This window comes from Salvia miltiorrhiza, unplaced genomic scaffold (genome assembly GCF_028751815.1).
Source record: "Salvia miltiorrhiza cultivar Shanhuang (shh) unplaced genomic scaffold, IMPLAD_Smil_shh fragScaff_scaffold_132_2, whole genome shotgun sequence".
Classification (NCBI taxonomy): domain Eukaryota; kingdom Viridiplantae; phylum Streptophyta; class Magnoliopsida; order Lamiales; family Lamiaceae; genus Salvia; species Salvia miltiorrhiza.
The window spans coordinates 267,158-339,246 of NW_026651413.1; the positions used below are offsets into that span (position 1 = coordinate 267,158).

The following is a 72,089-nucleotide window of genomic DNA, read 5'->3' on the forward strand; positions in this document are numbered from 1 at the left end:
GCCGAGCTTCAGCAGCTCCAGCCTCGCCGAGGAGCATCTCCCATCGCCGAGCTTCAGCAGCTCCAGCCTCGCCGAGGAGCAGCCCCCATCGCCGAGCAGCAGCCCCCTCGCCGAGCCTGCTCTCCCATCGCCGCGGAGCAGCCTCCTCGCCCAACTGCTCGCCCAACTCCTCGCCGATCCAGCCTCCTTCCCTCGCCGATCCAGCCTTCCCTCGCCGATCGCGTGCCCTCGCCGCGTGCCAAGGCTCTCGCCCGTGTGTAACCCAAGCTTCACCCTATTTTAGTCTCTTTTGCTCCAGTTAGAGATTGCCACGTGTCCCGGATGCAGTGTTAAAGAAGCTATTGGCGTGTTTTATTTTTGGATATAAAAGGGCGAGACTTCTCAATTCTAGGGTTACCAATCAATCAATCATTCTTCCGCTCTCCAAAAAGCGGCAGTTCCATTTCTAGACGCAGTTCATAGTTAGGGTTTCCTGTTTTCTTAGTTAGGGTTATTTTGCGTTGAGAATTTATCCTTACGCCTAGATAATTCGTAGCTAGAGATTTATTTTCAGGATCGGCTTTACTGTAAGTGACTTTATTCTTGCCTAGATAATTTCTCGCTTATTGATTTCACAGTATTCATTATTTTCATTCACGCTCTAGATAAATTTATTGTGCTTAATCATTTAATTCATTGCCTAGATAATTAATGTTTACTGAAATGGTTTATGTTTGAATTAATGCTCTTAGTTTAAAACCTTAGATAATCTTACGCCGTTTAATCTGTGCCTAGATAATTTACATGCCTTCTATAAATTCTGCATTAGATAATTTTACATGCTTTATTTATTTCATGCCTAGGTAAATTTACAGAGCTTATTTAATTTATGTTTTAGTTTAAGAGTGTGCCAGCGTGAAACCGATTAGAGTGTTTAGGATTTATTGCTTTTTTTGTGTGTGACACGATTAGGTGCCCTGTTGAATCTTCCTTGAGAGACGACTTGGGTTAGCTTGCTCACTGCAATTGACCTCGTACGATTGCGAGTCAATTCACTAGTGTTTGAGTTGAGTCAGCTAGTGCGGTAGGCCCAAAGTACAGTATCCAGCTCCTCAACCCATTTGCCTCTGCTCTGAGTCAGCCTTTTCTTGATCCCTTCACATATTGTCCTGTTGGCCAACTCCACTTGGCCATTTGCTTGTGGATGAGCTACCGAGACGAATCTTTGAGTGATATCCATCCGATCACAAAAATCCGCGATCCTCTGCCCAGTGAACTGGGTTCCGTTGTCAGAAACGATGATCCTGGGCACGCCAAATCTGCAGCATATATTCCGCCAAATGAAGCGCTCCACAGTCACCTCATCGATTTTCCCCACAGCCTCAGCTTCGACCCACTTAGAGAAATAGTCCACCGCTACAAGCAGAAAGCATTTGCCCCCTGGTGCCGTGGGCAGCTTCCCGACTATGTCGATACCCCACTTGTCGAATGGACATGCAGCGTACATAACGCCCATAGGCTCCCCTGGAGTGTTGATTCTCTCGGCGTGTCTCTGGCAAGCCTCACACTTGCGGACGAACTCTCTGGCGTCTTTGTTGATGTTAGGCCAGTAGAACCCTGCCCGAATTATTTTGCGTACAAGGTCCCGGAACCCCGTGTGACCACCACAGCAACCTGCATGAACTTCATTTAAAGCAAAGTTAGCTTCCTCTGGAGATAAGCACTTTAGTAAAGGCTGAGTAAATGATCGTTTGTAGAGTTGGTCATTAAGCAAGCAATAATTTTCGTATCGGGCCCTCTGATTAGATTCCTTGTTCAACCGATCCCCTGTCTTGAGAAAATGTATAATAGGAGCCCGCCAGTCGTCTCTGTTCTCTACGGAGAAGACCTGTGAAGTCCCTATCTCTCTGGTATCACAGAGTAAGATAATTTCATCACTCCAGGTTTGTTCCACTGCACTAGCCATTCGCGCCAGTAAGTCTGCTTTCGTATTATCTTCCCGGGAAATCTGCTCGATTTTGAATTCCATAAACTTGTCCTTCATCTCGCTGATCTTGCGGTGGTACGCCTTCATGCGTTCTTCTTTGACACTATAACCCCCTGAATATTGTTGGGCCACTAACTGGGAGTCTGTCTTGATGATGACACATTCGGCCTTGAGTTCTGACAAAATGTGCGCCCCTCTAACCACAGCTTCATACTCCGCTTCATTGTTGGACAATCGGCAAGTGAATTTGATTGCAAACTGATATGTACCATACCCCGGTGATGTGATGTATACTCCAATTCCGCATCCCTCTTTTGTCACTGATCCGTCCACAAAGGCAACCCAAAATTCCGGTACGGGACGGCGAGTTGTTTCTTGGATGAAATCTGCCAACGCTTGTGCTTTGATCGCTGTTCTTGGCTCGTACTCCACATCATACTCCCCTAACTCCACAGCCCATTTAACCATTCTTCCCGACAAATCCGGGCGCCCCAATACTTGTTTGAAAGGCAAGGCAGTGCGCACCACTACCCGATGTGACAAAAAATACGGCCTCAACTTTCTCGCCGTGACCATGACCGCCAGAGCAGCCTTCTCTATCTCTGTGTAATTCAATTCAGAACCCTGGATGATTCGGCTGACGAAGTAGATGGGTTTCTGGTGACTTCCCTCCTCTCTGATAAGCACAGAGCTGATTGCATCTTCCCCCACTGCTATGTACAGATACAACGTTTCTCCCGGGACCGGCTTGGTTTGAGTCGGGAGCTTTGCTAGATATACCTTGAGATCCTCAAATGCAGCTCGGCATTCCTCTGTCCATAGAAATTTAGTGCCCTTCCTTAAGATTTTGAAAAACGGCATGCTGCGCTCTGCCGACCGTGATATAAACCTGCTCAGAGCAGTGATGCGCCCATTTAGAGTCTGCACTTCCTTAATCCCTCTGGGTGGTGTCATTTCCATGATGGCCTTGACCTTCTCTGCGTTAACCTCGATCCCTGCAGATGGGGTAACCTTGTAGCCCAAGAATTTGCCTGTTGTGACCCCAAAAGTACATTTTGCTGGATTCAACATGAGCCGATGCTTTCTAACCACAGTGAAGACCTCCTCGAGATCAGAGACATGGTCCTCTGCCCTTATACTCCGCACAAGCATGTCATCCACATACACCGAGATATTCTTGGAGAGCTGTTCCTTGAAGACTTTTTCCATCATCCGCTGATACGTGGCTCCCGCATTTTTCAAGCCAAACGGCATACTCCTCTAGCCGTAAACCCCGCAACAGACGGCAAAGGCCGTTTTGGCAATGTCTCCTCTGTTCATTTTAACCTGATGGTATCCCTGATACGCGTCCATCATAGATAATAAAGCGCATCCCGAAGTGGCATCCACCAGCTGGTCAATCCTCGGTAGAGGATAGTGGTCTTTTGGGCAAGCGGCGTTCAGATCTCTGAAATCCACGCACATCCTCCAAGTATTTGTTTTCTTGGGTACCATCACCGCGTTTGAAATCCACTCTGGGTATTGCACTTCCACAATGTGCCCTGCTTCCAACAACCCATAGACCTGCTCTCTTATTGCAGCGTCCTTCTCGGCCCCAAAATTCCTTGTTCGTTGCTTTACTGGCTTAATTTTAGGATCCACATTAAGGCAGTGCTCTGCCAACTCTCTGTCAATGCCCTTTAAATCGGCGGTGCTGAATGCGAACACATCCGCATTTCTGCGCAAGCAAATAATGAGCTCGTCTCTGACTTGATCACTCATGGAAGATCCAATTTTGGTCTGAAAACCCTCTTTCCCTGGGAATAATTCGATCATGTTGCAAACATCACTAGTGGACACCAGCGCGGTTTTTTCTGTAGTGTCCCTGTCTTTCAATATGTCCGCCAATTCCTGGCGCTCCTCTGCCGAGGCATTCACTTCGCCCACCTTTCCCTTCTTCCGTGCATCCGATCCCTCTGTTACTCTTTCCCTTTTCTGCCCCGCTGAATGTGTAAGCATTTGTACATGGCAAGCTTTCGATGCTGTTTGATCACCACAAACTTCCCCCACTCTCCCTCCCTCGATGGGGAATTTCATTTTCAAGTGAAACATAGAGATCACCGCCCTAAACGCCATCAATGCAGGCCGGCCAAGTATCACATTGTAGGAGGGCTTTGGCATGTCGACCACCAAGAACCGCACCATCCTAGTTTTGCTATTAGCAGCTGTAGTGCCGAGATTTAACGGTAACTCCACATAACCCAGAGGCATGACCATTTCTCCTTCGAACCCAAACAAAGGGGCATTCGTTGGCTCAATATGAACGTCGATTCCCATGTTTTGAAAGCACTCCCAATATAAGATATTCACCGCGCTGCCCGAGTCTACGAAGACACGGTGAACGATACAGCCGGCAATGTCTGCCATAATAACCAGTGCATCATCGTGCGGGTACATTAGTGTACGTAGATCCTCTGCCCCAAAGGTGATCATCGGCTCTTCTGCCGCGCTTGTAACCTCCATAACCTGCTTATGGTAGTATCCTGACTTTACTGCTCTGACCACTTGCTTCTTAGCCCTATTTGATGTGGGCGTTCCATTCTCTCCACAAATCATATGAACTTCCCTCCGATACGGGAGAGGAGGTGCTTGTCTTTCTGGCCCTTCCCTACGATTATCCCGATTGTCATTTCTTTGATCCCGATTATTCCCCTGTTCTTGTCGCTGATCCCGGTTATTTCTCTGATCCCTCTGATCTCTATGATCCCTCTGGTCCCTATGATCCCTCTGATCATTCCTCCTCTGGCCCTCATTTTCTCTGTCAATGAACTGGTCGAGGTTTCCCTGGCGCACCAGTAGCTCTAACTGATGCTTGAGATGTCCGCAATATTTTGTGTAGTGTCCAAAAGAATTGTGATACTCACACAGCTTATTATTAGGCCCCTCATGTGGCGGCCCATCCCGGTAGGTTCCCGGTGCCCGAAAGAATGGTTGATCCTTTACCAAATTAAAGATTTCATCATGTGGTTTATTTAAAGACGTGTATTCAGTAAACCGCGTGACTTCGTTCACGGTACGTTGCTGTCGGGGTGGCATTTCTCCTTGGGGTGGCAGTACCCTCGGAGGTAACCCTCTGAATGGTGCTCTGTCCTGGTGTCTCTGTCTCTCTGGTGCTTCCTCAACTCTTTTAGCTTTATGTTTATCGTTTTCCGCTTTTCTCGCCATCTTGGCGTCTTCTAACTGTAGATAGCCTGGCAACCTTGCCATAATATCGTCGAAATCCCTTGCAGGTCGGAAATGTAGCTCGTCGAAGAAGAGCCCCGACTTGAGCCCTCTGACGTAGGCACAATTCTTAATTTGAGATTCCACCTCTGGCACCTCCAGAGCGGCTAAGTTAAATCTGACAGTATATTCTCTCAATGTTTCATTTTGATCTTGTTTAATATCCATCAGCGACAGAGTTGACTTTCCCACCCTTCGCGAGCTTGCGAACTGACGTAAGAAGCGGGTCTGTAAATCCTCAAAGGAGTGAATAGAATTGGGGGCGAGCGTTCCGAACCATAGCTGGGCTGGTCCAGTGAGAGTAGTGGAGAAGATGCGGCACTTGATGCCCTCAGTGTACATATGCAGTGTGACCAACCCCTCGAACCGATTGAGGTGGACCTCTGGATCAGTGGTACCATCATAATCCAGAGAAATGGGTTTATAGCTCCTGGGTAAAGTGTCTGCCAAAATATCATCAGAGAAAGGACTACGGCTGCTGACGGAATGAAACCTTGAAGTCTTGGCCCTTTTGTCCTCCTTGTATTTTCCCTGCTCCCTTCTGTCCCTTGGCGCGTCATGGCCGTGACGCTTGTGAGCCCTGTGCCCTGGCCGGCCAGAGGAATACTCCAGCTCCCTTTCCTCTGATCTTTCGGTGTACCGTGATTTCTCTGGACGATGGGACTTCTCTGCTCTGTACGACCGCTCTGCCCTCTGTCCCCTGTCGTCCCTCCGGGATTTCTCCCTCAACGATTCTTCCAGATTCTCGAGTTGGTGTTTCAGCTGCGACACTTGATATTTCAACCGTGCCTTCTCCTTCGGTCTCTCTTCCTCAAACACAAGGGAGACGGATTGACTATCAGACTCGTCAACCCTCTCCTTTCTGACAACACTGTTGAGCCTAACACGGCTCCCCTCTGGTCTTCTTTCCACTTCCCTGTCAGCAGGGACCCCTTGCATTTCCCCAGGCATCACCGCCTGTTTGTTGATTGCCAAAATGTTCGCCTCCTGAGCAGCGGGAGGCGGGGCCTCAGTGCCCTGCGGGTTGAACGCTCCAGCCGAGGGAGCTACAGTGGGGATGACAGACAGCATCGGAGTTCCCAGTGCCTGACGCATATTAGCATAGCTGAGTAAAGCCATCATTTGCTCTGCCAGCCCGAAGTTAAGCGATCCCCCTCCAGACGTGGGGGTCAGACTTGGCAGATCAGAGCCCGGTGTTACTAGAGCAAACCTCCGGGTATTGACGTTCAACCCTGTTGTCGGAGTAGCTGAGATAGCCTGAAAACCCGGTGGCACAGTGAAAGTGGGGTTACCCTGAAGGCCATTGAACAGCGAGGTAGGCACCTCTGTAGTGACAGCAGCAGAATCGAACTCCTTCTCCAAGTTGCGGTGAGCATCAGAGGATCCCATAGTACCTACACATAAACAAAGTGAGAAGAAATCTAGATAACAAATGGATAGATCCTCCCCTACTGATTGAAAACCCGATATGAGAAATTCCAAGCACCGGCGCAGAGGCCGTTAAAAAATTCCCCTTAAGACAACTCCATGCTTGGGAAATAAACCCAGGGCATAGATTGGAACAATCAGAGCCCGAACAACAGAAAATTCCCTTGTAAACTCTTATCAAGATCCGGCAGAAGAAACAGAGTGTCCAGAGATAGACATAAACAGAACAACCACCAAGAAGCTTGTTAGCACAAAACGTTAAGCATGATATATAGCAAGGAATTTTGCAAGAAAACGAACATCATAACCCGAAATTAACACGATCATGTGCTATTTTAATCGGGAAAACCCAAAAACAACAAAGTTATCATGGCAATCAGCCGGATTAGTAGTATAATGCGTTAAACAGGGCATAGAGCGAGGATTAGTCGAAGAAAGCATGGAGCACACTAATAATTATCACCCTCAGTCGAAACATAGCCGCGAATTAACAGTGCAAACCCAATCATCACAGAAACAGATCATTACCCCATAATCCACCGATAAAAAACGAAGATTAGCCACAAAAACACGAAAAAAAACGACAATTATTACCCTTAAATGAAAAACATCCACAAATCAACAACACAAGCTCAATCGCAGCAAAAATGGAATGTTGACCAACATTCTACCGAAGCGAAACCCCATAAATCGTCAACCAAAACCCAATTCAAGTAGAAACAGAGCGATACTCCACAATTCACCGGTATAAACATCAGATCTATAAATAAAATCCCGATTCTACGAAGAAACTTTGTATTCACCCATAATTGAACCGATCAATCGGTAAATAAACACACATTCCCCCGATTCATGATTTACGACTTTCGCCACCTTTCCCCATGCACCAAAAACATAATTAAACACAGATCGTAAAGGATTAAAAGTACATCAACCCGAAAAACGTAATTAGCAGCTCGAAATCATCTGGGTGTCCGAATTATCGGCTCAAGCGGTACCGACACACGCAAACCCGATTGGAATTTCAGATCTGCATGCGCCGGCGTCCACAAACTCACATCCTAACTCAGTAGCCTTCCCACAGACGGCGCCAGTTGGTGATTCAAAGAACCAACACCTAATCTACAAAGCGATAAATATAGACTATACCTAGTGTGAATGATCGGAGAAGGCAAAGTAAACAATCGGAAAACTCAGAACGGGAAAAAAGTAGTTGTTGTATTCGAAAATAAGAGATAGCGTAAGTACAAGAGAGCACGTATGTTCTATTTATAGATTTACAAATGAGGGGTAAAACGGTAAATTCATCTGTGCTGCATGCGCCTTGCGTGTTTGAGGGTAGAATGGTAACTTTGCCTTCACGCGGGAGACTTCCCCGCGCTTTCTAGTGATTCTGCTGTTGAAGAGCATTCCTCTGACGAGAGCAGCTTCTCTGACGGATGTAGCTCCTCTGGTGGAGATGACTTCTCTGGCGAGGGTGATTCCTTTGGCGAACATGATTCCTCTGGCAAGAGTCATTCCTCTGGTGGATGAGATGTCTCTGGTGAATGATATTCCTCTGGTGGGAATGATCCCTCTGGCACGTACGACTCCTCTGGTGAGGATGATTCCTCTGACGGGTGTGCTTTTTCTGCCCTACTTGTTCCGCTGGTGGGGCCGATTCCTCTGATTTGCATCATTTCCCTACTCTGCATATATCACTCCTCATCAGAAATGACCCGAGCTATGATGATTGAGTCTAAGGTACCCAGCCATTTTTGGCCCGAAGCTGTCGCAACCTCAGTTTACCTTATAAACCGCCTTCCCACTAGAACCCTCAAACTTCAAACCCCATTACAAAAATTATCCACTTTGGCCTCTGTCCCTGTCACTCTCACTCTTCAACCCCGGGTCTTTGGTAGTTCTGTTTTCGTTCATATCCCTAAGAATGAACGGACTAAACTCTCTCCTTGTGCCATTAAGTGTGTGTTTGTCGGGTATGGTGTTAACCAAAAAGGGTATAGATGTTACAATCCTAAAACCCGTCAAATCATAACCACCATGAACTGCAACTTTCTTGAAACTGAATATTTTTACAGTACCCACCTTAACAGTCAGGGGGAGAGTGAAAAAGAGAGTGAGACCGACCTGTTAAGTTGGTTACCAATGCCAGGCCCGGAAGCAGACCCAACAGAAAAAGTTAGCCTTGACACCGAGCATATTTCATCCGCTCCAGAACAATCTAGTCTGCTGCATGAGCCTATATCTTCTCCGCCTCTGATATCTGAGGTAAGAGCTTCTGAACCTACAATTGTGGCTTCTGATTCTGCTGATCATATTTTTCAAATCATTGAAGAAGAACATGAGGATAATACAGTAGATGGAGATACCGGGAGATATGTGCTACCACCCAGGAGTAATCGAGGTGTACCTCCTAAACGGTATACCCCAGAGAAAGTTGTGAGGAATTCCCGATACTCAGTTGGGAATATCGCCAAGGGAAACTTGTCCAAAAATGCAACAGCCTATGAAGCAGCCTTATATGATGAGGAGATTCCACAAACAGCGGAGCAAGCCCTGAAGATCGAGCATTGGAGAAATGCTATGAAGAAAGAGATAGGGGCCCTAAACCGGAATCATACATGGGAAAAGTGTCGGTTGCCGAAAGGGAAGAAAACTGTGGGATGCAGATGAGTTTTCACAATCAAACGAAAACCCGATGGATCTATTGAGCGATACAAAGCTCGGCTGGTTGCAAAAGGCTACACACAAACATATGGGATCAACTATGCAGAAACTTTCTCGCCCGTGGCAAAGATGAACACTGTCAGGGTGCTCCTCTCCATTGCTGCAAACAAGGATTGGGATCTTCATCAGTTTGATGTTACAAATGCCTTCCTTCATGGTCAGCTTGAAGAAGAACGGGAGGTATACATGGATGCACCCTAAGGTTTTTATGATGAGTTCGAGGAAGGGGAGGTATGCAGATTGAAAAAGACTTTATATGGGCTCAAACAGTCTCCCAGAGCTTGGTTTGGAAGATTCACCATAGCTATGACGAAGTTCGGGTACCAGCAAAGCAATTCAGACCACACCTTATTCTTGAAGAAACGAGGTGATCTTATTTCTTGCTTAGTCATTTACGTTGATGACATGATCATAACAGGGGATGACTTAGAAGAAATCCAGAAGTTGAAAGCAAATCTTTTCAAGGAGTTCGAAATGAAGGACCTTGGGAGACTAAAGTACTTCCTCGAGATCGAAGTACTCAGATCGAGGAAAGGGATTTTTATCAATCAGAAGAAGTATACTCTTGACCTTCTTGCAGAAACTGGGATGCTATATTGCAAGCCAGCTGAGACGCCTATGGCTGTCAATCATGGGCTACAGATTGTGAAGGGAGCTGAATTGGCGGATCGAGGAAAATATCAACGTTTGGTAGGGAAACTTATATATCTTTCCCATACTCGGCCTGATATTGCGTATGCTGTTGGAGTTGTGAGTCAGTTTATGCACCAACCACAAGCTGACCATATGGAAGCTGCACTCAGAATTGTGAGATACTTGAAAGGAACCTTTGATTATGGAGTAATGTTCAGGAAGACTGGACATCTCGAGATACAAGCCTACACTGATGCTGACTGGGCTGGAAACCCAGTTGACAGGAAATCAACAGCAGGATACTTTGCATTCATTGGAGGGAATCTTGTCTCTTGGAGGAGTAAAAAACAGAAGGTGGTGGCACTCTCCAGTGCCGAAGCAGAGTTCAGAGGAATCAAAAGTGGTCTGACCGAAGTTCTTTGGTTAAGAAGACTACTCTCAGAACTGGGTCTCCTTCCAACAAAGACATGCCAGATGTTCTGCGACAACAAAGCTGCTATCAGTATATCAGAAAATCCTGTGCAACATGACAGGACGAAGCATCTGGAAGTTGATAGACACTTCATCAAAGAGAAGATCGAAAGTGGTGTTGTGGCTTTACCCTTTGTACGATCCGAGGACCAACTTGCAGACATTCTTACCAAAGCCGTCAATTCCAAGAGTTTTACAGAAGTTCTCGACAAGTTGAGCATCGGAAATCCCGTCACTCAACTTGAGGGGGAGTGTTGAAAATATTAACAAAGTCAAAAATAGCAGCAGTCAAGCCTCCAAAAGATCAGCCAAAAATTAACCAAAATCCCTTAATCATAGGGATCCTTGTATGACTTTGTAGCTCTTCAAACGTACACTTATACTATAAATCAGAGGATGATTGTAATGAGAAAAATAAGAAATACAATAACAATCTTTGGCTTCTTTTTATTTTTTCTACATTATGATGATACCATGTTTCAACAGTCGTTGTACTAGTAGTTTGATTGTTGTTGCAAAATTTCTTTGTAATACGTGGATAAAACTCGGGGTTTTAACAAATAAAATCATGAATTATTTTAAAATTTCTCCGTCCCAATGAAAACGGTGCGCTTCTTTTCGACACGTGATTTAACGAGAATAAGATTATAGTGTAAAGTGTGTAAAGGTGTGTGGAACCACATTATTTGTAATGTAAAATTATTACCAAAAAAGAAAATGCAGCACTTTCGTTGGGACGACTCAAAAAAGAATAAGCACCGCTTTCGTTGGGACGGAGAGAGTATGATTTTTAAAATGTGATGAATTAAATAATCATCTTTTCAGTTTTTGCAATTTTGCCCCACTAATTTTTTTCGATCATCGAATTTTTGACTTGGAGTTTATGTGGATTAGTTCTCCACATAATATTCATGTTACGACGTAATTTACAATAAAATTACTAAATGTTAAAAATTATGGTGCACATACAGGATACAATCCCTTTATAATTTGAGGAAATACTACGTAGTTTGCAATTCGGTGGCATAAGTTATAATTTATTTAAAAGTTTCAAAATATATAAAATTTGTGTAGACGCTGTTATACTTTACTTAACAGTAAATGAACGGTTGGTTTAGCGTCGGTTACAAACTATAAAATCGAAGCCGATCAATATCTCTGATTTTTTTTTTGAATGGAAAAAAAAAAATACCTCTGATTTTTTGGATTTAAAAATAAAAATTGTACAGAGCCATATTTTGTAAACTACGATACGATTTATATTCAAATTTTTGGGAGGGGTTTTTTGCTGAGCCCTAATTCTCACTCTCTTTAATTCCCCTCTCTTTTAAATTTTGTTTCTCATGAAACTCTTCTTCAAACGCCATTGCACATCTCTGTCTCACACACACAACACACACTGCCTCCAAACACCATCCCAGCTCATCCACCTCTGCAAATCTGGCCCCCTCTCCGACGCAATCAAGCTCCTCAACTCCATAAACTCCTCAAATTCAACCCCCCTTCACGATGCCGTTTCGAAGCCGATACTATACGCCACCGTCGTGCATTCCTGCACGCGATCGCTCCACCTCGCCGCCGGCATGCAGCTCCACTGCCACCTCATCAAGTCCGGCCTCGAAGCCGACCGCTTCGTCGGCAACAGCCTCCTCTCCCTCTACTTCAAGCTCGCCTCCGATTTCAGCGACGCGCGCAGATTATTCGACGGATTGCGCTACAAGGATGTCGTATCGTGGAGCTCGATGATATCGGGGTACATTCGCGCGGGGAAATCGAGGAAATCCGTCGAATTGTATCTGGAAATGCTGGATGCTGGGATTGAACCGAACGCTTTCACTCTTTCTGCGGTGATCAAGGCGTGTTCGGCGATTCTAGGGTTTAAATTGGGGAAATGCCTGCACGGAGCTGTGGTGAGGTGTGGATTTGGGGGTAATGAGGTGATCGTTGCGGCTCTGATTGATATGTATGGGAGAAATGGCGAAGCGAGTGCCGCCTGCAAACTGTTTGACGAAATGCCTGACCCGGATTCCGTTTGTTGCACCTCGGTGATCTCGGCGCTCACGAGGTGTGATTTGTATCTCGAGGCTCTGGTGATGTTCAATTCAATGCGTAAGAAGTTTGGATTCATGCCGGATTGTTTCACTTTTGGGAGCGCTCTAACAGCATTGGGAAATCTTGAGAGGTTGAAGCAGGGTCGAGAAGTTCACGCCTTGGCTGCGACGGGGGGTTTCGCTGCTGATGTTTTCGTAGGTGGTAGTTTAGTCGACATGTACGCGAAATGTGGGGCGCTGGAGGATTCACGCCGTGTTCTCGATGGAATGCCGAGGAAAAACTCTGTTTCTTGGTGTGCTCTGCTTGGTGGTTATTGCAGGAAGGGCGAATTTGGGGCTGTTGTCGAGGTGTTTAGAGGCATGGAGAAGGATCTTTACAGCTTCGGAACTGTTCTTCGCGCCTGTGCTGGTTTGGCCGCTGAGAAGCTCGGGATGGAGGTGCACTGCCAGTACCTGAGACGAGGCAGCTGGAGAGACGTCGTGGTGGAGTCAGCTCTCATAGATCTATACGCCAAATGTGGTCGAGTTGATTTTGCTTATAGAGTTTTCTTGAAGATGGATGTGAAGAATCTGATCACTTGGAACTCGATGATTGGTGGCTTTGCACAGAACGGGAGAGGCGGAGAAGCTGTGCGGATTTTTGATCAGATGATTGAAGAGGGGGTTAAGCCTGACTGCATAAGCTTCATTGAAGTTCTCTTTGCTTGCAGCCATGGTGGCTTGGTTGACGAGGGCCGGAGGTACTTCGCCTCAATGTGGAATAACTATGGGATGAAGCCGGAGATTGAACACTACAGTTGTATGGTTGATCTCTTGGGCCGTTCTGGGGAGATAGAGGAAGCCGAGGATTTGATTGTGGGCTCGGGATTTGGGAATGAACCCACGCTTTGGGCTGCTCTGCTCAGTGCTTGTGGTTCCACGTTGAGCCCTGGTGTTGCAGAGCGCGTTGCTAAGAAACTGATCGGGTTGAAGCCGGATTGTCACTTGAGTTATGTGCATTTGGCTAATGTGTATAGGAGTGTTGGGAGGTGGAAAGAGTCTCATGAGATTTGGAAGCAGATGAAGGATAGAGGTGTGAAGAAATTGCCAGGAATGAGTTGGATTGATAGAAGCAGCTCAAATCCATCCATGAATGTGTGAGTTTTTTTTATGTATGAATAGAGAGAAAGCAATTTTGATGATTTGGGTTCTCTTCATTGTTGTTTGTGTGGAGTTTGAGCCTTGATTTGTGGGAGATGTTAGTTTGAGTGTTGATCATTTTGATGGAAAGTTGGGATTATGTGGCGAAAATATATAATTTTTTTTTTACTTGGGGGGAGTTGGGGGAGTAGTGGGGTTTGAACCCGGAACCTCACTGTTCACACACAGGAGGTCGCACCGCTTGGTGTCCCCTTGGAGACTTGTGGCGAAAATATTCATAACAAGATTTAACTTTTTTGCAAGATTATGAAACTTAGTTTGATTCTTACCTTTTCCATTCAATATTTGTGTTCATGAATTGAAGCTACTTAGTTTAAGCATGGAGATGGATCATCTCACTTTGAGTTCAATTTTATCTTATATGAGGACCTAATTTTTAACATAATCAAAGTGACTTATTTTACATAACTAATTTTTAAATGAAATGAAGTCCAAAGACCTAACAAAAATACATTTTTTTTAAATGGATAGTCAATATATATATAGAGTCGATTGCTTAATGCTTCATCCATCCACAAAGAGTGTGTTTATTATTGTTTTCGTCTGTCCACAAAGAGTGTTCATTTTAAAAACTCTTTCTTATATTTTAAATCTCATTCATACTCAATATTTACACAATACCACGCCTTGTATAATTTAATCATATATTTCAATCATTTTATTAAAACTGGTGCCCTCAACTCCACCACACATTCTTTATAAACGGAGAGAATAATAAATGAATTTTGCACTATTTTAATTCATTTTGCACGTGAACTTTAAAATTTATTGCACTATAAAAAGATTATTAAGTCCAATCCTCAAATCGGAAGTGACACCACACATACTAGTGACAATTTTTTTTTTCTATCATTGAGATGCTCTGATGTATATATATGTTGTCAAAAAAAAAACTTACAAATAATAGTTCATATTAAGTAGTCATTGATTTAATAAAGAGGTATTATTGTCAAATATATAAAGTGGGAAGAATCACACGTACGTAACCTTTTTAAACCTTTGGTGTAAAAATCATTTAAGTGAAAAATTGTGAAAGTCATTTAAGTGAAAAATTGTGAGGTGGCATGTTTCCATTCTATTAAGATTAAAATCATTTACCCTAATCATAAATAAGCATTTAGGCTGATACACAGCCGCCGCTTTTCTTCTTTGAGCCAGTTCCGCCGCAGTCTCTGAAATTCTGGTTTTATTAATCGTCTGACAATTCCATGTCATATTTTCAGCAACTTAAAAGATGTCAGCTTCTCATTTGGGGTTTATGAAATTTTTGACAAAATTAAACCACCTATTAAATTCATGGAGAAACCAGAAACGAATGCAAAGTTCATGAGTTTTAATGTAATCAACCCTTAAAGTTAAATGTATATACAAGAATCTACATTTTGTGCTACAAATTGACACAAAATCTTCAACAATAATTGCTAGATATATTTCAATTTCATCAAGATTCAAGATCAACACCACTTTCACAATCTGTAAACTGTTGAGCTAGAGGAATACCTGTTTCATCATCTTCACTTCCGCAATCTGCTACCTCAGCCTTAGCAGCAAGCTTCATCTCTCGTGTGATCAACTCCGCGAGATCGGGTCGTTCCGCGTTCTTGTAAGCCTTGACCACTGCCTTCACCAACGCCTCACTAGGCGCGATCTCCCCGTGTTTCAACTAGGAGTGGGATGATACGATATACCTTATTAAATCGACCATACCTTATACCTTACTTTTACCTCCGGTATGGAGAAAATTCATACATTTACCTTACCTTTACCTACGGTATACCTTAAATACGGTATGGAGAATATACAAAATCTTTACCGTACCTTTATATCGGTATACCTTACCGAATTTTGGTATACCGCACTTTAACGGTATACAGTAATATCAATATTAATTATAACTATGCTATTATATACATAGATGTTACACGTCAGATGTATAATTTATTGTAGAACAATAATCTTAGTTATATAGTACTCTCTCCGTCCCAAACGAAATGTCCTGTTTCCTTTTTTGGCAATACACACTCTTTATGCACATTTCTTAATCTCCGTGCCGAAAAGAAATAGGACATTTCGTTTGGAACAGAGGGAGTATATTATAACTATGTTATGATATCAATATAAATAATTCAGTTATATTAATTATATAACTTACATACTATATTATATTTTATTCACTTTTATATCATTTGATGATATTTATATTCGCATACTTGTATAATAAATAATTCATGTAATATATAGTAAATTATATAGATGTTATAAGTTACATATAATTTATATGTTAGACGTAATATTATGTATAATATAATACTAATATTATAACTATGCTATTATATATGTAACTATTATAAGTTAGATGTATAATCTATTGTAAAACAATAATTTTAGTTATATATTATAACTATATACTATAATATCAAAATAAATAATTTTATTTTATTGTATGACTTTTACTATATACTATACTTTATTTATTTTTGTATCATTTGATGATATTAATAAATTCATGTACAATTGTATATATTCACATAATATAGATTATATACATCATTTTATAAAATTAATAAATATTTTTAAAAATATAAACATAAAAATATATATTATATATTTTAAAACTATAGATTTTGATACGATATATACCGCGATTTTCGGTATACCAATATATACGGACAACTGCAGTATATCAGAATAAGGTATTGTACCTTATTACCGGTATACCGAATATTAAGGTATACCAGAATAAGGTATGATACCGCATCACCGGTATATACAGTAATATTCGGTATACCAGTAATACGGTATTATATCGTGTTTCGGTATATACCTTTAATACGGTATTTATTGATTTTTTCGGTATACACCGGTATACCGCGGTATTTGGAAAATCCATACCTTTACCTTACCGTAAATCTTCAGTACGGTATCATACCTTACCAAAAAAATCGGTATACCTTAAATTCGATATTTTACGGTATTTTACGGTACGGTATGACCGGTATACCGAGTTTTCGTTATATTTTCCCAGCCCTAGTTTCAACTGGTTGTGTACACGCTTCGCCCCCTCGATCATCCCAGCCTTCCCGTAACAAAGCACAAGATAGATCAAGGTCACAATGTAGGGATCGACCCCTTCATCCCGCATCCTCATCAACATCTTCAACGTGTTGTCTACCTTCGCAGCGTTGTAAGACTCGATCTCCCTCAACCTTACTTCCTCTTCCCTAAAGATCCCACACCATTCGAGTGCGTAGACATGCAACCCTACAATGGAGAAAATAGTGGTCACCACTGCCTGCTTGGCAAACGGCCTCTTCTTGTGGTAGGAGCCTTTGATATCGCGCACTGTCTTAGCTGGGACGCCTCCCATCTTCAAGACCGTGAACAGGACCTTGAATGTCTTCTCGTTCGGGGCAATGTTCCCAACCACCACCATCTCGTGCAGCAGCTTGCCACACTCGACCTGCTGGCCGTGTGCAGCATAGAAGGCCATGACTTTGTTGTAGCCAACACAGTCTCTCAATAAGCCCGACTGCTTCATCTCCTCCGCGACCTCAATGGCTGAGTCGAGCATCCACATGTTCTTGTAGACGAGAATCATGGTCGCAAAGGTAACCCCATCAGCCAAATCTCTCTCTCTCAGATGATCATACATCGCCTCTGCCTCAGAGAGCATTCCTTCCCAATTCAGCGTACACATTGAGCATGCTGTTAGATGCTACAATATCAGGCTCCCCCTTGAACGCCTTCAACCTCTCGTACATCCCCTTCGCCCCCTCTACGGACCTGATTCTACCATAAGCCTTCATCATGGAAGTCAAGATCACTTGGTTAGGTGAAATCCCAGAAGCCTCCATGGCCTTGAAACACTCATTTGCTTCCTCAAACTTGCCATCCTCTGCAAACGTATCAATCAACGAGCCATACACAATTTTGTTAGGTTTCGCATCCAACAGCAACATCTGTTGCAACAAATCAACTACATTAGAGAAGCTCTTCTTCTCTGCAAAACTAGCAATCACAGCAGAGAACGTTGAGCACGAAGGCTTGAGCCTTCCATCCATCATTTCATTCAACAATTCCCTAGCTTTATCCTCTAAACCACCTGCAGCAAGCATTTGGAGATCGAGTTGTACGTGCACTCATCCGGCCACGGCCCTTGTTTCCTCATGCTCTTGAAAAGTGAAATCGCTTTGTGATACATTTGAGCCTTACCATAAGCTTTAATCATCACATTATACTTCAAAACATCCCTCTTCTTCCCAAATCCATCTCTTTCGCCACAAAACAAAGCCTCAGCTTCAACCCAAAGTCCATTCTCAGCATAAACATTAATGATAGCTGCATATATCCTCGACGAAAGGCCACCACTTGACTGAGACCTCGCAATCAACCACTTGACCCTCTCATGCCTTCCAACACCAACATTAGGGATGGCAATCTACCCGCGGGTAGTGGATATCCGTGAAAACTCGAACCCATTAGGGTGGGTTTGGATACCATTTGATATCCACGGATAGTTTCGTGGGTACAATTCACTATCCATTTAGTTCGTGGGTATGGGTTTGGATACTTACTATCCATACCCGCGAAACCCGTTTACCCGCGAAAAATACCCGCCAATTACCCGTCAATTATCCGTCAATTACCCGTCAAATATCCACAAAAAATTCTATAAAATATGGGCTTTAAATACATATTTTGAGATTATGGGCTAGTATTTTATATTTTAAAATAGGCCCAAACAATAAGGCCCAAAGTCTAATACTGAGCTAAATGAAAGAATGGAAGCTTTTGGACTTGTCTTGAAGATGAAGAAAGAGTTCAATGAAGAGGGTTCTATTTCTACTGTCGAGCAATTATAGACATTGTTCTTTGTTGGATTTTATATTTTAGTTGATGAATTTGAACATTGTTCTTGGTGAATTTGAATTTAAACATTGTTCTTTGTGGATTTGAACTATGCTATTTGTGTTGATTTTTTTTTTTCTATTAAATTTGTTGTAAATTTATATTTAAATTCTATTTCGTGGGTATCCAACGGATAGTGGGTATCCGGCGGATAGCGGGTATCCGTCGGATAGTGGGTGACGGATACCCGTCGGATAGCGGGTTTCACGGATACCCGACGGGTAGCGGGTATCCGCGGGTAGCGGGTTTGGATACCATTTGATATCCATGGATAGTTTCGTGGGTAGCAACCACTATCCATTTAGTTCGTGGGTATGGGTATGGGTATGGATAGTCACTATCCGTACCCGTCGTACCCGATTGCCATCCCTAACCAACATACATCTTAGCAAGCAATGGTAGAGAGCTCCCATCAATGCAATTCTCGAATCTCTCCATTTCTCGAATCACAGATTCGACTTCTTCAACCATATTTCGTTCAGTCAATATCTTGATCACAGCTCTATGCGTTTCATCATCGGGGAAAAGACCAACCTCCCTAATCTTCCTAAAGCACTCTAGGGCTGCATCTATATCCCCTAAATCAGCATACATCTTAAGAAAAATGTTATACGTCTTTGTGTCCGGCTTAATACATCCTTCCTTCATTGCATCAAGCAAAGCCTCAGCCTCAGACAAATGCCCCTCACTCCCACAGATGAAGATCATCGTGTTAAATGTGAAAAAATCCAATGCCACACCAGCCTTCAACATATCAGAGAAGACACCCACAGCCTCCTCCAAACGCCCTGCCTTCCCATACAAATCTATGAGCGTGTCATAAGTAGTCGTGAGGCGTGGCTTCCTCACATCACCAAAATCAGAACAAGACCGTGATCTCCCCCCACTCCGGAAAAGCTCAGTCAGCAAGAATTGTTTCAAACTCATCATAACTTCCTCATCACCATCAATATCATGATCATCCAACTCAACTCTCCCAACACACCAATCCTTATAGAATCTATCCGCCCTATCAAACTCCCCCGCGTCCTTCAACACCTTCACGACAGTGGACATCGTCACCTCATCCGGGAAAAGCCCCATCAACTTCATGTGCTTGATCCACAAAAGGGCCTCCTTCACCAACCTCTGTTAGTCAAAGGGCTAGTGCATAGCTCTACCAAGCATTTAATGCTTCTACAATTTTTCCTTCAAGATTTGCGGCAATACAATGTATTTCAACATTTGCTGCAACAATACTATTCATATGGAGACTAACACTATTCCAGTTTTTTTGCTATAAATTGAAGTGCTTCACAGCAGGTTGAGACCATCCCAACACCACCTAGCAGAAGTGTTATTTGCTAGAGAGAGAGAGAGAAAAATCTTGTGAGAGAAAACTTCAGTGTGGAAGTTATACACGAGTGATAAAAGTGGTTTGAGAGATAGCCTCTGCGTAGGCAGATACAAAATACAGTGTGGTATTTTTGTTGTAATCCTCCTTTTGAGATTCTCTAATATATTGATGTGGGTCCGTGGACGTAGGCAATTTGGCCGAACCACGTTAAAAATATCGGTGTCATTTTTTGTCGTTTCATATCGGTCGATATCTAAAATATTGCGTCACACTAGATCCAAGGCGGAATTAGTTGCGTCTAATTTCCCAACAACTGGAATCAGAGCCACGTTGGTGGCGAAAATATTTTTTCTTGCGCTGGTACTATTCACGTGAATAGTGAATTCATGAATAGTAAATTTGCGAACAGTGTTTCGTGCGCAAACAGTCGGTAATTATTCTTTTAAAATTCTTAGTATGCTCTGTGGTTGCAGTGTAAACTGAACCTCCACATCAGAAATGAATTTTTTGAGAAAATTATCGTGTTTTCTGATCGAGTGGGAGCAATGTCGACAGACGATAAAATTTCCAAAATTTATAAATTCAATGGTGTGAATTTTGGATTTTGGAAAATGCAAATGGAGGATTACTTGTATCAAAAGGACCTGTATAAGCCCTTGAAAGAAAATCCAGAAGACATGAAGGAGGACGAGTGTGAGGTGCTTGATCGAAAGGCACTCGGCACAATCAGACTGACCTTGTCAAAGTCAGTCGCCTTCAATATAAAACATGAGAAGACAACAGCGTCTCTCATGAAAGCTCTATCCAGCATGTACGAGCATCCATCTGCAGCAAATAAAGTTCATTTGATCAAGAAATTGTTCAATATGAAAATGACAGAAAGCGGAAGATTTGGAGAACATTTGAACGAGTTCAACGAAGTGACGGACCAACTTACAACGGTGGACATCAAATTTGATGATGATGTCCGGGCTTTGTTAATACTTGGGCAGTTACCTGAGAGCTGGAATGGCACAGTTACGACCATTAGCAATTCTGCTGGTAAGTCCAAAATGAAGTTCGATGATGTCGTGAGCATGATCTTAACCGAGGAGATCAGGAGGCAGTCAGATATAGCCTCCACTTCAGGTGCCGCTTTAAATGCAGAAAGCAGAGGCAGAAACTTAAACAGAAGTCAAGGGCGTCGACAGAGCAAGTCAAGGAATGGCAGGCAGAGCTCCAGGATCCACAAGAATTCCAACAAATCAAAGTCTGTCGAATGTTGGAACTGTGGTCAGGTCGGACACTACAGAACGCAATGTAAAGTACCTTCAAAAGGAAACGAGAAAATGACCGAAGCCAATGTTGTGGCTGAAGAAGAAGGCGATGCCTTGATATGCTCCATGGAGAAAAGGGCCGAGTATTAGGTCATAGACTCTGGAGCATCTTTCCATGCCACGTCGAATCGAAATTCCTTCATAAATTACATGTCGGGAAATTTTGGAGAAGTATATCTTGGAGATGATCATCCATGCAGCGTGGTGGGCATAGGAGAAGTACAGATCAAACTCAATGGATCTGTATGGAAATTGAAAGACGTGAGACACATTCCAGAGTTGAGGAAGAACTTGATCTCTGTCAAGCAATTGTCAAGAGAAGGATGTGATACACACTTCTCAACTGATTATTGGAAAATCACTAAGGGCGCAATGATTCTTGCACGTGGCAAGGATACTGGCAGCCTATACACAACGATGAATGCGTGTGTGACAATTGCAGTTGCTGATAGCAAGAAGAATGCAAATTTGTGGCACCAAAGACTTGGGCACATGAGCCAGAAAAGGCTCAAGTATATGCATTCGAAAGGGAAACTACCAGAGCTTCAGTCTGTTGATATAGACTTTTGCGAAAGTTGTATCTTCGGGAAGCAGAAGAGGGTGAGTTTCAATACCATTGGTAGAACTCCGAAGTAAGTAAAGCTTGAATTAGTCCACACAGATGTTTGGGGCCCAGCACCAGTTTCATCCATTGGCGGAAAGTCTTACTTTGTGACTTTCATCGATGACCACTCGAGAAAGGTGTGGGTTTACTTCTTGAGACACAAGTCAGAGGTGTTTGAGGCATTCAAGAAGTGGAAGGCCATGGTGGAGAATGAAACTGGCTTACGGATAAAGAAGTTGAGATCCGATAATGGTGGAGAATACGAAGATATGGCGTTCAAGAAATTTTGTTACCAGGACGGCATCAAGTTAGAGAGGACGTTGCCAGGGACACCACAACAAAATGGAGTTGCAGAACGTATGAACCGGACGTTGACAGAAAGAGCTAGGAGCATGAGGATACATGCAGGACTGCTAACACAATTTTGGGCAGAAGTTGTCAACACAGCGACATATCTCATTAACCATGGGCCATCTGTACCATTGGAGTACAGAATACCTGAGGAAGTTTGGAGCGGCAAAGAAAATAAACTTTCTCACTTGAAAGTATTTGGCTGTGTCGCGTATGTACACATTAGTGATAATGCCAGAAGTAAGCTCGACTCCAAATCACTAAAATGTATTTTCATTGGATATGGTGGAGATGAATTCGGGTACCATTTTTGGGATGACAAAAACAGGAAGGTCATTCGAAGCAGGAATGTCATATTCAATGAAAATGTGATGTACAAGGACAGGAATGCAGTGCAGTCCACCGACACAACAAGTGACGATCCAACATACGTTGATCCAGATGTAACTGCAGAGTGTAGTACATCAAAGCAAACAGATGAAGGTTTGCAGACGGAGGAGCCCAACTCTGAGGCTGATCTACCATAGTCTCCAGTTCCAGGAGGTCATCTCGACCTCATGTTCCAAACAGGAAGTACATGAATCACATGTTACTGACCGATGCTGGTGAACCTGAATTCTATGAAGAAGCATGTCAAGTCGGAGATTCTATCAAGTGGGAGCTTGCAATGAAAGAAGAGATAAAATCTCTTATCTCTAATATGACGTGGGAACTAGTTGAGTTGCCCAAAGGAAAGAAAGCTCTACACAACAAATGGGTGTACAGAATCAAAGAAGAGCATGATGGTTCAAAGCGATATAAGGCAAGATTGGTAGTCAAAGGTTTCCAACAGGAAGAAGGAATTGACTACACAGATATCTTTGCTCCGGTTGTAAAGTTGACAACAATCCAATCGCTCCTGAGTATTGTCGCAACGGAGGACTTGCACCTAGAGTAGTTAGATGTGAAAACTGCTTTCCTCAATGGTGACTTAGAGGAGAAAATATACATGCAACAACCAGATAGATTCTCTGTCAAAGGAAAGGATAAACTGGTGTGCAAGTTGAAAAAGAGTCTGTATGGCTTGAAGCAAGCTCCGAAGCAATGGTACAAAAAGTTTGATGGATTCATGCAGAAAAATGGCTACTTGAAGTGTAATGCTGACCATTGTTGTTACTTCAAGAGGTTCGAGTCCAGCTATATCATCTTGCTACTTTATGTTGATGACATGTTAGTAGCCGGCTCAGACTTGAACGAAATCAAGAGTTGAAAAGGCAGCTTTCAGCGGAGTTCGAGATGAAGAACTTAGGAGAAGCAAAGCAAATTCTCGGGATGAGAATTTACAAAGACAAGCAAAAAGGTGTTTTGCAGTTGTCTCAGGCCAAATACGTCGATCGAATCTTGTAAAGATTCAACATGAGCAGTGCTAAGCCGGTTAGCTCAGCATTAGCTAACCATTTCCGCCTATCCAAAGAGCACTCTCCAAAGACTAAGGAGGAAAGAGACTTCATGGCTAAAATTCCTTACGCCTCAGCCATTGGAAGTCTGATGTATGCCATGGTCTGTACTAGACCAGATATCGCTCATGCAGTGGGAGTTGTGAGCAGATTTATGGCAAATCCAGGAAAGCAGCATTGGGAAGCAGTAAAGTGGATATTGAGATATCTACGTGGATCTACTGATAGATGCTTATGCTTTCGAAGAGGTGATGTAGCACTACAAGGTTTTGTAGATGCAAATTTTGCCGGTGAGGTAGATCGCAGGAGAAGCACTACCGGTTATGTCTTTACAGTTGGCACGACTGCTGTTAGTTGGATCTCGCAGATACAAAAGATTGTTGCTTTATCCACTACAGAAGCAGAGTACGTGGCAATCACCGAGGCTAGTAAAGAAATGATCTGGTTACAAGGGTTGTTGGCAGAATTGGGTTTTGATCAGACGAAGAATGTCTTGTACATCGATAGTCAGAGTGCGATACATCTGGCAAAGAATTCAGCATTTCATTCTAGAACGAAGCATATTGGACTTCGTTATCATTTCATCAGATCGTTGTTGGAGGATGAGGTGTTAATACTAGAAAAGATCCAAGGAGCTCAAAATCCAGCTGACATGCTTACAAAGGCAGTAACTATTGATAAATTGAAGCTGTGCTCAACTTCAATTGGTTTGCTAGAATAACAAAGACATAAAGGCTGCTGCGTTGATCAGGGTGTGAAGACAGATTGAAATCAGTCTTCAAGTGGGAGATTGTTAGTCAAAGGGCTAGTGCATAGCTCTACCAAGCATTTAATGCTTCTACAATTTTTCCTTCAAGATTTGCGGCAATACAATGTATTTCAACATTTGCTGCAACAATACTATTCATATGGAGGCTAACACTATTCCAGTTTTTTGGCTATAAATTGAAGTGCTTCGCAGCAACTTGAGACCATCCCAACACAACCAAAACACCACCTAGCAGAAGTGTTATTTGCTAGAGAGAGAGAGAAAAAAATCTTGCGAGAGAAAACTTCAGTGTGGAAGTTATACACGAGTGATAAAAGTGAGTTGAGAGATAGCCTCTGCGTAGGCAGATACAAAATACAGTGTGGTATTTTTGTTGTACTCCTTCTTTTGAGATTCTCTAATATATTGGTGTGGGTCCGTGGACGTAGGCAATTTGGCCGAACCACGTTAAAAATATCGGTGTCATTTTTTGTCATTTCATATCGGTCGATATCTAAAATATTGCGTCACACTAGATCCAGGGCGGAATTAGTTGCGTCTAATTTCCCAACAACCTCGCCTTCCCGTACACATCCAAAAGCATCCCATATGTGTTTTTCGTGGCCACCACGCCCTTCTCCACCATCTCTATCCAACAGAGGCGCAGCTCATCCCATTTCTGAGCCCTACCCAATGCACGAAGCACCACATTGTAATGTATGACATTGGGAGATAATCTTGCTGAGACTTAAACCATTCAAAAACCCTAACTACCTTATCCCACCTACTCTGCTCTTTGAGAATCATTGTCTGCTCCTTGGGACTGAGCTTCCCGCAATAGGAATCAAGGATTCTCTCGACGTCTCTCCCGCCCTCCAACGCCTGCAAAACCGACGGCAAAACGCCTCCGTATTTCTTCTTCTTCTTCTTCTCCCCGTTATTCGCGCTATTGACACGACACTGGAGCTTAAACCCTAGAAAAACCCCATGTAGTGTGGATTTTCTTCTGAGCGTTTGGGATTTTGGGGAAATCGTTGAGATTGAGATGATTTTTGTGAGAATTGAACCCCCAAAACAGCTTAGAATTTGTAGGGGAGCAAAGGGTATGAAGCTTACACGGCGAAGAAGATGAAGCGGAAATTTGTGCTGAAAATTGGAGCTCCGTTGAAGAACCTGTAGACAATTAAAATTGTCGACGAATTAAATAGTGCCATGTGTAAATTCATAGATTAAATATTTAATTATATTTTCTATTTTATTAAATGGGATTTTATTCCTAAATTAAATAGATATATAATTAATATTTAATATAAATGAATTAATGGGCTCACGGACACCTAAAGCCCTAAGGCCCATGCATGGATGCCCAAAACCCATAAAACCCATGAAGCTCATCTCTAAAATCTATAAATAGAAGTATTGGGTGCTCATAAATAACAATTTGAAGGAGTGGAAGATTGATGAGCACAAAGAATTCTCTCTAGTATCACAAGTGGAAGAGGTGGAGAATTTGAGAGTTCAAGTATTCTTCCAAGTATTCAAGTATCTTGAAGAATTCTATCTAGCATTCAAGTCTCCTTTAAATCTTCAATTGTTTGAGTATTCAAATCTTCATGTATCCTTCAAAATCTTCAAGTATTCGAGTATCCTTCAAAATCTTCAAGTATTCAAGTATCTTCAAATCTTCAAGTATTTCTTCAAATCTTCAAGTATTTTTGTGAATCTTTGAAGTGATCTTCAAGTATCCAAAGAAATCAAGTTCAAAAGCTTCAAGGCATTCTTACAAATTCTAAGAATGTTCTCAAATCAAATCAAGTTCAACGTTCAATCCAAAATCATGACTTGAGTCCTTTGGATTGGCGTCATCAAATCAAGTATTTCAAAAATCTTCGAGATTATTCAAGAATCAAATGGAAGAGAAGAATCAGAGGATTAACTAGAGATTGCAACCCGCATAAATCTATCTTTAAATCTATCAAATTATCTTTGTAACGCATTTTGTATTTTATCAAATTGAAATACAAAAATTTGTGTTTACAGAACCACCGCAGCTTTGCAACATCATTTTTCCGCCAACAGTGAGAAATAGGGCGGCAGTCAGCCTGGTAATCACTACTGGCCGTTTGGGCCTAGAATTGAGAGAGACGGCGGCGGGAGTGAAAAGAGTAGGAAAGAGAAATTTAGATTTGAATTTTTCTTGTGTTTTTTCAGGAGAACTAGTACATTCACTCATCCATGCATGACAACGACATTTAGAAAAAAAAACATATATACACATTAAATATAGTTAAAATATAAGTTAATTTTTTTAGAAAATTTTTTTGAAAAAATCTACATCGATTATTCAATAAAAACATATGAATTTTCAATATTTAAAATACCAATTGATTAATTTTAATTGATAATTAGTATAAATATATAAATTCATCAAAAATCAAAAGTAAGTAATGAGTATCTGATAATGATTAAAATATGTATTTCTTGGATTGGGGATCAAAATAAAAGAAAAGGAAAGAAATCACAATCAAACAGGCCTGATTTAGCCCAAACAAGCCTGAACCAGCCCGAACAGAACTGATTCAGCCCAAACAAGTTGTTTAGCCTTAATCAGTCTTGCGCCCTGTCATAGACTCTATCCTTCATCGGATATACCTTACTTTGGAGGCAGCCATATCTCTAAGGCTAAAGATCAACATAAAGAATAGAAGATAAGTATAAAATCTCCTAATTCGAGTATGATTAGGAAGGAACCCTATGCCTATTAGGTTTCTGATTAGATTCATCTATAAATAAGTGTAAATATCTATCATCATCATATACTTTTACGATTACAGTGAGAAACATTGAGATCACCCCGTGGACGTAAATCTTTTCGATCGAACTACGTAAACCTCGTATTCTTTACTGCTTTTCCATATTTTCTGTTACTACTTATTTTTTAGGGCACATCAGTATCATTATGTATCATATAGATATTCTAAAATGTAAAAAATGTACTCCATCCGTTCCCCAAATACTCCCATAATTATTAAGTGTGTATTGATAATGGAGAAAAAAAATGTTATAATTAGTATTGAAAGTGGTAAAAAGGTGTTATGATTAATATTTTAGAATGGTGAAAAATTGAAAATTAAAAATAAATGAAGTACTATTAGTAGTGGGATAATGTTCCATAATTGATAGAAAGTTATTTGAAGGACGTCTCAAAAAAGAAATATAGGAAGTTATTTGGGAAACGAATGGACTATATATAATATATAATATAGGAAAAATGTGCAAATTCACCCCTATAGTAAAGGCTCCTATAGCGTATTGCTCTCCATAGTCGACATAAGATCAGATAGGCCCCCGAAGTTCGAAAAATCAAACAATTAAATCCATTTGACTAACGGCCGTTTGACCTCGTTAGTTTTTTTTTTTACACCCAATTTTTTCTTCTTCCAATTTCTACCCCCAATTCCAATTCAGCAACCGCCGACATCTCCCTCGGCCTCTCTTCTCTTTCAGCGGCGACGAGGCCGCCGATCACCTCTCCCTCGACATGAATGCCTCCTCGACATGTCACAAGTTCAACATTATGACTAATCTAGAAATCAGCTATCTTATTTTTACTAAATGATAAAATCCCCCATCTAATTATTGTACTTTCATTTTTACAAGTACATATTCATGCACAATTACAGTAAAGTTCATTTACGATAATTTTAGTAACGACTAAATAAATTCAAACTAAAATCCTAATTAACTCCAATCGAGTTTTTGCATAAGTTCACCCTATTTTATTATGAATTCAAACGCATTTACGTATAAATTAAAATCCTAATTAACGCACGACTGCAGCTTGATGATCTTCTTCATGTTGTTGAGGATCTCAGAAAACGACCTCAATCTCGATCGGTCTGAAACCAACAAGACAACACCCTTTTTGAGATCTTTCTTCTCAAGATTAGAATAGTTAACAAAAGCATAAGGAAATAACAGAGTGGTCACAACGCAAACTGTTCTAAGCAGCGCGCAAATTCCAGCCGTCACCACATGACTTTTCCAATACACTCTTGCGATTCTCCCAACAATACGAAAACCACGGAGACGAACTGCAAAAGCAGCATTGCTTTCCTTACCGATAGTTACAGAAAGTATCTTGGTGTACGAAGTTTCGTGGCGCTTCTCATCTGAGCCAGCTTGATGTCCCTGTGCTCCCGAGCTGTGTTTCCATGGAACACAAAGGCTTCTTCGCAGCCTCAGCTTCCCTGTAAAAAATTTAGACACACTGTAAAGGAAATTCACTTGAAATGTGTGTGCAAGGAGAGGATATCATGATTTGCACAATTTCTCAAGATTTAAACGTCAATTCAAGTCAAGTTGTAAACATACATTTTTTAGTAGCAGCAAAATTACTAGCAGCGAAAGCAAACATCCACAACATTTTTTTATAAACATACAAAAGCATTTGCATTTACAATGCCCAAAGCAAAATTACCTTGTAATATACCAGCATAGCACAACCCTTGAATAATCCAAGTGTTAGAGACAAAAGAAAAGCTGAGAGTAGATTGAGACCTCTCTCAATTTTGAGCACAAACTTTCTTAACAATCTCTTGCAATTTATCATTAACTTCTCCTATTCTGAGTTCCTCAAGCAATGCAGAAATGATCTCTGAATTAACCTCAAGTCCTCTCCTGCACATCTCCTCCAAGAAAGGTATTGCCTCATGCACCTTTTTGCTCTTCACCAGATTCCACACAATAATGTTGAATGTAACGCCATTAGGCGGGCAGCCACTCCTCTCCATCTCCACCATCAACATCCTCGCCTCCCCTTCACGTCCTTCATGGTAGAGGGAGTCGAGCATCATGCTGTAGATTTGTACGTTCGGATTTAAGCCCTTGGAAGGGAGATGGTTGAAGAGCCTTATAGCTTCATCAAGTCTTCCGCCCTTGCATAAGCCGTTGATCAGAACACCATATGTTGCGATATCAGGTTTCAAGCCATTCGCCTCCATCACCGTAAAAAACGCAAACGCCTCATCGATCCGACAGATCCGACACAAGCCATCCAACAAGATGTTGTAGGTGTAAAGATCCGGATGGAGCTTCTGAGCTTCCATATCCACGAAAAGCTTCCACCCGTTTGAAAATCTACTTTGGCGTACTACCCAGTGCATCATTGTGTTGTATGACACGGTAGAGTATCTGAGACCTACACGCGATATTTCATCAAACAAACGCCACGCTTCTTCTAGGTTTCTTGCCTTGCAGTATCCCTTAATCAAGATATCGTAGGTGAATATATTGGGCTTGATACCTGTCTTTGCCATAGAATTGAAGAGCTCTCTAGCTCTAACCATCTTGCCATCCGAGCAATATCCATCTATCAATATGCTGCATGTGACAACATTAGGCGAGATACCCTTTTCCACCATCTCGGACAGCAGAAGCAGAGCTTCATCAACCATCCAACGCTTCAACAACCCATCCAATAATGTATTATAAGTTCGCACATTATGCTCGAGACCTTTATCGGGAATTTCAAGAAAAATAAGCCAAGCTTCATCCACGCTTCCCTTCTTGCAATATCCATTTAGCAAAGTGTTATAGTTAACAATATTGGGTTTAAGGCCCCTCTCTACCATCGAATCAAGTAATTGTTTCGCTTTTTCGATTCCACCCTTCAGGCAGAGACCTTCAATAAGCGAAGAATAAGTGAAGACATCAGGATAAATACTTTGTTGCGTCATAATTTCCAACATATTCTCAGCATCTTCCATCTTTTCTTCCTTACAGTATGCATTGATCATGGAATTATAAGTGACAACGTCAGGTAAAATACCCTTCCCAACCATTTTGATTAGAACCTTGAAGGCATTATCCACCATTCCACCCTTACAAAATCCATCAATTAGTGCACTATAAGCTTTAACGTTGGGACTCCACCCACTACTTTCTAATCTATGAAACCAATCATGGGCTTCAAGGACCTGTCCAGCTTCGCACAGCCCATCAATCACATGCAGAATCATAACACCATTTGGCTCGCAAAGTTTTAAATCCACAATCTTTTCGAACAATCTCACGGCTTCAGCCTCCTTATTAACTAAGAATAACCCTTTAATGAGAGTGCCGTATGTCACAGTATCTGGTCCGTAACCTCTCTTGAGAAAGAATACCATTACAGCAAAAGCAGAGTATATATCTTTCAAGAGACAACAACAGTTGACAGCAATATTCCTTGTGTAATAATTAACTGGAACACCCATCCTAAGCATTTCATCGAACACATCAAGGGCACAATAATACTGCTCAATCTTTACACTAACACTCATGAGTTTGTTGTAGAGGCGAACAGAACGCTCTGGCCGCAAACTCTTTATTTTTCGAAACAATTCAATAACATGGTCTACTTCTTTAACACAACTGAAATCAATTGTGGGCCGCTTAGGTTGAAAAGCCTCCGAAGAGAAGAGAGAGAAAGAAGGAGAGAGAATACCCGATTTATGCGACCATCGATTGAGAAATCCTCTTCCATGAATGAGATCAATTGCACAAGCAACAGCACTTCTGGCCATCATCCTTAATCAGCGGTGAGATTAATGTGAAGAAAGAGAGAATGTTGGGCGGCGACTGCGAGATTAGATCTGAAATGCATACATCCTACACTAAAAGGAAGGCGGTAGAATTTCGCAGAGAGAGAGAGAGAGACGAGAAATTGAAGTAACAAAAGAGGATGGGATTTATTTAGATGTGGGCCAATTTCTGTTGGGTCGAATGTAGCTAGTGTGGGCTGTTTTTATTCATTAATTTGGGTTATCATTTTATTTAATTGAGCCCAATTTTCAGTTGGGCTGCTTTGTATTGGACTTATTTAAGTACCTGGGCTGATTATTAGTACTCCTATTAATTTGAGCCCAATTGAAGACTACATTAATTGGATTTAGTTATTTAGCACAAGGTTATTAAATTAATAAGCGGGTTCGAATACCCTAAGGCGAACAAATTAATTACAGTTATTAGTCCAATCTCATTAGACGAGCTTTATTTATTCTATTAATAAATGTTTGAAAAATGAAGGGGTTGGTTTAAAAAAAAAAAGGAAAGATGGAGGGGTTAGATAGAAAATTTGAGCAATTGACACATACTCTAGCATAAATGCAATTACAGCTTTTGAATATGTGCCCGATGCCAGTCCATTCGATTTCGGGTTATTTTTTATTCGGGCTAGTCGATTTTTTTTATTTTTCGGGTTAAAATTTTCCGACCCTAACCCTAACCCACTTAGTTTCGGCCTAGCCTGTTCGGGCCCACAAATTTATGATTTTTTTTATATGTTTAATTTTTTTTATAGATAATCATATTTTTGTAATAAAAATATGTCGTATTTTTTAAATCAAGACATTTCGCCTTATTTTAGATACAAAATTAGTGTTATTTTAACGTAAGTTTACATAATATCTAACTTTTAACTTCATTTCCGATAAAATTGTATATAGATTTAACATAAATGACTATCTTTCTTTGACTTTTATATCATAGATGTTTGTTATTAATCACTGGAAAAAAAATCAAAACATATTCTACTAGCATCAAAACGTTATTATCGAATTAAAACGTAAAGTATTAAAGTTTAAAAATTAATTATTAAGAAAGTGTTCGGTTAATCGGGCCAACCCACTCGGTTTTCAGGCCAACCCACTCGGGCTCGGGCTATTTTCGGTTCGGGCCATTCGGGCTAATTTTTTTTCGGGCTAAAAATTTTCAGCCCTATCCCTCCTTTTTTATCGGTCTATTCGGGTCGATCCGTCGATTTCGAGCTTTTTTGACAACCCTAAATATGTGTAAGGAAAAAGATCCACATAGTGAGTATTCTATTTTGGGCAATTAATCCTTTAACTTTCCAGATGGAGGGGGAAGTTTTAGGGCAGAAGCTATACATTCTAATTGACACAGGATGACAGGAAGCACTCTGAGCTTCTTGAAGAAGGAAACTGCTATTAAGAATTTGAAGGAGCTGGTTTTTACCATCTAGAATTGGGTGAGAATGTTGGGTTTAGATATTTGGTGTAAAATTTAATTAGGATCTTCAAGAGAAGGAAACTTTTCAATTTGATAAATGTTTCTGTGGAAAGCCCAAGGTTTAAAGAGGCCACTCTGCATCTCTTCCACTTCTGGAAGACCATGGACCATATTCTTATTGTGTAGTAGCTTGCATTGCTACACTTTCAGCATATTTGAATGTGAGCGGGAAGTTGCGACTCTTCTCCATTTGAATTTTTTCCACAATCTGCTCGGGCTCATCTTTATCAAGTATAACACTTGAAATGTGTGTGCAAGGAGAGGATATCACGATTTGCACAATTTCTCAAGATTCAAAAGTCAATTCAAGTCAAGTTGTAAACATCACCAAGAATACTAGCAGCAAATGTGGCTCAAAACAGATTGGAAGCAACTGCTTCTCCAACCAATTTAGAAGCCAAGAACAGAAAGTAAAATGAAAACAAAGATCAAAACTAAAGAGACAAGATTTAAGTGGTTCAATCAGTATGATATTTTCTCTAATCAACAACAAGAAATACACTTCACAATTACAACTCAAGAACATGAAATGTAGACCTACTCTCTTTTCTCTCTTTCTTTTTGCTGTAATTTTCTTCTCACTCACAGAGATATAAAATTTTTAATGAATGTGTAACTGAAATATACGGTATATATACTACAAGTAGGAAGAAATCTTGGCCGTTGAAGATCAGCTGGAACCGCAGCACCAAGCTTCAAAGTTGTCAGCTCTGCTTTGAGCTTCTTTTCTTGTAGTTTGCAGCTGTGTCCTTCCTTAGCCAAGAATTGCAGATTTCTCCCTTAAATATCAATCACCACTCACTACAAAATGCAAACATACACAACATTTTTTTTTGTAAACGTACAAAAGCATTTGCATTTACAATGCCAAAAGAAAAATTACCTTGTAATATACCCTACCCAACCATTTTGGTTAGAAGCTTGAAGGCATTGTCCACCAGTCCACCCTTGCAAAATCCATCAATTAGTGCACTATAAGCGTAAACGTCGGGACTCCATCTACTACTTTCTAATCTATTAAGCCAATCATGGGCTTCAATGGCCTGTCCAGCTTTGCACAGCCCATTTATCATGTGCAGACAGTGGCGGAGCCAGGAATTAATTTGGGAGGGGACTGAACTTACACGGGGGTTCGGGGGCGGTAGGCCCGAGAATTTTTTTTTTTTGACATTCTGTATATTTAATGCATTATTTTATTAAAAAACAAGCATAATAGTAATAATAAAGAACAACATTTTCATAGATTATATAATTTAAATATATAACAAATTAGTTTAAATACATTACAATTTTTTTTGGGACATTCTGTATTTTTAAAGCATTTTTTATTAAAAGACGAGCATAATAGTAATTATCAAGAACAATATTTTCATATACTATATAGTTTTAATATATTACAAATTAATTTCAATACATTACAAACTTTTTTTAGTCATTTCGTACATTTTAGGCATTTTTTATTAATAGACAAGCATAATAACAATAATAACGAACAATATTTTCATAAATTAGTATATTTTCAATAAATCACAAGCTAGAATCAATAATAATAAAAGACAAGCATAGTAATAATAGCAAACAAATTTTTTTTGGGCATTCCATCCATTTTTGGCATTTTCTATTAAAAGACAAGTATAATAGTGATAATAATGTATAATATTTTTATAGATTATATAGTTTTAAATAACACAATTATCCTTAAATTAATTATAAATGGAAGAATATAACAAGCTAATCAACTTTTGTAAAACAAATTTCTTTTATAATATAAACATATCTATCTATATATATATATATATATATATATATATATATATATATATATATATATATATATATATATTTAAAAAAAAACTCAAAATTTGGGAGGGGGCTTCAGCCCCCCCCCCCCCCCCCCCCCCCCGGCTACGCCTCTGTGTGCAGAATCATGTATAACACCATTTGGCTCGCAAAGTTTTAAATCCATAACCTTTTCGAACAATTTCACGGCTTCAGCCTCCTTATTAACTAAGAATAACCCTTTTACGAGAGTGCTGAAAGTCACGACATCTGGTTCGTAACCTCTTTGGAGAAAGAATCCCATTATAGCAAAAGCAGAGTATATATCTTTCAAGAGACAACAATAGTTGACAGCAATACTCATTATGTAATTATCAACGGGGACACCCATCCTAAGCATTTCATCGAACACATAAAGGGCAAAATAATACTGCTCAATCTTTACACTAATGCTCATAAGTTATAATCGTTCAAAGGTTCTTTAATTAATTTAAAGAGTTGTTTGTTAATTTATTCATTTTCTATATTTTCTCTCTCCTAATATCCATATTATTTTTTTTGTTTTCTTTCATATTTTGATTTTATTTCATTTTTTCTGTATCTTTTTGTGTTTACTTTTATGTTTTTTATATTTTTTTTTTGCTTTTCTATTAATTTAAAGAGTTGTTTGCGTTTTATTTTTACATGATCTTTTAATTATAATATTTTTTTAATGCAACTTAAATTTATATTGATTCATTTTAAAAAAATTTAATCCTATACATAAAATTTCTAAAAGAAAATTTTGTATAATTTTATAAGCTGTGTGTGTGGAAATCTGAACCACTCATCTCCCAACTCAAAAAATTAAGAAAATAATTCGGCAAAGAAAAAGAAAACAGTGGTGAGTTTAATTTATCAACTTTAATAAACGATCTTTTACAATATAGATTGTCCAATTAATTTATGATGTATGATTTTTTGACGGTTTGAGCTCAATTGATTAAAAATATAGTATTCAAATTCAATATATCAAATTTGTAACAATTTAAGCAAAGTTGCCAATCAAAAATGACATTAAACTTTGTGCATATATATAAATACATCATTTTTAATGTATTTTAAAATGAGGTGGTCTTGGGTACAACCGGATATACCGTACAACCAAGTTACACTTACACTCAGACCTGGACCCGCAATCTTACACGAACCCGCATCCTGACTCGAATCGTATAAATAACACTACTATGGATGCGGGTTAACCCGATTGTATGATACACCTGGGTGTAACCAAGTTTTTGTGTTATAAAATTTACCCTAAATTAGGCTCCAGCCGAATTGAAACTGCCTTAACGTCACAAATAGCTAGTGTACAGCATACACAGCAATTAAGTGTAGTGATCCAAGTAAAATTGTGTTGGCCAATCTATCTATATATGTATGATTTTGGCGGGATCGCATGTATATTTATTGTGCCCATTTATTGATGGGTTAATTGTCGTAAAATTTACGGTTTTTCACTAAATTCAATTCTTGACACTGACTTTTGAAATTGAAATAAAAAATTTATGATCAACCGATTTAATTTGATTTTTTCTCACAACGACTTGCTACCCCCAAATTATTGCAGATGTGGCAACCATAATTACAATTACAACATTGCTTTGTCGTCCAGCGAATACAAACAACGTCGTTTAGATATTTAACCCAATATTATGTCGTTCTATTATTACCCCGACAACGTTTTATATCTTTATAATTACCGCCAAAATCATTTTAAGTTTCTGAAATGCCCTAATTTATTCTTTCGGGTGTCAAAAACCTTCATCTCTTTTTGTTATGCCCCATTTCTTTATAGTTAAAAGTTTAGAGAAATTTTGAACATTCACGTCGGATAAAGAAAATGAATTTATTTAATTCCAAAAAAAAAAAGGACTGAAATGGGGCGAAAAAGCGCTGGACAGGATTTGAAATTATTATAGCATCCACAACCAATCTCTCAAAATTTTACTCCTAAAAATACTCCTAAAGTCTTCCCTAAATTATTTTTAACCTCTATTTTACAATTGCACACAACAACTTTCCTATTTTTCATTATCTATTTTATAAATTTAGGATTAGATTTAAGAGCATCCACAGTAGATCTCTCAAAAGTAATCCTAACTTTAAATTTGAGCTAAAGTAATAAAAAGTGAGATAAAATGATCATCCAACAGATCACCTATATTAAGTTGGGCCCACAAAAAATTTACACCCCCTCAAATTTAATCCTAAATTTACACCCCCTTAGAGCACTCCCAGCAGAAATCTCAAAATTATGCTCCTATATTCCTCCCTAAAGCTTCCCTATTTAATTTTAGGATCTCGATTTTATAAATGCATACACCCGATCTCCTATTTTCTACATAAAAACAATAATTATGTGTGGGCCCTACTAATTATAAGCTTAAAATAAATTTAGGGTGGGTGTAAATTTAAGATTGAATTTAGGTAGGTGTAAAAAATTTTGTGGGCCCCATCCAATTTAGGGGATCTGCTGGATGCATTTTTTATCTCATTTTCAATTGTTTTAGCTTAAATTTAAAGTTAGTGATGCATTTAGGTGATCTGCTGGGAGTGCTCTTAGAACACTCCCAGCAGAAATCCCAAAATTATGCTCTTATATTCCTCTCTAAAGTTTCCCTATTTAATTTTAGGATCTCGATTTTATAAATGCATACACCAGATCTCCTATTTTCTACATAAAAACAATAATTATGTGTGGGCCCTATTAATTATAAGCTTAAAATAAATTTAGGGTGGGTGTAAATTTAAGATTGAATTTAGGTAGGTGTAAAAATTTTTGTGTGCCCCATCCAATTTAGGGGATCTATGGATGCATTTTTTTTAATCTCATTTTCAATTATTTTAGCGTTAGTGATGCATTTAGGTGATCTGCTGGGAGAGTTCTTAAATCTAATCCTAAATTTATAAAATATATAATGAAAAATAGGAGAGCTGTTATGTGCAATTGTAAAAAATAGGGGTTAAAAATAATTTAGGGAAGACTTTAGGAGTATTTTTAGGAGTAAAATTTTGAGAGATCTGTTGTGGATGCTCTAAGGGGGTGCAAGTTTAGAATTAAATTTTAGGGGGTGTAAATTTTTTTGTGGTCTCATCTGTTGCCTGTTGGAAGATCATTTTATCTTATTTTTTTGTTATAGTTCAAATTTAAAATTAGAGTTATTTGAGAGATTTGGTGTGGCCCTATTTTCATTTCCGCCGCCCCCATTCCCACCGCTTCCGCCCTTCACTCTTTTTTTATTTTTATATGCTGAGATTAGAAAACCCTCTGAAATCTCAATCCATCCCAAAATGAAGCCAGATTTCTTCAAAAATCTACCACTAGAAATCATCGCCGAGATCTTCTTAAGACTACCTGTTGTAAGCATTCCAATAAGCAAATGCGTTTGCAAGCGATGGCTCCATCTGCTGGAGTCTGATGCATTTGTCAAGTCCCATTTTGCCAGATCCGCCCCCGCCCTAGTTTTTGTGGGGGATTCAAATCAGTTGAAAGTTTTGGAATTGGAAGGCTACAATCCACTCACCAAGTATGATTTCCCTTACCGCTTCATTGGAAGAATAAGGAATTGCTTTAATGGTTTTCTTGTTGTAAGAGTGGGTTTTAATAAGCTTTGTGTATGCAATCCGATCACTCGTGAAGTTCTTGAGCTGGATCTGCCTACAGATCCACAACAATCTACTCTAGAAGTATCTGCTTTGGGATTTGGGGCAAGCGAGGTAGTCTGTATTAAACGTAGGCCCTATGATGATAAATTGGACTGTCATGTATACACTCTTGGAACAGGATCATGGAGACGCCTTGAAGGTATTCCGTTTAATTACCATTCTGGTTCAGGTGCATTTGTTAATGGAAATCTCCATTGGTTAGCAACCATTGGAGAAGATTCGTCGTGGATTTCTTGCTTTGATCTTGAAACGGAATGTTTTAGCTTCTTTAAAGCTCCTCCTTATCATGCTCAAGAATTGCCCTTCATAAGAGGAACGACCATTTCTGCTATGAGCGGTTGCCTATGGTTTTGCAAGGTAGCATCCGAATATGAAAGTTATGGTGGGCGATGTGAGCTTACTGTATGGATTATGAAGGAATATGGAGTGGACGAATCTTGGAGCATGGAATATGTGATCCCCATTGATGATGGCTCGACATATGTTGATCCCATCAAAGTTTTCGAAAATGGGGACCTATTGATGTTAGTGACGGTGTACTTCTCCGAGCGCCTTTTCTACTACTCTAACAAGACTAAAACTATGCAAAGTATTGATTTGTTTGGTGCAGGGGAGACCTCTGACCGTGTCAAGTGTGGGCTTTTCACTCCCACCTTTGTTTCACTCAAAACTTTATAGGTTTAGGTGTGGAGAATGTGACCTCATTCTCATTGTTTGCATTTTCATAATGCTGCATCAACTAAATGTGTGTTTGAAGATTGAATTAGTAATGAAGCATATCATATAGATCAAGGAAATTATCTATATATATATTATGGTTCCTTTTGGTACCTGTGTTGAGGGATTATCTGTGTTTTTTTTGTGATGAATCATGTGATGATGAGATTGTTGTTTGTTATATATGGATTTATGCAGTGATATCTAGCAATATGAAGTAATTGCAAGAAATAAGAAATTGCATGCAATTAATAAAAAAGTAGAATAAAAAAGGATAACCCAAAAAACAAAATAGAGGATAGCATGTGTAAAGATTAAAGAATATGTTATGTCTCTTGGAATAGGTGATTAACATTTCGGAATCCATATATTTGATTATGGTGAAGAACAGTTTTGATTATGGTGAAGAACATAGCAATGCTTGTGGGCACACTCAGTTTGGTAGAGTATATGAAAAACAACGTATCTTGATCTCATACATCTTAGCTGCAGAGATCACATCCCAAAACTTGAAATGTAGAGGAAGAAATGCTGCCATCCTCCACGTTCGACGCAGTGCCGATGTAGCTCCCGCAACTCCGACATAGTAGCTTGGTTCGTCGTCGAAACAGCCTCCACCAAGGCAAGTACGGTGGCCAACGGAGCTTGTTTATCTGCGTAAACCTACTCTCATCAACCGAGAAAAATGATATGACCCCTCGTTTCATCGACTTCCCGTATTTTGCATCGATCGTTGATATGTTGCAATGGCAAGAGTTCAGGTTCAATTCGTATCCACACGACCACAACTGACACAGTTATATATAGGAATGTAAACAAAATTATACAGAGGATTCTATATCTATCTATACCTATTATAAAAGAGCCTTGTTTTACAAAATTTGATTTACCTATTATGTCCCGATTTTTTAATTTATTTTAAGGACAATAATGTAATATCATTTTATTATGATTATTATTATTATTATTATTGAAGAATCCCACACTAATCACAATTCTTTGTATTCTTAATCGATGCTAATAAATTTATATTATTATCATACATATTGTGTACTAATTGAACTCTAAATATGATTGGAATCATTTTTTTTTTTTTTTGGAAAATCTAATCTTTAATCTAATCCTATTTAAAGAGAATGTTTATAAATAATAGCTACGGATGGCTCTATCCTGATAAAAGAACAATATTTTGCTCCACTACAGTTTTGATGATTTTAAATTATGACCTTAAAAGTAGACTTGTTATGTCTTTGGCGTAACAAATAAGGCACACAGACGAGCAAATTGACAAATTCTCAATCACTCTTTTTTCCCAAATTCTCATCTTTAATTTAATCCTATTTGTTTCTCTTCACACGCGTACACTACGAGCATCTCTCACCATCGACTCTCATCAGGTACATACAACATCTTGTAGATCTTATCTTTCTTTAATACTTTGATGAAACTTTAATTTAAGTGGAAGTTCGCCGCACTGGCCGGAGAAAAATTCAGGAGAGAATTACAACTCTTATAGATTGGTAAAGTTCATGTTATTGTATGTCTATTTTTGTCGTAAAATACCGTTACGTTAGCACACTCAATTAAACCGATGGTTTGGCCACAATATTAGTTTATTTTTTATTTTATTTTATGGTTGGGCCACAATATTAGTTTAGGTTTTTTTTTGGATTATTATTCTTTTAGATAATTGAAAATAACATGAGTCAAAATAAGTAAAACTTTTTCCTGAAGGGGAATTTTTGTTTATCATTAAAGATAAGTAAATCGGATTGAAGCGTAAAAAACTTTCTGATCAAAGATAAGTATCTCTCCGTTAGATTGAAGTCTGTTGCACTTTCGCTTGAAGCCTTGAATAGTTGAATGTAAGTTTCATGAGTATACAAGATATATAGATGAAAAATTTCATTATACTTAAATGGTACTATGATGTATACATATGTAAAACATGGGGATAAGCCCTCAAAAAAAAAAAGTTTTCTAATTTTTGACATCCTTTGGTATCTGATGCTTCTTACAATTCTATGTTTGCTATTTTTTATTTGGATAATAAGTTCACTATCATATTTTAATCAATTATGATTCAAACCTCAATATTACAGGTTTTTTTTTTTATTATTATTTTTCTTCTTTGTGCTGAAGTATGAGTACTCGGAATGTTTTGTCCACATCAAACTCACTTCCGGGTAAAAATAATAAAAAAAAAATCTTCAATATAATGTGAATATAGCATGATCAATCTCAAACATTTTTCCTTAAAATTTCATTATAATGCGAATATAGCATCTTAATTTCATGAGTTGGCTTTTTTTGGCTTAATTTTCTTTTAAAATTTTATATGTGATATTATAGCTACAGAGGTATATCGACAAGGAAGACTTTCATAAATGAGAAGGAAACGTTCGAACTTAAAACAACAGAATTCATGTGATATCAATATATAGTAAGTAATACAATGTTTTGAGAATAACATTTATTTATAGATAAATAATATTTTATTAAATTTAAATTCATTGTTTATGCATTCGGGTTCTATACTAAATGAATTAAAAAGGTGTCTGATTGCACTTATTGCGGAGCTACAAAATTTCAATACAAGCCTCCTACTTTTTGTTGCGATAATGGAAAGGATATGTTTCCATTTTCTAAAATTCCTGAAGAATTATATGAATTGTTTACATTTTTTTTTAAATAGAATTTTTATTAAAGAGGAAAATAGAAAAAGACGGCGGAACCAAACCCTTGAGACTAAGGGCCGAGCCTCATTAAAACCTCAACAAGAGGAAAATGAGTACTCGTTTAAGAAAAGGTGCCTAAGAAGCTGAGTTGGAAAATTTTCAGAAGCTCCGGCCGAACCATCACCCCTAAAAAATTCCGGCTCCCAAAAGCACAGAAAATGAACAAAACAACAGAAAAGAAAAGAAGAGGACGGGTACATGGCCGGAAAGACGGTGTCACAGCCCGCAATCCCTAAGGATGGTTTAACCGGGGTTATGACTCGGGAAGGGGATTAAGAAGCGGGGAAAGAAAGGGGCATTTACTTAACAATCAAACATTTTACGAAAAGAGATAATTATTATATAACACTAGGATCATAACTGATCACTTGGGCAAAAACAAGACATTCGTTCAGGAAGGCCCGTCAAAGTGGATTAACCAACAAAAGAGTATCATACTTAAAATAAAAAAACTTAACATAATCAGAGTATCTTGCAGCGGAAAGTAGCTAGACATATGTATGAAGACATATTCTAGACAGGTTAACTATTTATTAACAACCCTGGAGACTCCGCTCATTGCAGCACCATCATCACATCAGCTCAACCTGCACATTTAGAAAACATATGCAGGGCTGAGTACAAAAGCACTCAGTGGGCACGTATGCCTAGGTATAAAAAATACATGCTTCAAAACTGTAAATTGTCATGCCATCATAAACAGTACAGCAAGGGAGTTTTTCGCTAAAAAGGCCCAAGCTTACTAAATTCATTTGTGATTCTTAAAGTTCGTCTGCAGACTAAGTTCTCTTGTAATCTATCATATCTGGAACTGTGTGCCGGAGAGGTGGCCACCTCTCACGGTCACTTGACCGGCCAACCCGCTAGATGACTCACGGTCACTGGTGTACACTAGTCAAGGCAGGATAGCTATCAACTGCTCAGGACCCGAATTCGATTGCATCATTGGCAAAGCCAAAGCAGATAGATATCATACTAAAATTTAAACATTTTATGGCAAGACAATACTTGAAATAACTTTAACTCAAAGATTTTGTCATGAAATAACTTGCTTGAACGTAACATTTAAACTCATTTGATATATATATGAAACTGAAATTAACAGTTAAATCATCTCATGCATTCATTCGTATAAGAGGCCTACGACACGCAGGGGATCTCTATATACGTATAGTAAAAGTAATGCCCACCTTATTCGTTCCCACTAGGGGCGTAGAGTTACCTCCTTCTTTAGCTTTCACTTCCCGTCTGGACCTTTATTGACGAAGAGTCGATAAGTTCGAGAAGAAAGTCGTGTAAGAAAGGAAGATAGGTCTCTAAACTAAACTATCTCCTTTAATGATTTTAGGGTTCTAGCATCCATATTAATCTTGTCTCGTTCAAAACCTTAAACTCAAAACATCTATCACATAACTAACATTTAGGTTCGAAACCGTTTATTTGAACATCATCATGCGCATCAATCATAACTCGTTCTACTCACGCCATCAAGTTAAATATTCCGTCATTTAATAACAAATCATATAATATCACATAGACAAATTAAATCATCATAGATCATTCTTTCTCATACTTAAAATAATTTAATCATTTTCAAATAATCCATATTAATAAGTCATTTGAAAAGAATTAATTTAAATAAGAGTTTAACTCAAAATATTTTATTTTAAAGTCCATTTGTAAAAATACTTGAAATAAAAGAACTCCATTTAAATAATTAATTTAAAGGTCAATATATAATTAAATTAATCAAGCTCAATTTAAATTAATAATTAAGAGCTCAAATAATTTAAATAGATATAAGCCCAAATTAATTAGATAAATTAGATCCATTCAATTTTTTTATTAACCAAGAGCCCAAACATTTAAATTAAAATAGGCCCAAAACTTTTAAATGAAATAAGCCCATTATAAATAAATAGAACATGGCCCTATAAAAACAAGCCCAAATACTTATTAAAAACGGCCCAAAACCCGGCCCAAAACCCGGCCCAACCTCAAACACCCTAACCCAAACCCTTCTTCTTTTCTTCCCCCTTCTTCTACCTAAGCTGCGCCTCACACACTCTCCTCTCTTCTCTCACTCTCGGCGCCTCTGCCCTCTCTCCGCCGCCGCCGCTCAACGGCGCCGTCGCCGCCGGCGAGCGGCTCGGCCTTCTCTCCCTCGACTCGCTCTCTCCTCTCTGACCCCTTTCTTTCTCACTGACTCACACACACACGCACGCAGACACGGCGAAAGCCGCGCCGCCGCGTCGTCTTCTTCCCCGGCGAGGACAGCACCGGTCAGCCATCTCCCTTCTCTCGACTCCGGCAGCAGTAGCAGCAGCTGTTAATGAAGCCAGCCACCGCCGAAGCCCTGGATCACCGACTCCCTCGAATCCGGCGACCACAGGACAGCCATGGCCGCCGCCCTTCCTCCCTCCGATTTCCGGCGAAGCCGCAGCCGCAGCCGCCGACAACCCAGGTAAAACCCTATCTCCCTATTCTCATTTTCTTTTTCTTTTTCCTCATCTTTTCCCTTTTTTTTTTTAAATTAAAATCTGAAATCCCTCCTCTCTTTCTCTCTTGGCAGAACGGAGACCACTCTGTGGCTCCGCCGCTGTCCGTCGACCACCGGCAGCCCCGCGGCTGCCGCCCCCTAACCTCGATTCACACACACACACAGCAGGGTTTCAAGCCAAGATGCAGTCGAACACTTAGCAAATAGGATTTGAGCATAAATCAAATACTGTAAATGATCAATTGTAAACTGTACACAAACATTCATTCATGTATATTAATCCTTCATGTAATTTCAGTTTCAAAATACATGTGTAAACGTATTGGTGATCGTTGGTTCCCTGTAAAATGAAATAGGGGAAAACCTTGGATTGGTGGTGAATGTTGCTTGTCTCTGCAGAATTGATATATCGCATAAGTTAGAATTTTTGTGAAGAAGAATTGAATGAGATGAATAATCTTCACTCTATTACCTTATAAAACTTGCTGCAGAGGTGGGAATGGGTGAGGTGAGATAGTGGAATAGGTTTTAAAGAAGCAAAATTCTATTTGGAGATTGACTTCAGAGGTGAAGAAAATTGTGTAGTAGGTGAAGAAAATTGTGAACGTGTAGTAGGTGAAGAAAATTGTGAACGTATTGGTGATTGGTTTAATAGAAGAATGAGAGGGATGTGGATGAATGAGAACCATATGTGCTTAATCTCATATAAACACATTAAGATATATAAGCCTAATTCTCATTGAAGCATAAAATTCACTTGAGCTTGCCTCAAACATAAATTAAATAACTCATGGGCTCAAGTAAAACAATCGATAAAAGATTCATATTTAACACTTCAGTGTTAAATCCTCCACAATAAATTAATGGACTCAAAATATATTTTGAGTGTCACTCATTGAAAATAAAATAAAAATAAATCATCACGTATATAAATCATCAAATTCATATAAGTTCGTATTTTATTAATGGATGCTGAACCCTAATTACCATAATCAATCCTTAAATCAGTAATTAGAAGATTTTAAATCTTCAATTAAAAGTCGGGTCATTACATACTATCCCCCTTAAAAGAAATTTCGTCCCGAAATTTGTACCGCAGAAAACAACTCTGAGTACTTCACTTTCCTGTTAGACCGTAGTCTATTCTTGACCATGATATATTCATAGGTCCCTTACTATCGGTATCGACTTAGTCCTTAATACCTGAACTTCGATCTAAGATAGATTTGGATCTTCCTTCGTAACTCAAATATTGACTAATAACAATGTTGTTCTCATGAATCATATGCTTTGAATCGTAAACATACTTCTCTATTTGCGACACATGGGATACATTACGCACATTCTCAAAGCTTAGCGCTAACGCTAACCAATAAGTTATTGGGCTCATCTTTTCTACAATCTCGTATGAGCCTATAAAATGGGGTTTAGGTTTACCCTTCACATTGAATCCGATGATTTCTCTTGATGGAGAAACTTTAATGGAAATTATCTCTCCACTTTCACATCATAGGTCAATTCGTCATTTGTCAACATATGACTCTGTCAATCATGGCCCTCTTTTATTCACTATCAAATTTTGACGGATGATTTCAATCATCTTGTCATTTCATCCCAACAAAGTGGTGATCTATATTTCCTCACGTATAACGCCTCATTTGCTAACCTATCGATAGTCGATTGATAACTAGTATTATATGTCTCACAATGAGTGACAAAAACATGTTCTCAGCTTTCACCCCGGTTTAGCTCGGTCGTCTTCAACATACCTTATTAGTAATTTCTATGTCGTTTAAGCGGAACTATAATGACTAATATCTCTAAAGCATTCTTAAGGCAACTTAAACAGTTTGTAAGGAGACCAACCATTTCGAGCATGTAGGCAGTCAGCCTAAAACGCCGTTATAAACTTTTATTCATTCATCGATGGAATCTCGAGTCATGTGGGCATTCACTGCCCCCTTTCGTGACAACCTTTGCTTAAGTCTGAAGGGTTCGAAAAATCCATCTCGACAAAGAAATCCATTGGTTCGTTAAGGGCTCGGTTTGTCCCAAACACGACATTAAGCTTGACTTTATGAGCTCGAAGACTCAAAGTAACGATACGATATGTTGTAAAACCTTCACTTGCTAGCACGCAAGACATATTTCAACAAATGAGGTTACATCTCGTTTCATTTCTCCTAACTAGAATTTTTCTAGATCTTAATATATCTTAGTACTTCCTGGTGACAGTATATGGGTGCCATGGCTTTATCTTATTCTTAAGTTCATTGTCATGGAGATGCATATCTTCCCTTCAAAGAAGATAGCATTATTTGATTCCTCGTGGTAATTCTTGAAATTTCTTATCCTTATTCTTACTCTTAACTTCTCATCCTTCCTTCGTGCTCCTACCACAATTTTCCTCAAGCTGGGTGGTTTAATCACTTCTATCATCATCTTATCATATCTTAGACGAGGCCTTCCGGCTCACTGTATCATCTACTACATTGGTCTTGTCCATGTGATGGTTAATACCAAAATCATAATCCTTTACGGGTTCAACCCATCCCCTTTGTCTCATCAGCTACTACAAATTCCTTATCAGGTTTTAGAATCTCTAGCACTACAATTCAAAATCATCAAAACTCTTTATCAGTAAACTATCATTTATACTCGACACCAATTGTTCGAGTGTCAGATACCAACATTTATGTGCGTTATTCATAACTCTCACACTCACTCCATTTAGACACATAATCGATATCAAACTCAAATAATAAATTATATCTTAACAATTTATCATGCTCATAGTTCTCGATTAAATCTCGGACTTTGTAATTAAATACTAAATTCCAACTATAATTAATTAACATGCTTCTCTAATTTATTTACCTCATTTAAACTAATAAATCTAATCCATGCTAATTTCTCATTCTTAGCCATTTTATATGCATTTCTCATGCAATTCAAAAAGCTCAATAACTTACTAATCATGCTCATCTCATAAATACTCAAATAATTCATATAGTCTTACTAACATAGCATTAACTCATATGCACTGCTAGTTCACTTACATGACTTCACATACTCCACATATCTCAACTTAATAAATCATCGAATAGTTAGAAAATTTGTATTTAATGGAAATAAATTCCAAAAATTTAAATACAAATATTTTTAATTATTCTAAACACATTGGCATGCTCAAAATAACTCAATTAAAATCGAGCATCGCTCGTTTCTGGCCTTATGACTCACGGCCTTCATCAAATTTGAACCTTGGTGTTCAAATTAATCTAAGTAAATTATACGTGCAATATTTAATAAATATAAACACATATATAAACTCAAATCATTCAATATGTTCCAGAAAATGCCACTTTCTTGAGCAAAACTCACACATATTGATTTGGCATAAATTCGTTCACCCAATAGTACTTTTGTACATGGTCCCTAAATGTTCCTTATGTTCATCTTCATTCTTGGAGTCACTAAGACGAACTTATCCAGGTAAAGGTAGAGTACTCTATCAATGATGCCCATGAATATATCTGGGCATTTGTTTAGCCTGAATGGCACAACTACAAACTTGTAGTGGTCATAACCCGTTCTAAAAGTTGTCTTGGGTGATGACATCCGATCCTCAATCGATCTTGGAAAACACATTTGCACCTTTGAGTTGGTCAAACAATTCATCTACCCTCACTAAAGGATATTCATTCTTGAGTATTAATTTGTTCCACGCTCTATTGTCTGTGCGCCTTTTTAAAGTACCATACTTCTTCATAACATACAAAATATGCGCTCCTGATGGGAATGCACTAGACATGATTAAACTTAGGTCTAGTCGTTTTTTTGCAATTGGATCTCTAGGTTCTCCAACTCCTTTGGAGTCATCTTGTTCGATGCTTTTGATACACGTGTCGATCCTGGTACTAGGTCGATGGTAAATTCTACTTATCTATTGGGTGGCAGTCTTGGTAAGTTCTCCGGATAATCATAATGAAATTCACGTATAACTTCTACGTCCTCAACTGTCCTTTCTGTGCTAGCTCATCCGTTTAGGTATACAAGGAAAACTTGGTAATGTTTCTTATTTATCACCTTCATGGCTTGTATGTATGAAATAATTGATATTCTCTCCTTATACTTATCTCTTGAAAACTTAATGCGTCTATTCTTGAAGGTTTGAAGGAGATTTCTCATTTAATGCATAAATCGTAGCATATAGTTCTCAGCTAACCAGTCCATTCCTAGGGTTACATCTACGTTCCATATTGGTATAACATCAAGTTATTCGCTACCACTTTAAGTGATCTTACATTCAATTACAGGTTCATATAACTACGCGTTACTATCGTTGTCCCTTCTACGGGTGAAAAGTTTTTTTTTTTTTTTTTTTTTTCATGTCTTGACCACTTTGTTCAGTTTGAATTTGTGTCGGGTGATCCCCGAGCATAACTACCTTGGCGTCTAGAGTTTTGTTGAGCAATTCAAAGTACGTAAACTCACCGTGGTTGGCGAATGCCATTCTTATCTCATACTTTAGGCCAGGTCGAAACTTCTTCGGCATCTATTCATCGATGTCCACCTATTGTGGGGCATAACGGATATGTCGCAGCAAATCTGGTCGTACTTGGTCATAGACATCTTGTTTTGCTTGAGGTTGAACATTTTCGTTTCTTTCCACTTATCGCAGATATATAAAAAAAAATATATGTAATATGTGTCCGTCTTATAGTCTTACTAAGACAAGTTAGCTAACATTCTTGAGTCATTGCTTTTCTTTTGGCCTCCCACCAAAATCTGTAGATCTAGTCAACTGGAACGCAACACATGAAGTCTTTCTTGTGCGGTACAAAGAAAATCAAAGGTTTTCTTCATCGTCTTAATCTAGAGTTTACCCTCAACTGGATTCTTGGTTTCATAGCTATAACAAGCTTTACTCGAGAAAAAGTTCATCCATCTTTCGTAATGGTTTATTTTTGTCCTCATCTCGTTTCTAGCTTCTCATCTACCAGACATTCTATTTTTCAAAAAAAAAAAAAAACGATCATCAATACATTCCTTTTCTCATATCACATGTGTAACATTTTTTTTTCCATGATTCCATCGTGAAATCAGCATAGACAAAATAACTCAAGTCCTTATTCTCAAACCTTACGGTTTGTACTATAAATTGTTAACAAAAGGAGTGGTCGATAATAATCAGAGGAGAAATACTAATCTCAACTAATTTAGACACAACTGAAGTCAATTAACCATGCTATAGTTTGGGTGACTTACTAAGTCAATATACTAACGCTTCTTAGTCGTATACATCAAAAGAATCTACTAGAACAACTCAAAAGTTGCAAAGGCTCAAATCTCGAATGATATCAAAATAAAGTGTTGCAGAAAATTTGTTCAAGAGACTCAAATAAATAACCAGAGGGTAGAAAGGAGTAACTACCAAGTCGAACAAAATGACTTAGAGTGAGAACCCATCTGATTTTTCAACCGAAAGTTGAAACACATGGGTTTATAAACCCAAAACACGTCTACTGAGATTTGGATCATGCGGACTGGCCAGGTCCAACATAATCACTCCCCAGTCACACGGGATATACTATCCCGAACTTGGAAATTCTGTGTCTTCTAAACCCTCAACATACTATACATAACAAAACTTAAGTTCACACCAGCAAGCTAAAAGCTTAAACTCAGGGTCCTATGTTCTAGACTCTTGTTTCAAAAGTTCAATATTTTTTTTTTTACTCTCCTCTCATGTTGCGGTGGTGGTGGCGGAGTATTATCCCGCCTATCCTTCACATCACACTCTTGATGACATCTTTGAGGCATTTTTGAAATCACAAAAGGAAAACTCAACTCGACCAACGCTCTAAGCATCCTCAAAACTCAAGTTCAATTTACTAACTCAACTTTAAGGAAACCCTCACGGTCACCTTAACATTCATCTGTAAGGCAATAAGCACTCACGAAATGCTAACAAAAAGACCACTCTGGTCAACCTAATATATCCATCAGTAGAATGCCTCTTTTTAGAGGGCTTACATAAAGGGGTTATTTAAACCCTACAAAAACCATAGTATCTATCGTAATGTCCCTTCTAAACCGACACCATTAATAGTACTATGTCTCGGTCTGGACCTCCTACGGTAATTGCTACCAGTTAACTCATCTAGTTGCTACTTTAGCACACTAGGAACATCCATCTACTTAACATCAGTAGGGTACTATATTCGCATGTTTATCTATCATCATGTCAAAATCTCAAGTACCAGTATCTCCTAAGTAAGTTATATACATCGCAATGTAATTGCAACTAATCAAAAACGAGGGTGTACCGCGCATACTCTCAAGATCATCCTTAGCTCTAGCCTACACCGACTTCTCTTCTCATCCTCATCAACTCTAGCCCTCCTTGGCCACTTCTCATCCTCATTATCGTTTATCATTTTATCATCTTTGGTAACTGATACTCAAGGATCGACTCGATATCTACTACACTCTTCTAGAGTCCCTGGTAGAAAACAAGCATCCGGTCAGTAGATCCGCATAGAAAATCTGAGTATCTGTAACAAATCTCATCTCCTGTGGGTCCAATGCTCAAGACAACATGTCCCATCATATTGAGTGGCTTTCTTCCTTGCTCAATCCTACCACTCGATTGGTAGCACAGGGACTAGGTGCACGATGCCATCCAGTCTAGTAACAACCATAAGGCTTTCATCCTTTCATAGTCTATGAACATGTGTTTAAAAATCTGCTAGGGTATCTATGTACCACATACTGTACGCCTCGTCCTCGTATTCGATCTTTCCTGAGTTCGATCTCACAACAGTCCACTTTCGTGCAGTGCCAACAGTCCTGGCCAACCTATAAGGAGAACTTAAAGGTGACTCTAGGAACTAACTCTACTTGGTTCCAGCAACAGAAATAAACAAAACATAACTTAGCAAAACTCCTATTAAGTAGTACTGTTATCTTAAAACTCAAGCTCAAAACATCTAAATTCTCATCTCGTCCCATCTCTACTCAGTAGGGAATCTCTCTAAACAATGATATTAGATCCCTTAATCTAAATCATCGTGACTCAGTAAGACAACTCAACAATTCTCTCTCAAAGCCATCTCCAAAGACTATGGCTCATGATACCTCCTCAAGTACCATTAAGGTTGCGTGAGCAAAACTCGCGTCACAAAACAACTCAACATATCGTACAATATCTCATTGCAGCATGCTAATAACTCATCATTAATCATGCTATTATACTCAAGCTCATAACTCAAACTCATAACTCAAACCAACAAGTACTTAAAGCAATTGCCAATTCTCTCAAGCTTTAGCTCTAAGTTCTCATTTCATCCTTCTACTTAGTAAAAAAAAATCTCTCTTAACAATGACATTAGATTCCTTCATCTAAATCATCGTGACTTATCACAACTGCTCAAACAATTCTCATCACAAAACATCTCAAATACATCACATCATAACTCATAATTATGCATCCTCAATCATATAACATCATACGATACAAACGCTCTCATGATTCATCATGTAACATCAACATATGCTCTTACAACATAATAACTCATTATTAATCATGTTGTCATCCTCAAACTCAAACTATGCACCTTTAAACTGTAACATCATAACTCATCATATAACCTCAATATCATGCTCTTCAAAATTTAACGTCAAATAAACTTTGAAATTTTACATACCTCGTTGAGCCTGGTGTGATGGTGCGCTGAGCTCACGGTTGTTAATAACTATTAGTCTAGTGACTCATTCTAGACTAAACTCAAGACTTCTAATTCAGAGCTTTCCTTCGCTCTGATACCACTCTGTCATAGCCCGCAATCCCTAAAGATGGTTTAACCGGGGTTATGACTCGGGAAGGGGATTAAGAAGCGGGGAAAGAAAGGGGCATTTACTTAACAATCAATCATTTTACGAAAAGAGATAATTATTATATAACACTAGGATCATAACTGATCACTTGGGCAAAAACAAGACATTCGTTCAGGAAGGCCCGTCAAAGTGGATTAACCAACAAAAGAGTATCATACTTAAAATAAAAAAACTTAATCTTGTAAGAAAGGAAGATAGGTCTCTAAACTAAACTATCTCCTTTAATGATTTTAGGGTTCTAGCATCCATATTAATCTTGTCTCGTTCAAAACCTTAAACTCAAAACATCTATCACATAACTAACATTTAGGTTCGAAACCGTTTATTTGAACATCATCATGCGCATCAATCATAACTCGTTCTACTCACGCCATCAAGTTAAATATTCCGTCATTTAATAACAAATCATATAATATCACATAGACAAATTAAATCATCATAGATCATTCTTTCTCATACTTAAAATAATTTAATCATTTTCAAATAATCCATATTAATAAGTCATTTGAAAAGAATTAATTTAAATAAGAGTTTAACTCAAAATATTTTATTTTAAAGTCCATTTGTAAAAATACTTGAAATAAAAGAACTCCATTTAAATAATTAATTTAAAGGTCAATATATAATTAAATTAATCAAGCTCAATTTAAATTAATAATTAAGAGCTCAAATAATTTAAATAGATATAAGCCCAAATTAATTAGATAAATTAGATCCATTCAATTTTTTTATTAACCAAGAGCCCAAACATTTAAATTAAAATAGGCCCAAAACTTTTAAATGAAATAAGCCCATTATAAATAAATAGAACATGGCCCTATAAAAACAAGCCCAAATACTTATTAAAAACGGCCCAAAACCCGGCCCAAAACCCGGCCCAACCTCAAACACCCTAACCCAAACCCTTCTTCTTTTCTTCCCCCTTCTTCTACCTAAGCTGCGCCTCACACACTCTCCTCTCTTCTCTCACTCTCGGCGCCTCTGCCCTCTCTCCGCCGCCGCCGCTCAACGGCGCCGTCGCCGCCGGCGAGCGGCTCGGCCTTCTCTCCCTCGACTCGCTCTCTCCTCTCTGACCCCTTTCTTTCTCACTGACTCACACACACACGCACGCAGACACGGCGAAAGCCGCGCCGCCGCGTCGTCTTCTTCCCCGGCGAGGACAGCACCGGTCAGCCATCTCCCTTCTCTCGACTCCGGCAGCAGTAGCAGCAGCTGTTAATGAAGCCAGCCACCGCCGAAGCCCTGGATCACCGACTCCCTCGAATCCGGCGACCACAGGACAGCCATGGCCGCCGCCCTTCCTCCCTCCGATTTTCGGCGAAGCCGCAGCCGCAGCCGCCGACAACCCAGGTAAAACCCTATCTCCCTATTCTCATTTTCTTTTTCTTTTTCCTCATCTTTTCCCTTTTTTTTTTTAAATTAAAATCTGAAATCCCTCCTCTCTTTCTCTCTTGGCAGAACGGAGACCACTCTGTGGCTCCGCCGCCGTCCGTCGACCACCGGCAGCCCCGCGGCTGCCGCCCCCTAACCTCGATTCACACACACACACAGCAGGGTTTCAAGCCAAGATGCAGTCGAACACTTAGCAAATAGGATTTGAGCATAAATCAAATACTGTAAATGATCAATTGTAAACTGTACACAAACATTCATTCATGTATATTAATCCTTCATGTAATTTCAGTTTCAAAATACATGTGTAAACGTATTGGTGATCGTTGGTTCCCTGTAAAATGAAATAGGGGAAAACCTTGGATTGGTGGTGAATGTTGCTTGTCTCTGCAGAATTGATATATCGCATAAGTTAGAATTTTTGTGAAGAAGAATTGAATGAGATGAATAATCTTCACTCTATTACCTTATAAAACTTGCTGCAGAGGTGGGAATGGGTGAGGTGAGATAGTGGAATAGGTTTTAAAGAAGCAAAATTCTATTTGGAGATTGACTTCAGAGGTGAAGAAAATTGTGTAGTAGGTGAAGAAAATTGTGAACGTGTAGTAGGTGAAGAAAATTGTGAACGTATTGGTGATTGGTTTAATAGAAGAATGAGAGGGATGTGGATGAATGAGAACCATATGTGCTTAATCTCATATAAACACATTAAGATATATAAGCCTAATTCTCATTGAAGCATAAAATTCACTTGAGCTTGCCTCGAACATAAATTAAATAACTCATGGGCTCAAGTAAAACAATCGATAAAAGATTCATATTTAACACTTCAGTGTTAAATCCTCCACAATAAATTAATGGACTCAAAATATATTTTGAGTGTCACTCATTGAAAATAAAATAAAAATAAATCATCACGTATATAAATCATCAAATTCATATAAGTTCGTATTTTATTAATGGATGCTGAACCCTAATTACCATAATCAATCCTTAAATCAGTAATTAGAAGATTTTAAATCTTCAATTAAAAGTCGGGTCATTACATACTATCCCCCTTAAAAGAAATTTCGTCCCGAAATTTGTACCGCAGAAAACAACTCTGAGTACTTCACTTTCCTGTTAGACCGTAGTCTATTCTTGACCATGATATATTCATAGGTCCCTTACTATCGGTATCGACTTAGTCCTTAATACCTGAACTTCGATCTAAGATAGATTTGGATCTTCCTTCGTAACTCAAATATTGACTAATAACAATGTTGTTCTCATGAATCATATGCTTTGAATCGTAAACATACTTCTCTATTTGCGACACATGGGATACATTACGCACATTCTCAAAGCTTAGCGCTAACGCTAACCAATAAGTTATTGGGCTCATCTTTTCTACAATCTCGTATGAGCCTATAAAATGGGGTTTAGGTTTACCCTTCACATTGAATCCGATGATTTCTCTTGATGGAGAAACTTTAATGGAAATTATCTCTCCACTTTCACATCATAGGTCAATTCGTCATTTGTCAACATATGACTCTGTCAATCATGGCCCTCTTTTATTCACTATCAAATTTTGACGGATGATTTCAATCATCTTGTCATTTCATCCCAACAAAGTGGTGATCTATATTTCCTCACGTATAACGCCTCATTTGCTAACCTATCGATAGTCGATTGATAACTAGTATTATATGTCTCACAATGAGTGACAAAAACATGTTCTCAGCTTTCACCCCGGTTTAGCTCGGTCGTCTTCAACATACCTTATTAGTAATTTCTATGTCGTTTAAGCGGAACTATAATGACTAATATCTCTAAAGCATTCTTAAGGCAACTTAAACAGTTTGTAAGGAGACCAACCATTTCGAGCATGTAGGCAGTCAGCCTAAAACGCCGTTATAAACTTTTATTCATTCATCGATGGAATCTCGAGTCATGTGGGCATTCACTGCCCCCTTTCGTGACAACCTTTGCTTAAGTCTGAAGGGTTCGAAAAATCCATCTCGACAAAGAAATCCATTGGTTCGTTAAGGGCTCGGTTTGTCCCAAACACGACATTAAGCTTGACTTTATGAGCTCGAAGACTCAAAGTAACGATACGATATGTTGTAAAACCTTCACTTGCTAGCACGCAAGACATATTTCAACAAATGAGGTTACATCTCGTTTCATTTCTCCTAACTAGAATTTTTCTAGATCTTAATATATCTTAGTACTTCCTGGTGACAGTATATGGGTGCCATGGCTTTATCTTATTCTTAAGTTCATTGTCATGGAGATGCATATCTTCCCTTCAAAGAAGATAGCATTATTTGATTCCTCGTGGTAATTCTTGAAATTTCTTATCCTTATTCTTACTCTTAACTTCTCATCCTTCCTTCGTGCTCCTACCACAATTTTCCTCAAGCTGGGTGGTTTAATCACTTCTATCATCATCTTATCATATCTTAGACGAGGCCTTCCGGCTCACTGTATCATCTACTACATTGGTCTTGTCCATGTGATGGTTAATACCAAAATCATAATCCTTTACGGGTTCAACCCATCCCCTTTGTCTCATCAGCTACTACAAATTCCTTATCAGGTTTTAGAATCTCTAGCACTACAATTCAAAATCATCAAAACTCTTTATCAGTAAACTATCATTTATACTCGACACCAATTGTTCGAGTGTCAGATACCAACATTTATGTGCGTTATTCATAACTCTCACACTCACTCCATTTAGACACATAATCGATATCAAACTCAAATAATAAATTATATCTTAACAATTTATCATGCTCATAGTTCTCGATTAAATCTCGGACTTTGTAATTAAATACTAAATTCCAACTATAATTAATTAACATGCTTCTCTAATTTATTTACCTCATTTAAACTAATAAATCTAATCCATGCTAATTTCTCATTCTTAGCCATTTTATATGCATTTCTCATGCAATTCAAAAAGCTCAATAACTTACTAATCATGCTCATCTCATAAATACTCAAATAATTCATATAGTCTTACTAACATAGCATTAACTCATATGCACTGCTAGTTCACTTACATGACTTCACATACTCCACATATCTCAACTTAATAAATCATCGAATAGTTAGAAAATTTGTATTTAATGGAAATAAATTCCAAAAATTTAAATACAAATATTTTTAATTATTCTAAACACATTGGCATGCTCAAAATAACTCAATTAAAATCGAGCATCGCTCGTTTCTGGCCTTATGACTCACGGCCTTCATCAAATTTGAACCTTGGTGTTCAAATTAATCTAAGTAAATTATACGTGCAATATTTAATAAATATAAACACATATATAAACTCAAATCATTCAATATGTTCCAGAAAATGCCACTTTCTTGAGCAAAACTCACACATATTGATTTGGCATAAATTCGTTCACCCAATAGTACTTTTGTACATGGTCCCTAAATGTTCCTTATGTTCATCTTCATTCTTGGAGTCACTAAGACGAACTTATCCAGGTAAAGGTAGAGTACTCTATCAATGATGCCCATGAATATATCTGGGCATTTGTTTAGCCTGAATGGCACAACTACAAACTTGTAGTGGTCATAACCCGTTCTAAAAGTTGTCTTGGGTGATGACATCCGATCCTCAATCGATCTTGGAAAACACATTTGCACCTTTGAGTTGGTCAAACAATTCATCTACCCTCACTAAAGGATATTCATTCTTGAGTATTAATTTGTTCCACGCTCTATTGTCTGTGCGCCTTTTTAAAGTACCATACTTCTTCATAACATACAAAATATGCGCTCCTGATGGGAATGCACTAGACATGATTAAACTTAGGTCTAGTCGTTTTTTTGCAATTGGATCTCTAGGTTCTCCAACTCCTTTGGAGTCATCTTGTTCGATGCTTTTGATACACGTGTCGATCCTGGTACTAGGTCGATGGTAAATTCTACTTATCTATTGGGTGGCAGTCTTGGTAAGTTCTCCGGATAATCATAATGAAATTCACGTATAACTTCTACGTCCTCAACTGTCCTTTCTGTGCTAGCTCATCCGTTTAGGTATACAAGGAAAACTTGGTAATGTTTCTTATTTATCACCTTCATGGCTTGTATGTATGAAATAATTGATATTCTCTCCTTATACTTATCTCTTGAAAACTTAATGCGTCTATTCTTGAAGGTTTGAAGGAGATTTCTCATTTAATGCATAAATCGTAGCATATAATTCTCAGCTAACCAGTCCATTCCTAGGGTTACATCTACGTTCCATATTGGTATAACATCAAGTTATTCGCTACCACCTTAAGTGATCTTACATTCAATTACAGGTTCATATAACTACGCGTTACTATCGTTGTCCCTTCTACGGGTGAAAAGTTTTTTTTTTTTTTTTTTTTCATGTCTTGACCACTTTGTTCAGTTTGAATTTGTGTCGGGTGATCCCCGAGCATAACTACCTTGGCGTCTAGAGTTTTGTTGAGCAATTCAAAGTACGTAAACTCACCGTGGTTGGCGAATGCCATTCTTATCTCATACTTTAGGCCAGGTCGAAACTTCTTCGGCATCTATTCATCGATGTCCACCTATTGTGGGGCATAACGGATATGTCGCAGCAAATCTGGTCGTACTTGGTCATAGACATCTTGTTTTGCTTGAGGTTGAACATTTTCGTTTCTTTCCACTTATCGCAGATATATAAAAAAAATATATGTAATATGTGTCCGTCTTATAGTCTTACTAAGACAAGTTTGCTAACATTCTTGAGTCATTGCTTTTCTTTTGGCCTCCCACCAAAATCTGTAGATCTAGTCAACTGGAACGCAACACATGAAGTCTTTCTTGTGCGGTACAAAGAAAATCAAAGGTTTTCTTCATCGTCTTAATCTAGAGTTTACCCTCAACTGGATTCTTGGTTTCATAGCTATAACAAGCTTTACTCGAGAAAAAGTTCATCCATCTTTCGTAATGGTTTATTTTTGTCCTCATCTCGTTTCTAGCTTCTCATCTACCAGACATTCTATTTTTCAAAAAAAAAAAAACGATCATCAATACATTCCTTTTCTCATATCACATGTGTAACATTTTTTTTTCCATGATTCCATCGTGAAATCAGCATAGACAAAATAACTCAAGTCCTTATTCTCAAACCTTACGGTTTGTACTATAAATTGTTAACAAAAGGAGTGGTCGATAATAATCAGAGGAGAAATACTAATCTCAACTAATTTAGACACAACTGAAGTCAATTAACCATGCTATAGTTTGGGTGACTTACTAAGTCAATATACTAACGCTTCTTAGTCGTATACATCAAAAGAATCTACTAGAACAACTCAAAAGTTGCAAAGGCTCAAATCTCGAATGATATCAAAATAAAGTGTTGCAGAAAATTTGTTCAAGAGACTCAAATAAATAACCAGAGGGTAGAAAGGAGTAACTACCAAGTCGAACAAAATGACTTAGAGTGAGAACCCATCTGATTTTTCAACCGAAAGTTGAAACACATGGGTTTATAAACCCAAAACACGTCTACTGAGATTTGGATCATGCGGACTGGCCAGGTCCAACATAATCACTCCCCAGTCACACGGGATATACTATCCCGAACTTGGAAATTCTGTGTCTTCTAAACCCTCAACATACTATACATAACAAAACTTAAGTTCACACCAGCAAGCTAAAAGCTTAAACTCAGGGTCCTATGTTCTAGACTCTTGTTTCAAAAGTTCAATATTTTTTTTTTTACTCTCCTCTCATGTTGCGGTGGTGGTGGCGGAGTATTATCCCGCCTATCCTTCACATCACACTCTTGATGACATCTTTGAGGCATTTTTGAAATCACAAAAGGAAAACTCAACTCGACCAACGCTCTAAGCATCCTCAAAACTCAAGTTCAATTTACTAACTCAACTTTAAGGAAACCCTCACGGTCACCTTAACATTCATCTGTAAGGCAATAAGCACTCACGAAATGCTAACAAAAAGACCACTCTGGTCAACCTAATATATCCATCAGTAGAATGCCTCTTTTTAGAGGGCTTACATAAAGGGGTTATTTAAACCCTACAAAAACCATAGTATCTATCGTAATGTCCCTTCTAAACCGACACCATTAATAGTACTATGTCTCGGTCTGGACCTCCTACGGTAATTGCTACCAGTTAACTCATCTAGTTGCTACTTTAGCACACTAGGAACATCCATCTACTTAACATCAGTAGGGTACTATATTCGCATGCTTATCTATCATCATGTCAAAATCTCAAGTACCAGTATCTCCTAAGTAAGTTATATACATCGCAATGTAATTGCAACTAATCAAAAACGAGGGTGTACCGCGCATACTCTCAAGATCATCCTTAGCTCTAGCCTACACCGACTTCTCTTCTCATCCTCATCAACTCTAGCCCTCCTTGGCTACTTCTCATCCTCATTATCGTTTATCATTTTATCATCTTTGGTAACTGATACTCAAGGATCGACTCGATATCTACTACACTCTTCTAGAGTCCCTGGTAGAAAACAAGCATCCGGTCAGTAGATCCGCATAGAAAATCTGAGTATCTGTAACAAATCTCATCTCCTGTGGGTCCAATGCTCAAGACAACATGTCCCATCATATTGAGTGGCTTTCTTCCTTGCTCAATCCTACCACTCGATTGGTAGCACAGGGACTAGGTGCACGATGCCATCCAGTCTAGTAACAACCATAAGGCTTTCATCCTTTCATAGTCTATGAACATGTGTTTAAAAATCTGCTAGGGTATCTATGTACCACATACTGTACGCCTCGTCCTCGTATTCGATCTTTCCTGAGTTCGATCTCACAACAGTCCACTTTCGTGCAGTGCCAACAGTCCTGGCCAACCTATAAGGAGAACTTAAAGGTGACTCTAGGAACTAACTCTACTTGGTTCCAGCAACAGAAATAAACAAAACATAACTTAGCAAAACTCCTATTAAGTAGTACTGTTATCTTAAAACTCAAGCTCAAAACATCTAAATTCTCATCTCGTCCCATCTCTACTCAGTAGGGAATCTCTCTAAACAATGATATTAGATCCCTTAATCTAAATCATCGTGACTCAGTAAGACAACTCAACAATTCTCTCTCAAAGCCATCTCCAAAGACTATGGCTCATGATACCTCCTCAAGTACCATTAAGGTTGCGTGAGCAAAACTCGCGTCACAAAACAACTCAACATATCGTACAATATCTCATTGCAGCATGCTAATAACTCATCATTAATCATGCTATTATACTCAAGCTCATAACTCAAACTCATAACTCAAACCAACAAGTACTTAAAGCAATTGCCAATTCTCTCAAGCTTTAGCTCTAAGTTCTCATTTCATCCTTCTACTTAGTAAAAAAAAAATCTCTCTTAACAATGACATTAGATTCCTTCATCTAAATCATCGTGACTTATCACAACTGCTCAAACAATTCTCATCACAAAACATCTCAAATACATCACATCATAACTCATAATTATGCATCCTCAATCATATAACATCATACGATACAAACGCTCTCATGATTCATCATGTAACATCAACATATGCTCTTACAACATAATAACTCATTATTAATCATGTTGTCATCCTCAAACTCAAACTATGCACCTTTAAACTGTAACATCATAACTCATCATATAACCTCAATATCATGCTCTTCAAAATTTAACGTCAAATAAACTTTGAAATTTTACATACCTCGTTGAGCCTGGTGTGATGGTGCGCTGAGCTCACGGTTGTTAATAACTATTAGTCTAGTGACTCATTCTAGACTAAACTCAAGACTTCTAATTCAGAGCTTTCCTTCGCTCTGATACCACTCTGTCACAGCCCGCAATCCCTAAGGATGGTTTAACCGGGGTTATGACTCGGGAAGGGGATTAAGAAGCGGGGAAAGAAAGGGGCATTTACTTAACAATCAAACATTTTACGAAAAGAGATAATTATTATATAACACTAGGATCATAACTGATCACTTGGGCAAAAACAAGACATTCGTTCAGGAAGGCCCGTCAAAGTGGATTAACCAACAAAAGAGTATCATACTTAAAATAAAAAAACTTAATCTTGTAAGAAAGGAAGATAGGTCTCTAAACTAAACTATCTCCTTTAATGATTTTAGGGTTCTAGCATCCATATTAATCTTGTCTCGTTCAAAACCTTAACTCAAAACATCTATCACATAACTAACATTTAGGTTCGAAACCGTTTATTTGAACATCATCATGCGCATCAATCATAACTCGTTCTACTCACGCCATCAAGTTAAATATTCCGTCATTTAATAACAAATCATATAATATCACATAGACAAATTAAATCATCATAGATCATTCTTTCTCATACTTAAAATAATTTAATCATTTTCAAATAATCCATATTAATAAGTCATTTGAAAAGAATTAATTTAAATAAGAGTTTAACTCAAAATATTTTATTTTAAAGTCCATTTGTAAAAATACTTGAAATAAAAGAACTCCATTTAAATAATTAATTTAAAGGTCAATATATAATTAAATTAATCAAGCTCAATTTAAATTAATAATTAAGAGCTCAAATAATTTAAATAGATATAAGCCCAAATTAATTAGATAAATTAGATCCATTCAATTTTTTTATTAACCAAGAGCCCAAACATTTAAATTAAAATAGGCCCAAAACTTTTAAATGAAATAAGCCCATTATAAATAAATAGAACATGGCCCTATAAAAACAAGCCCAAATACTTATTAAAAACGGCCCAAAACCCGGCCCAAAACCCGGCCCAACCTCAAACACCCTAACCCAAACCCTTCTTCTTTTCTTCCCCCTTCTTCTACCTAAGTTGCGCCTCACACACTCTCCTCTCTTCTCTCACTCTCGGCGCCTCTGCCCTCTCTCCGCCGCCGCCGCTCAACGGCGCCGTCGCCGCCGGCGAGCGGCTCGGCCTTCTCTCCCTCGACTCGCTCTCTCCTCTCTGACCCCTTTCTTTCTCACTGACTCACACACACACGCACGCAGACACGGCGAAAGCCGCGCCGCCGCGTCGTCTTCTTCCACGGCGAGGACAGCACCGGTCAGCCATCTCCCTTCTCTCGACTCCGGCAGCAGTAGCAGCAGCTGTTAATGAAGCCAGCCACCGCCGAAGCCCTGGATCACCGACTCCCTCGAATCCGGCGACCACAGGACAGCCATGGCCGCCGCCCTTCCTCCCTCCGATTTCCGGCGAAGCCGCAGCCGCAGCCGCCGACAACCCAGGTAAAACCCTATCTCCCTATTCTCATTTTCTTTTTCTTTTTCCTCATCTTTTCCCTTTTTTTTTTTTAAATTAAAATCTGAAATCCCTCCTCTCTTTCTCTCTTGGCAGAACGGAGACCACTCTGTGGCTCCGCCGCCGTCCGTCGACCACCGGCAGCCCCGCGGCTGCCGCCCCCTAACCTCGATTCACACACACACAGAGCAGGGTTTCAAGCCAAGATGCAGTCGAACACTTAGCAAATAGGATTTGAGCATAAATCAAATACTGTAAATGATCAATTGTAAACTGTACACAAACATTCATTCATGTATATTAATCCTTCATGTAATTTCAGTTTCAAAATACATGTGTAAACGTATTGGTGATCGTTGGTTCCCTGTAAAATGAAATAGGGGAAAACCTTGGATTGGTGGTGAATGTTGCTTGTCTTTGCAGAATTGATATATCGCATAAGTTAGAATTTTTGTGAAGAAGAATTGAATGAGATGAATAATCTTCACTCTATTACCTTATAAAACTTGCTGCAGAGGTGGGAATGGGTGAGGTGAGATAGTGGAATAGGTTTTAAAGAAGCAAAATTCTATTTGGAGATTGACTTCAGAGGTGAAGAAAATTGTGTAGTAGGTGAAGAAAATTGTGAACGTGTAGTAGGTGAAGAAAATTGTGAACGTATTGGTGATTGGTTTAATAGAAGAATGAGAGGGATGTGGATGAATGAGAACCATATGTGCTTAATCTCATATAAACACATTAAGATATATAAGCCTAATTCTCATTGAAGCATAAAATTCACTTGAGCTTGCCTCGAACATAAATTAAATAACTCATGGGCTCAAGTAAAACAATCGATAAAAGATTCATATTTAACACTTCAGTGTTAAATCCTCCACAATAAATTAATGGACTCAAAATATATTTTGAGTGTCACTCATTGAAAATAAAATAAAAATAAATCATCACGTATATAAATCATCAAATTCATATAAGTTCGTATTTTATTAATGGATGTTGAACCCTAATTACCATAATCAATCCTTAAATCAGTAATTAGAAGATTTTAAATCTTCAATTAAAAGTCGGGTCATTACAGACGGCGTCGCCGTGACCCCTCGAAACCTCAGAGCAAACAAAACCGAGGGCCAAGATGAACCGCTCCACCCAAGCGCAAGCCAAACCACAACCAAAACTCATCAATAACGTAAACGAACGTGGCTGTGAGAAGCCATGTCAAGACCTACCGCCGTCTTGATAGCCTCAATCGCATGGAGCCACCAACCATTTGGCACCACATCGCTTGCCATAATATCCGCCGGCTTATTGCCCTCCCTGTAAATATGAGTGACCTGCAAGTTGAAATCTCTAAGCAAACCCAAGGTTTTCTTCCAAGCAGCCACGAAGCGCCACGGAACCAAATTATCCCGCCGTCCAAAAAGATTCACAATATAAGTAGAATCTGATTCCACCCATAAAAACCTCCAGTTCCGCTCATGCGCAATTTGAATCGCGAGAATGACCGCAAGAAGCTCTGCTTCAAAGGCAAACCCTTTGCCGCCATCTTGATGAAAACACCCACGGACACAACCATGATTATCCCGAAAAACCCCGCCAGCAGCGATCTTCCCCGGAGCTCCCAAAGCAGAGCCATCAGTGTTGACCTTAATCCACTGTAGAATCGGAGGCCACCAATGCACATTCACAAAAATAGGAGGCGGCGAGACTCTAGAGGCCACCCCAATCCTCCTAATAATCAAATAATCCGACCAACTGCTATTCATACAACCCAACTTGCTGAAGTTAGCTTCAACTTCTTTAAAATCAATCCTAATGTGTTGAAGCAAACGCTGCCTGCTAAAAACCTTCCCTTTGAACACACACTCGTTTCTTTGATGCCAAATTGCCCAAAGAAGATAAATAATACCAGCCTTCCAGTATGTCAGAACTTGAGAGCTAGGCTTATGATTCCACGCTGCAACTAAGAAACTATGGATATCAACATGTTCACCATTAAAATTAAACCAGTTTAGGAATTCCTCCCAAACATGTCTAAGCTCGCTGCATTGCCAGAAAAGATGATCGATAGACTCCCCACTCCTATAGCAAAAACAACAAAAATTAGGCATAATCAGTCCTTGCTTAATGAGGCAATCAAAAGTAGGTAAACGTTTATGAATCAGCCTCCAACAAAGCAACGAACGTCGCACCGGGATGAAATTTTCCCAAATCCAAGAACCCCACTTAACAGAAGGAAACCCATGACAGCGTTTTGAGAAAGCTGCGGCAGCAGAGACCGTACCATGCACAGAACTCTTCCAAAACCTATTATCCGAACCTTCCCCGACAGGAAGAAGCAGGATATCACAAACGATTTCTGGGAAGACATTTATAAAGTTTTGAGTGAAATGCCAAACCCCTTCATAAAAATAATCCGCCACTGAGCAAGTCAGCGTCTGTAAAAGAAATCCGGGACACCACAGCGCTTCACAAGAGAGTAACCAAGCCAATCATCTTTCCAAAAATTGATCGAAGTTCCTTCACCCACATAACAATAAGCGTCATCAACTAACTCAGTGATTTCCGGCCTCAAGCCCAACCAGATCGAAGACGCCGCCGCCTTGGTGGGACGGCAAAGCGGCGTTAAATATCTACTGCGCATAATCTGATGACTGAAACTATGCCCACCAATAATGTTCCACGCCATCTTCATCAAGTAGCTCTTGTTCATAATATCAAATGAACGAATTCCAAGACCACCCTCCTCCTTAATAGCACACACCCTCGCCCAACGAACCGGGCAGCTGGGTCTCTTGGAGACATCTCCAGTCCAGATAAAATTCCGACACTTCAAATCCAGCTCCTTAATGAGACTTCTCGGCCAGCGATAAACCATCATAGAATGCGTAATAGAACTCTGAATCACAGACTTCACCAAACAAATTCTACCAGCCATAGAAAGCTGCATGCCCTTCCATCTAGCAAACTTGAGAATAATCCGATCATGAATTGCACGCAAGAAAGAGGCTTTGACCCGCCCAGAGAAAATCGGCACGCCTAGATAATTGAACGGCAGAGATCCCTTCCTGAACTTCAAAATATTAATGATATGACGTTTCAACCTGTTACGAGTCTTGTCCCCAAAATAAACGTGAGATTTCTCCATAGAACAGATCTGACCGGAAAGAGAGCCATAAAACTCCAAAATATGAGTGATCTTACGAGCATTCGCAGTCGTTGCACGACCAAACACCAAAATATCATCTGCATAAAGAAGATGAGTAGGGAAAGCAGTACCTCTGGTAATTTTCATTGGAACAAGATTACCAGAATCAACACAATTCTGGAAGAGGACACTGAGCACATCTTCAGCAATTCCAAATAAAATTGGGGACAAAGGATCCCCCTGCCTGACGCCTCTAGAACACTGAAAAAAACCACAAAGATTGTTGTTATAAAGAATTGAAAGTCTAGCAGAACGAAGAATAATATCAATCCATCTGATGAAAGTTTCAGAGTAGCCTCCAACTCGCAAAACCTTAAGAAGAAAATCCCAACGTAAGGTATCAAAAGCCTTTCTGATATCAATCTTACAAGCCATGTTAATCCCCCCATGAGAACGCTTGAGGCAGTTCACCCCCTCAGAACCAAGCATAATGCAGTCATGAATGGAACGACCGCTAACAAAACCAAACTGGTGCTTGGAGACCAACTCCGCCGCCACACCGCTCAGCCTCGTAGCCAAAACTTTCGAAATGATTTTGAAAAGGAAATTCGAAAGCACAATAGGCCTCAGATCAGTAACTGAATTGACCGTCTCTTTCTTCGGAATGAGAATCAAAGTATTGGAGTTGCAACACGTCGGAAGATAGGAAGCCACAAAGAAATTCCTAACAGCCTCCCAGATATCTTGCTTAATGATACTCCAGCAAGCATGATAGAAACGACCACAAAAGCCATCCGGACCCGCAGCACTGTGTGGATCCATGTCAAAAACCGCAACAGTAATCTCCTCCTGATCAGGAATCCTTGACAGTAAGGCATTCTGAGCCGAAGAAACCGTGTGCTCAATTACAGCCTCAATCTGCACAATATCCACCTCCGCTGTCTGATCTTCAGCAAAGAGACTAGTAAAAAACTGGACAATATGACCACCAATCTCCTCCTGATCATAAACCATCTTATTATTAATCTCAAGATGGGCAATCATATAAGATCTCTTTTTGTAACGAAGCAGGGAGTGAAAAAACGAGTTGTTCCGATCTCCATCATGCAGCCACTTGACTCTACATTTCTGACGAAGCAGACTATTCTTTCTGGATAAAGACACATTAATTTTCGCCTGAGCTAAAACCTCAGCGTCAAAAAGCGCATCCGTATATCCTTCCTGTGAAATCTCAGCCTGAATCTCCAATAACTCCTGCTGCGCAGTAGCGATTGAAATATCAACATTCCCAAAGACAGTTCTATTCCAATTTTGCAGCTCTTTTCGCAGCCGTTTGAGCTTAAACATAACCCTAAAAATCGGACATCGCGTGTCCACCGTGTCCCGCCAAGATTTTTCAACGAAACTCTCAAAATCCGGATGACTAGTCCACATATGTAAGAACTTGAAGAAACGACGACTAGTCTGCTTAGCTTGACAACAAATAAGCACCAACGGCGCATGATCAGACGTCACACGTGGAAGAGCATGTGACGTTATAGACTGCCATTTATCGGAAAAAGAAGTCGAAATAATTGCCCTGTCAAGAACTGACTCAACATGAGAAGGCATAAACCTCCGGCCCGACCAAGTAAATCGAAGACCAGAAGTCTGGGGTTCCACAAACCCAGAAGCAGCAATAAAATCATTGAACTCTCTACAAGCGGCTGCATTTGGGAGACGGGTGCTAATCCGTTCATGAGCTCCCTTAACAGCATTGAAATCACCAATGAAAACCGTCTGTCCATCAAAATAATTCAGCAAATCCAGCCACAGAGTGCGCCGTTCAATATGAGAGTTTGAGCCGTGAACCACAGCAACCCTAAAGTTATGATGAAGCCAAACACAACTCAATAAAACAACCTGATCAGTAGATAACTCAATTCTGACAGAAACAACAGGATGAACGAACACCCAAATATTCGAACATATATCAACTCTGGAGTTCTGATGACAAGGAACCACATTCAAAGAACGCCAAAAAGAAGCAGGGCAATTATGAAAAGCCATTTTAGGTTCCAGAATACCAACCACCAACGGCGAAAAAGAGGCACAATGCTCTTTCAGAAGAAGTTTGGTTTCATCCGTGAGCCCACGGACATTCCAAACAAGCAAGTTCATAAAAACTAATGAGTGTTAGTGGATTGGGACTCCCCCCTCTCCACTTTAGCTGCCCAACTGTTAGCCGTAAAGTCAGCAACGTTACTCATAACTTTGCCGCTCTTCGACGTCCGCTGTTCAATCACATAACCCATTGGGTTATGCCCCAACTCTTTCGCCTCTTGCATACGTCTGTTAATCAAATCCTCAGATTGTTGATTACGTTCCACCTCTTCTGTTCCACGCAGCCTAGATTTAATTGTTCCTGCCGGCGGGTCGTTCTTCCCGGTTTGAGTACCCTGTCGCTTAGGCGGCCTACCACGCGGCCGTTTAAGAGCGCAATCTCTGTTTGACTGAAGAGCCTCCTTAACACGCTGAGCTTTAATAGCTGCCTCTAACTGCGCTGTTTTTTTAGCCAAATCCAACCTAATCTCATCAACAGTAGGCTCCGTTGGACAAACCTCTGAATCCACCCTAGACTCGGAACCCTCGAAAACATGGACATCATTCTCCAAATTTTCAGCAAAGATTTCCTCATCCACTTCCTCACAACTGCTAGAACCCGTGTCCACTATTTTCGAAAAAACTGCATGCAACAAATCCGGACCAAAGAGATCCGATGCCTCCTTCCCCGAGTGCTTCTCCCGAGCAGTGTAACTATCCTCGTGAATTGGAGAACGGGAGTTATGCAACCCCACCTCCGCGTCATCACTATGCCTCTCCGTCATTCTACTATCATCCGCTAAAAAATCCCCCTGAATCACCCGATCCTCCTCAGCCAAAGGACCAAAGGGATTAACATCAGTTGACACCTTGTCAAGAGACTCTCCCTGCAGATTTTGTCTTCCTTTCGGGGAAGAAACCCGTAAAGGTCTTCCAGTAGGCTGCCAACTTTTCCCACGAGCCCTGGGATTTACATCTTTAGACCCCGCTTCCTTCTCAGTGGCATCATTTTTCGACTGATTGGCATGATCTTTGGCTTTGCTTTTGATACATTTGTCCCGGCTATGCCCCGTAATTCTGCATGAAGAACAATAAAGTGGTAATTGTTCATAGTAAAATTCAACAAAAATAGAATTATTTTCACACCTGATGGTCATAGAATCTTGAAGAGGAAGAGCCAAATCAACTTCAACGAGAATTCTTGCAAAGTGTCCGACTTCTTTATACACGGACGGACCATCAAACCGAATTGGAAGACCGATGGTTCTGCCTATAGCCGAGAAAACCTCAGGATGCCATAACTCAATCGGCAGATAGTAAAGCCGCACCCAAACTTGACATAGCGATGAAATCTCTTTGTAGGGATCAAAGAAACGTGTCCATTCTCGTAGCCGAAAAGCGCCCTGCGTCAAATCCCAACCATTGCGCTGCTTAGCTATCGCCTTATCCGCTGCAGAACTGAAGTTAATAATATAGAAACCCTTGGCCATAGGTGTTAGCGTCCAGCTACCTTTAATGCTCCAATGATGTTGGAGTTCTTCCTTAAGACCGAAAGAAGTTCTCGGTTTGTCCCCCTTTCGAAGCAACAGACGCCCAATGAGAGCATGATCAAAAGTTTCCACTTGTTTCTTGTAGAATTCAGAAGGGATATCCAAGTTGTATTTATTGCCAATCTTCTCTGAATTCAAAGCCTCAAACTTGTTGGCCAAGATATCAGGCTTACGGGCTGTACGAGGACGGACCATAGCAGCGTACGACGCCTTGATGTTGCCTTCCGAAGCCGCAACATCAGGCAGTCCCTTGGTCAGAAGCAGAGGTTCCCGCATTGAGAAGAGCACGCGCAGTAGGTAAAGAAATAACATCAACGTGATTTTTATTCTCATCGGCAGAAATATGTGTTGTTGCAGCCTCCTGCTGCTTAGGGTTCGTTGGAGAAGACCGAAAGTTATTTGAAATAGGAGGGAGGTTGAGTGCCGACCGGTCGGCATAACCTGCCATCGTCGGCCTTGTGGCGGAAGCAGCCTTGAATGATCTCTACTTCCAGAGCAGCAGCAACATGCGACTTCAAGCGAGCAGTAGAAACAGCAGCTCCAGCGGCGATCTCCACTGTAGCACCTGCAAATATCCGAATAAATATCACAAGAAGCTATGAATTTTCGAATAAATATCCGTTCATACAATTGCATATTCTCATTTACTTCGTTTGGAGTGAAATTGGATAAAGAGCTTGCATCTGCAAGATGAGGAATTTACTCTTTTCGAGCACAATGAATGGTTTATCACGATCTTTCGGGATTGATACCACAAGATTCAACTCCTAGCTTTTTTCAATTAAAATTTTATGAAACAGGAAGCGAGGTAGAGAACAGAACGAACATAATACAAAATCAAAATATCTCAGAAATAGTAGTGAGAAGCTCATAAAATTTTTGGAAGTCAATCCATATGCCAAAGATTTTCGAAGATTGAAAGATTATCCTTCAATGGATAATGTGAACTTAGATCAACGAGTATATAATTCTCCACATATAGATCAAGTTGCATCTATACTGGTCGAAGGTAATAATGATAATGTACCATTTGAGCGAGATATTATGGTTCATGCTCATTCAAGTGAGAGACATAGAATAAAACATTATTATGGATGTTATGATCCATTGTAATATCTACTCATTTTACCAAGAGGTGAAATAGGTTGGCATCAAAACATCAAAAAGATAATTGCAACAATAACTTTCGTTTGTAACAAGAATCTCAATACTACTTCATCTCTATCAACAAGTATGAGTGAACATGATATCATCTCCAGAGAAGAACAAGGTATGTATGTTTGCTATATTTTATATATTATTCTCATGTTAAAGTTATTTTCGATTGCTAGCTTATTTAAGTATTAAGTTATGAAAATTATTATATGGATTTATTATAAAACAAAACTTAAAATTAACTTTATTATAGATCATGAAACTATTAGACTTGCCAATGAAATTCTAGTACATAAACAATTACGATGAAGACAACACATTAATTTTAATAAAAATTGAAAGAGTCATGTGATGTTGACATCATAAACCACAACACCAATTGCTCTTATTTATGTGATAGTCCATGACTCCATGCATATTATATTTAATTTTGCAACCACAATATTTTACATGTGGTTTAAGTTTTAAAATAAACTGATAGAATTCAATCAAAATAATTGCATGTTAAGTAATTGATATTAGGTTCAATCACATAAATTATCCTAGAGATCAATACCTAACTAAACTTGTTAATTACAAATACCCTCTTAACATATAGCCACGTATTTTACCGTAACACATCTTGGAGGGAGCAATGATAATCCCAATCGGATATTTGTAGTATATGTTCAAGGGCATATTTCTAATCGCACATAATATAGTTATTTTCAAGTAGAATAGCCCTAGGAGTAATCTTGTAAGCAACTAAGTGATACAAAAGCACAATTTATCTAACATATCTTTCTCGTGTGATATAATATAAAATCACCAATTAATGACTCCTACTAACAAAACACTTATGCAGAATTTTTCCCCACTTAGCGATTACAACTATGGTTGAATGCCACATAAAGAAGGCCAAAACAAGCAAAACCTACTTAATTCCAACACATATAAGTGAGACTATGATATGGATAGACAAAAACTAGCAAGCACTTCTGATATAATGATTTTAGTCCTAAACCAGGGAAAACATGTAATAAGATCCACACCTTTCATAGGACATAGGCAACATTCCCTCTCAATATCAGTGTTTCACAGGCTCTACAGACCTATGAAGTAAGATCACTAACATTTCTTGCTCCATAGCATTCTTGATGAACGACTATTTGACATCTGAAAGTAATAATGAAAAATCAACATCTTATTCATCATCACCTCAAGGAGTAATTTTGAAGAACAGACACGTCTTTAGACAGAAACAAATGAAGCTAAGGTGGACAAATACCTAACACAAATAATAATTTTGTTGAAGTCTCAATCTTCGACCCACCGACAAACTGCACACCTCTTTGTTGTTCACTTTGCACAGACAGGTTCATAGTGCTCTATCATGTCAAAAATAGCTAAGTTTAATTCCTAATTTTAACCTAATTTGAATTTATGAGAAATAAAAACCTATGTGGCATATTAGTTTTTATTGAGCCGAACCACATAAATCTCATGTCTCTCGTGTTGTGTTCGATTCTTTGCTTTGATCTTTGGGTATCTAACAGTTTTTTAATATTATTCAAAAATAATATGGATCGTTGGATGGTAAGTTGTATTGAAACCTTTTAGACGTTATTTAGTGTATTTTTCAATGGGGAATAAAAGTTATTTGGAAGACAAATAGTTTTCGC

General features: G+C 39.1%; 5 protein-coding genes across 6 annotated transcripts; 2 read left to right on the forward strand and 3 right to left on the reverse strand.

Moving 5' to 3' along the window:
• Positions 1-1,051: 1,051 nt before the first annotated feature.
• Positions 1,052-3,220, reverse strand: LOC131002399 (uncharacterized). Its single transcript, XM_057928900.1, has 3 exons — positions 2,998-3,220; positions 1,619-2,778; positions 1,052-1,459 (listed from the first exon to the last, which is right to left on the reverse strand). The coding sequence occupies exons 1-3, from the start codon at positions 3,218-3,220 to the stop codon at positions 1,052-1,054; spliced, it is 1,791 nt and encodes a 596-aa protein (XP_057784883.1).
• An 8,450-nt stretch (positions 3,221-11,670) lies between these two features.
• Positions 11,671-13,979, forward strand: LOC131002423 (pentatricopeptide repeat-containing protein At1g03540). Its single transcript, XM_057928925.1, has one exon. The coding sequence runs from the start codon at positions 11,830-11,832 to the stop codon at positions 13,675-13,677; it is 1,848 nt and encodes a 615-aa protein (XP_057784908.1). The 5' UTR covers positions 11,671-11,829; the 3' UTR covers positions 13,678-13,979.
• A 1,199-nt stretch (positions 13,980-15,178) lies between these two features.
• On the reverse strand, positions 15,179-25,831 carry LOC131002400 (pentatricopeptide repeat-containing protein At1g73710). The gene is given in 9 exon segments (XM_057928901.1): positions 15,179-15,400; positions 16,739-17,413; positions 17,415-17,860; positions 17,863-18,146; positions 19,010-19,771; positions 25,012-25,168; positions 25,171-25,412; positions 25,414-25,609; positions 25,810-25,831. Coding segments are annotated over 9 exon segments (3,006 nt in total).
• A 2,224-nt stretch (positions 25,832-28,055) lies between these two features.
• LOC131002424 (pentatricopeptide repeat-containing protein At1g62670, mitochondrial-like) lies at positions 28,056-31,151 on the reverse strand. Of its 2 annotated transcripts, none has more exons than XR_009094284.1 (2): positions 28,917-31,150; positions 28,056-28,686 (listed from the first exon to the last, which is right to left on the reverse strand). XR_009094284.1 is itself a non-coding variant. In XM_057928926.1 (2 exons), the coding sequence occupies exon 1, from the start codon at positions 31,003-31,005 to the stop codon at positions 29,002-29,004; it is 2,004 nt and encodes a 667-aa protein (XP_057784909.1). In that variant the 5' UTR covers positions 31,006-31,151; the 3' UTR covers positions 28,056-28,686; positions 28,997-29,001. The 2 variants fall into 2 exon arrangements, 1 of the variants encoding a protein (XP_057784909.1); XM_057928926.1 differs by having other exon boundaries at positions 28,997-31,151.
• A 6,467-nt stretch (positions 31,152-37,618) lies between these two features.
• Positions 37,619-38,671, forward strand: LOC131002401 (putative F-box protein At3g51171). The gene has a single exon (XM_057928902.1). It carries the CDS (start codon positions 37,619-37,621, stop codon positions 38,669-38,671), a length of 1,053 nt encoding a protein of 350 aa, XP_057784885.1.
• Positions 38,672-72,089: the final 33,418 nt, after the last annotated feature.

Coding starts and splice junctions, on each gene's coding strand:
- LOC131002399 (XM_057928900.1), bottom strand. CDS start 3,220: ATGCCGTTTGGCTTGAAAAATGCGGGAGCCACGTATCAGCGGATGATG. Junction 2,779..2,997: donor TACTTTTGGGGTCACAACAG/GCAAATTCTTGG, acceptor TTCTATGGACAG/AGGAATGCCGAGCTGCATTT. Junction 1,460..1,618: donor ACACGGGGTTCCGGGACCTT/GTACGCAAAATA, acceptor CCATTCGACAAG/TGGGGTATCGACATAGTCGG.
- LOC131002423 (XM_057928925.1), top strand. CDS start 11,830: ATGAAACTCTTCTTCAAACGCCATTGCACATCTCTGTCTCACACACAC.
- LOC131002424 (XM_057928926.1), bottom strand. CDS start 31,005: ATGATGGCCAGAAGTGCTGTTGCTTGTGCAATTGATCTCATTCATGGA.
- LOC131002401 (XM_057928902.1), top strand. CDS start 37,619: ATGAAGCCAGATTTCTTCAAAAATCTACCACTAGAAATCATCGCCGAG.